Source organism: Aotus nancymaae, unplaced genomic scaffold (genome assembly GCF_030222135.1).
Source record: "Aotus nancymaae isolate 86718 unplaced genomic scaffold, 86718_ANA_hifiasm-v0.15.2.pri h1tg000036l, whole genome shotgun sequence".
NCBI classification, from domain to species: Eukaryota; Metazoa; Chordata; class Mammalia; order Primates; family Aotidae; genus Aotus; species Aotus nancymaae.
The window spans coordinates 93,338,368-93,410,287 of NW_026988450.1; the positions used below are offsets into that span (position 1 = coordinate 93,338,368).

The 71,920-nt window shown below is 42.6% G+C and overlaps 2 protein-coding genes across 4 annotated transcripts; one reads left to right on the forward strand and one right to left on the reverse strand.

Annotated features, from left to right (window-relative positions):
* Window positions 1-4,974: 4,974 nt before the first annotated feature.
* ZNF250 (zinc finger protein 250) lies at window positions 4,975-24,407 on the reverse strand. 3 transcript variants are annotated; one of them, XM_012473351.2, is made up of 6 exons: window positions 24,349-24,407; window positions 14,911-14,998; window positions 14,544-14,685; window positions 14,186-14,299; window positions 11,842-11,904; window positions 4,975-7,682 (listed from the first exon to the last, which is right to left on the reverse strand). In XM_012473351.2, the coding sequence occupies exons 2-6, from the start codon at window positions 14,950-14,952 to the stop codon at window positions 6,361-6,363; spliced, it is 1,683 nt and encodes a 560-aa protein (XP_012328774.2). In that variant the 5' UTR covers window positions 14,953-14,998; window positions 24,349-24,407; the 3' UTR covers window positions 4,975-6,360. The 3 variants fall into 3 exon arrangements, with proteins under 3 accessions (XP_012328774.2, XP_012328775.2, XP_064240809.1); XM_012473352.2 differs by lacking the exon at window positions 24,349-24,407 and having other exon boundaries at window positions 14,544-14,670; window positions 14,911-16,011; XM_064384739.1 differs by lacking the exon at window positions 24,349-24,407 and having other exon boundaries at window positions 14,911-16,011.
* Window positions 24,408-26,821: 2,414 nt separating this feature from the next.
* Window positions 26,822-56,875, forward strand: LOC105731531 (zinc finger protein 252-like). The gene is given in 7 exon segments (XM_064384742.1): window positions 26,822-29,641; window positions 29,783-29,949; window positions 31,054-31,167; window positions 50,980-51,826; window positions 51,828-52,190; window positions 52,192-52,568; window positions 56,351-56,875. Coding segments are annotated over 6 exon segments (1,830 nt in total). The 5' UTR covers window positions 26,822-29,641; window positions 29,783-29,825; the 3' UTR covers window positions 56,356-56,875.
* Window positions 56,876-71,920: the final 15,045 nt, after the last annotated feature.

Sequence of the window (71,920 nt, forward strand, 5' to 3'; positions counted from 1 at the left end):
GGATGTGGCACCACTCACCATCACCCCTAGTGATCCACTAGCAAAATTTTTGCTTTCTGTTCCGAGACATTACGTTCTGCTGGCCTAGAGGTCTTAGTTCCAGAGGGAGGAATGCTGCCACCAGGAGACACAACAATGATCCCATTAAACTGGAAGGTAAGTTGCCACCTGGACACTTTGGGCTCCTCCTACCTTTAAGTCAACACGCTAGGAAGGGAGGTACAGTGTTGGCTGGGGTGATTGACTCGGACTATCAAGATGAAATCAGTCTACTACTCTACAACGGAGCTAAGGAAGAGTATGCGTGGAATTCAGGAGATTCATTAGGGTGTCTCTTAGTATTACCATGTCCTGTGATTAAGGTCAATGGGAAACTACAACAGCCCAATCCAGGCAAGATTACAAATGGCCCAGACCCTTCAGGAATGAAGGTGTGGCTCACTCCACCAGGGGAAAAAAAAAAAAAACCCAAAAGACCACAACCTGCTGAGGTGCTTGCTGAAGGCAAAGGGAATACAGAATGGGTAGTAGAAGAAGGTAGTCATCAATACCAGCTACGACCACGTCACCAGCTGCAGAAATAGGGACTTAATTGTCATGACTATTTCCTCCTTTTGTTAAAAACGTGTTTGTGCATGTATACACTTGTATTAAGAAAATATCTTCATTTTATTTCCTTTTCCTTTATCATGTGACATAAATTTATTGACTTCATATCAGCATTGAAGTATTGTTAACTTTATATAATAGTATTTGGTTTGGGAATTGATGTGTTTCGAGTTGTACAAAGGCTATTTGTATTATGCTAGGCATAATTATGACCTTATTGTTGTTTTTATTTGAAGATTATGTATGACCTCAGGAGATGTGTATGGGTTCAAGTTGACAAGGGATGGACTTGTGATGGTTAATACTGAGTGTAACTTGATTGGATTGAAGGGTGCAAAGTATTGATCCTGCATGTGTCCATGAGGGTATCGCCAAAGGAGATTAACATTTGAGTCAGTGGAATTTGGAAGGCAGACCCACTTTTCATCTAGTGGGCACCATCTAATCAGCTGCCAGTGAATATAAGGCAGGCAGAAAAACGTGAAAAGGAGAGACTGATCTAGCCTCCCAGCCTACATCTTTCTCCTGTGCTAGATGCTTCCTGCCCTCAAACATTGGACTTCCAAGTTCTTCAGCTTTGAGACTTGGACTGGTTCTCTTTGCTCCTCAAGTGTGCAGACAGCCTATTGTCGGAACTTGTGATCGTGTAAGTTAATACTTAATAATAAACTCCTCTTAGGCTGGGTTCGGTGGCTTACGCCTGTAATGCTGGCACTTTGGGAGGCCGAGGCAGGCAGATCATCTGAGGTTGGGAGTTCAAGACCAGCCTGACCAACGTGGAGAAACCCTGTCTCTACTAAAAATGCAAAAAATTAGCTGGGCATGGTGGCGCATGCCTGTAATCCCAGCTACTTGGGAGGCTGAGGCAGAAGAATCACTTGAACCTGGGAGGCAGAGGTTGTGGTGAGCCGAGATCACGCCATTGCACTCCAGCCTGGGCAACAAGTGTGAAACGTAATAATAATAATAAACTCCCATATATATGTGTGTGTGTATACTCTATTAGTTCTGTCCCTCTAGAGAACCCTAATACACACTACTAACCACCCAAATATTTCCCCCACCCCAGGGCAAGTCCAACTCCTAGACAAGACACTCCCAGCCTCCGTCACCAGCCCCTTTGTACACTGAGTGGCCGTTGGTAGCCAGAGATTTCCTAGTTTGTTTTCTGGGAATGCCCCCTCTCCCTCAGGGATGCCTCAGGGCTGCCTAGTACATGCCAAGCCCAGTGTGCTGTCATCTTCCTCCAGAGAAGGGATGAGTTATACCACTGTCTCCTCACACCTGACATGGGATAGCACAGCAGAAGTCACTTTATGGCCCAGAGAAATTCCAGGGAAAAAGGATTGTATTAATTGATACATCATCAGCAATGCATGAAAGCGCACGTTTCCTCATACCTGGTCATTACAGGATAATCTTTACTAACTGGTTAGTGGGTAGCATTTTTTATTTGTTTTGGGATTGGCACACTTGGGCCTTTTCCAGGTTGTATATTTTCTTATCTGGAATGGCTGTTCATGTCCTATGGTCACTGATTTGTGGGACATCTTTATGCCAAAGTTATTGATCTTCCTTCACTACAAATACTTGTTCTAGTCATTACTTTATTTGAAAGTGTCAGATTATACACAGAAATAAATTCTAGGTGGACTAAAATGTTTTCCAAAGTAATAGGAACTTTGAACAGAACCATGTTTCAAATTCTTAGTATTGAAATATATATGCATTGTTTTGTGATGAGGTTTTGCTGTGTTGCCCAGGCTACAGTGCAGTTGTATGATCACAGCTCACTACAGTCTTGAACTCCTGGCTTCAATTAATCCTTCCACTTTAGCCTCCTGAGTATCTGGAACTACATGTGCAAGCCACCATACCCAGCTAATTTTTGTGTGCTTTTTTTTTTTTTCTTTTTGTAGAGAAGGGTTTTGCTGTGTTGGTCTGGCTAATCATCTAAAAGTCTTGGGCTCAAGTGATCCATCCACCTCAGCTTCCCAAAGTGCTCGGATTACAGGTGTGAGCCATTGCACCCAGCCAAAGAGAAGTATTTAAATACCTAAAATATACAGACTTCTGAATAAAACAAAAAATCCAAAATAAAAGTGGAATGCTGCTGACAAGTCAGAGGCAAAAGATAATGGTTGAGAGGCTGTTAGCATGAGAGGGGTTCTGGCCTTTGATGTTCTATCCCAAAAAGCTATGTTCCAGTAGGTCATGTGCCACCTTCTCCTTGGAGAGGAGGTGGTGAGTGGCAAGAATACATAGCCTTGGAATCCTCAGAAAGAAGGGCATTGAAGCCCACTTCCTGGCTCCATGGACACCTGAGCCTGCATTCTCACCAGTGGATCAATGGCAGCCTGACACAGCAAAAACAGGCAGAATGATATTAAGCTCACTTTAAGAAGGCAGGAAAACAAACATGCTTTTTGGAAGGATTTCCCTTAAAACCCTAGGTTATTGGAATCCAAAATAACTTGTACTGTGTAACTTGTCCTGTGATACAAAGTCTTTCTAAACAAATATTCCTGTATATTGAATTGAATTATTCTCATCTTAAATGGAATATCACTGTCTTAAACTCTTGACCTTGTGATCTGTCCACCTCAGCCTCCCAAGGTGCTGGGATAGGTGTGAGCCATCGTGTCTGGCCTATAGAAGATTTAAGATAGCATCACAGTGGTCTCACTTTCTCTCTAAATTAACATCGAGGTGATCTTAGGTTTCTGGACTTACCTCAATGATCTTATCTAGCTACCTGAGTGATCTCCTCTTGGCTCCAAAGTAACACCTCAGTAATCTGTTTCTCTTTGACTATTACATCAGTGATCTCAGCTCCATCTGAAGTAACATCTCAGTGATCATAGCTTTTCCCTAAAGTAACCTCTTTCTAAAGCATCACCCCTAGAGATCTCAACCGCTTGTTGAAGAATCACCTTAGTGATTTCAGCCATCTCTGATGTAACACCTGTGTGATCTCAACTCCAGCGAACAACTCAGTTATTTCATCTCCTTTCTAAAGTAACACCTTAGTAATCTCATTTACTTTCTGAAGAATCACATCAGTGATCTCAGCCTCTCTTAAGTAACATCTCTGTGATCTCAGCATCTAACACCTGAGTGATATTATCTTGGTCCTGAATAACAGTAATCTCAGCTCTTTCCTTAAGTAACACCTCATTGATTTCAGCTTTTCTGTGAAGCAGAACCTGTGATCTCAGCTCCTAAGTAACACCTCAGCATTCTCATCTTTCTGATGGTACAATATAGACATTTCACTTCCTTTATAAAATAGCAGTTACCTCCATCCTTCTGAAGTTTCACTTTAGTGATTTCAACTTCTCAGAAGAATTACAATGATCTAATCTCTAAAGTCATACCTTAGTGATCCCATTTCAGTTATCTCAACTACTCTGAAGTAAACCTCAGGTGTCAGAGCTACTCTACAGTAATCATTAGTGATGTCAGTTCCTTTCAGAAGTAACACCCAGTGATCTCACCTCCTGAGGAAATACCTCAGTGTACTCAGATCCTCTGAAATAACACTAATTGTCTCATTTTCTTGCTTAAGTGACACCTCATTGATCTCAGCTCTTCTCCAAAGTGACAAGCTCTTGTCTTCTCTGAAGTAACACCTTAGTTATTTCATCTCCTATCTGAAGCAACACCTCATGGAATCAGTAACGCCTCTAAAGTTAACACCTTGGTTACTTGAGCTGTCTTGAGTTTCACTTCAGTGATCTCAGTTCCTCTGAAGTAACACCTCAGTAATAGTTTCTCTAGAATTTCACTTCAGTGATTTCAGTTGCTCTGAAGTAAAACACCAGCAATGTCAGCTCCTTTCTCAAGTTAACAAATCAGTTACCAGTTCCTCTCTGGAGTTAATACTTCACTGTTGTCAGTTTCTTTCACTAGTCTCTACATAGAAGGGGGAACAAGCTTTTGTCTACATTACAGTGTTCTGCTGTGGACTTAAGAATCAATGCCTGGATGGGCGCAGCAGCTCATGCCTGTAACCTCAAACCCTTTGGGAAGCTGTGGGAGGAATGCTTCAGCCCAGGAGTTTGAGGCAGCAGTAAGCCATGATGGCACCACTGCACTCCAGCCTGGTGACAGAGCAAGACCATCTTTAAAACAACAACAAAAGGATCAATGTCCTAGTACCTATTTCCTCCCCATCAAGCTGACAGATGTTGGGGGTGGGGGTCAGGGGTGAAGACAGCCCTTCTCTATCTCAGGCACTTAATACATTGAGGAGAATTTGAAGTGGCTTAAATCTCATACATTTGTTTCCTTTGTAGCTAGTTGCTACCAGAAATGGTTCTGACACAAATTCAGTTTTAAGAACTGTATCCTTAGAACAAATAATTCTGAACAAATACAAAATTTTAATTATGAATAAACCAGATTCATCTTCATCACAGTAATATGGCAATGAATACTACTCTTGAACCAGGAGTAAAAAAATGAAACATAAATCCTTCAAATAAAAGAATAGAAATATTAGAGATAGCAAAAAAGAGCTATCTGAATTTGGGAAACTTACGTTTTAAATATATGTACCAAAGAAGTCTTTTCAGCATTTCTTTTGGTGGGGGGAATACCATAAGATGTAAAGAAGTTCTTGGTGTTAACAGCTATGAGATCTGCACTGAGAGTGAAGCTCCCTTCCTATGCCTGCATAGGAATTGAGACATCCCATGGTTTCTGGGGCATAGGGTCTGCAGATCATAAGTGCAGGTTTTGAGGAATATACCCATTTTTGAATTGAATTTTTACTAAAAAAGTTAGGATACCCCTTCTGATCTTGAATAAAGCACCAGATAAAGGGTTTTCTAGGCCAGGCATGGTGTCTCACACCTGTAATTCCAACACTTTGGAAGGCCAAGGTGGACAGATCACTTGAGGCCAGGAGTTCGAGACCAGCCTGGCCAACATGATGAAATTCCATCTCTACTAAAAATACAAAAACTAGCCAGGCGTGGTGGTGGTGCATACCTGTAATCCCAGCTACTTGGGAGGCTAAGGCACAAGAATCGCTTGAACCTGGGAGGTGGAGGCTGCAGTGAGCTGAGATCACGCCACTGCACTCCAGCCTGGGCAACAGAGCAAAGCTGTCTCCAAAAAAAACAAAAACAAAAAACAAGGTTTTCTAAATTTACATAATTTCTCACTAATATATCATTAGACTTTTCCTTGTTGTATACAAAACAGGTGTTTCCACACACTTAGGATTTCCATCCATTTTACATACTTGATGAAAATCTTTTTGTATCACTTTATCCATATAGCACTTTAGTGTTTTAATAATGAAAATATTAAATTTTCTAATTTTAAGTGCAATAATCAGTATGGTTAATTGATATTTATGAAGGGCATGTAATGTTCTTAGAAAAAGAACTTTATTTGGAATGTAAGATTTTATTGGGACAATAGTTCTTATGCCTTAAATTCCCTTAGTTCAAATAAACTAATGTCAGAGAAAGAATTGTGGCTATTTTTACCAAAATTCACTACAATTCTATGATTACTCTCCAATATAACCTCAAGATGGTGAGGAAAATAAAAACAGGTAGTCTCTGAAATTTTTCCACGGGAACATCATGCCAAGTGCTTCTTTTCGGAGTTATTTTGTGACATTGAATTACCAAAGAAAGGATTCCTATAGAGTTAACAGAAACTTCTTTTGGGCTGAAGGCTGCTTGTAGTTCCACGTGCAGTTTCTGTGAGATGGATTCTTGTATCAGCCACGGGTCACAACTTCTTGTGCACTTTCTGGTGCTGGATTAGGTGGCCGTGCTGGTTGAAGGCGCGTCCACACTCCCCGCACTCATAGGGCTTCTCACCTGTGTGGATCCGCTGGTGCTGGATGAGCACTGAGTACTGGCTGAAGGCTTTCCCACAGCTATTGCACTCATAGGGCTTCTCGCCCGTGTGGGTCCTCAGGTGCACAATCAGAGTTGCTTTTAGGCTGAAGGCTTTGCCACATTCTGTGCACTGGAAAGGCTTTTCACCAGTGTGGATTCTCTCATGCTGGATCAGAGACCGACGTGCACTGAAGGCATGCCCGCACTCACCACACACATAGGGCTTCTCCCCAGTGTGGACTCTCTGGTGCTGGATCAGGTGTGAGTGCTGAACGAAGGCCTTCCCGCATTCGTAGCATGCATAGGGTTTTTCCTCAGTGTGGATCCGCTCGTGATTCATCAGGGTAGAGCGGTGGCTGAAGGTCTTCCCACACTCGCTGCACTCATAGGGCTTCTCCCCAGTGTGCACGTTGTGGTGCTGAATGAGGACTGAGCGGTCACTGAAGGCCTTCCCACACTCGCTGCAGGTGTAGGGCTTCTCCCCAGTATGGATCCTCTGGTGCTGCAGTAGTGTCCTCTTCACACTGAAAGTTTTCCCACACTCATTGCACCTGTGAGGCTTCTCCCCGGTGTGTACCCTCTGGTGGCTCCGCAGGACAGTGCTATGGTTGAAGGCTTTCCCACACAATGGACACACATATGGCCTTTCTCCTGTGTGGATCCGCTGGTGCTGAATGAGATGTGAGAGTTGAGTGAAGGCTTTCCGACACTCAAGACATTCGTGAGGCTTCTCTCCCGTGTGTATCTTGTGATGTTGAGCAAGATCAGAGCTCACTCTAAAGGCTTTTCCACACTCGTTACACTCATAGGGCTTCTCACCTGTGTGAATTCTTCTGTGTTTACTAAGGACTGAGCTCTGGCTAAAGGCCTTCCCACATACACTGCACACATAGGGCTTCTCTCCAGTGTGGATACGCTGATGCTGAAGGAGGTGGGAACTCCGGCCAAAGCACTTCCCACACTCGACACACATGTAGGGCCTCTCTCCACTAGGCACTGCCTGGTGCGGAGTGAGTGGCATGCTTTGGCTTAAGACCTGAATTTCACGGTGGTCAACAGAATTTGGACTTAGACAGAAGCTTCGCTTTGTTTCATTATTTTCTTGATCAATCCTCCCCAAGGGTGTTTTCCCCAGAATCACCGTTTCCTCTGAAATTAATGGCTTCAGACTCAAGTCTGTATTTTGATTCTCTCCCTTGGTTTCATATTCTGAAAGAACAAATCCAAAATGAAAATGTTAACACTACTCAAAACTGAAAAGCAAGTGCAACCCTGAAACTGGCCTTGCTGATGAAGGTGCAAAATCCCTCAAGGCACATGGATGTGTGAGCTAGAGAGGAACAGAACCACCATTAACTGTGTCAAACAACTAGAAATCAGAAGATAATGTTTCCAAACAGGAATGTGCCAAGACAAAGAGTGAGGTTTAAGAGAAAGGTGTAAACTCCAGTTTGAGGTCACATCCTTGTGTGGAGTGCACAGAACAGCTGGGAAACAGCCCAGTGCTGCCTGAGCCCTGCCCTCACTAGAGTCCTCATGTGGACAGAGCTTACATGCAGGCCTACATCACAATGTGGGTGTTCTGTGGGGCAGACAGCAGCACATGGGCAGGCAGGGAGAGGTATGAGCTCCTGTGAGCAAGTCGGGGGTGTGGGTGCCATCTGGAGGCCAAGAGACTTGTATATGCCTTTTTTTTTTTTTTTTTTTTTTTTGAGACAGAGTCTTGCTGTGTTGCAAGGGTGGAGCACACTGGCGTAGTCTCAGCTCACTGCAACCTCCACCTCCCGGGTTCAAGCGATTCTTGTGTCTGAGCCTCCTAAGTGGGATTACAGTGGCGTGCCACCACGCCTGGCTGTATTTTTAGTAGAGATGGCATTTTGCCATGTTGGCCAGGCTGGTCTTGAACTCTTGACCTCAAGTGATTCACCCACTTCGGCCTCCCAAAGTGCTGGGATTACAGACGTGAACCACCGCACCTGGCCCTGTGGAAGATGATTTCACGTGGAGAATGAACTGGCAGGAGGAGGGTGGGAAGGACAAGACTGGAGGTGCAGAGGGACATGATGGGAATCTGCTGCCAAGTTTAGGCCAGAGATGAGGCCTGCAGGAGCAGCAGCACGGGTGGCAGGAAAGACCGGGGTGCAGACCTTTCTGGGAGCCAAGTCAAGTGCTCTGCAAGCTGATTGTGTGTGAGTGGGTGGTAGGTGAGAGGTGCTGAGGACAACAGTGATTTTTTTTTCTTTTTGGATGGAGTCTTGTGCTGTCACCCAAGCTGGAGTGCAGTGGCTACTATCATAGCTCACTGCAGCCTCAAGCTCCTGGGCTCAAGCGATCCTCCCGTCTTGGCCTCTCAAAGTGCTGCGATTACAGGTGTGAGCCATTGTGCCTAGGTTTAAACATTATTTTATTTAGTTATGCATGTTTCTGAGCTTTCTATCGTTTCATGGAGCACAGTCTTCTGGAACTTGTTTTCACACTCAGCATTACGTTTTTGAGATCCATCATGTTGCTGTGTAGCAGTTATTCAATCATCTTCACTGCAGTATATTCCATTACGTTAAAATGCCATAGTTTATGTCTAGCCTATTCTGTTTATGAACATTTGAATTTTTTTTTTTTTTTTTAAATTTTCTTTTTTTGAGATGGAGGCTCACTTTGTTGCTCAGGCTGGAGTGCAATGGCGCAATCTTGGCTCACTGCAACCTCCACCTCACAGGTTGAAGTGATTTTCCTGCCTCAGCCTCCCAAGTAGCTAGGATTACAGGCATGTGCCACCATGCCCAGCTAATTTTTTGTATCTTTAGTAGAGACAGGGTTTCACCATGTTGGCCAGGATGGTCTCGAACTCCTGATCTTGTGATCCACCTGCCTCAGCCTCCCAAAGTGCTGGGATTACAGGTGTGAGCCACTGCGCCCGGCCCTGAATTCTTTTCAAATGTTTTTTTAAATCATGAAACATGCTTCCGTGAAGATTCTCCTATGATTCCTGGTGCTTACACACAACTGCCCTTGCTGTATAAATATGCAGGAGTGGGAAGTGGTGAACATAGGAATTCATGTTTTCAATTTCACTTTTTTTTTTTTTTTTTTTAGTTTTTTACCTCCATTCTCTCAGAATATTCGTGACCATGTTTTCAATTTCACTGGATGATGCCAAATTTTTCCAAAGTGGTTATGTGAATTTACAACCCTATTAGCTGCCCTACATCCTCACTCACATTTGATATTGTCAGATCTTTCCAGTTTTTCCATTCTGGAGGTGTAACATGGTACAGTAGTTTTGATTTCCACTTTACTGATGAATAATGACTGCAACCTCTGCCTCCTAGGTTCAAGCAATTCTCCTGCCTCAGCCTCCCAAGTAGCTGGGATTACAGGCATGCACCACCATGCCTGGCTAATTTTTTGTATTTTTAGTAGAGACAGGGTTTCACCATGTTGGCCAGACTGGCTTTGAACTCCTGACCTCAGGTGATCCACCCGCCTTGGCCTCCCAAAGTGCTGGGACTGCAGGTGTAAGCCACTGCACTCGGCCTAGTTTAATATAATTTTTAATATGTCTCATTTTAGAAAGTTATTCTGTGGGTTTTTCTGGGGACAGGTCTCTGTCACCTAGGTTGGAGTACAGTGATGTGATCACGGCTCACTGCAACCTCAACCTCCTGGGCTCAAGCAATCCTCCCATCTCAGCCTCCATATAGCTGGGACTACAGGAATGCACAACCATGTCTGGCTAATTTTAAATTTTATTTTGTAGTGTTGGGTCTCAGTATCTTGCCTAGGCTGGCTATGTGTTTTTTAAACTGATAGAAACAAGTTTTAGTTCTTTCTTTTTTTTTTTAATGTATAAGCCTCATCTTCATGGAATAAAGCCTGTAGGCTGAAGAAATAGTTACTCGTTTGCACTGAAGAGTATTATTTCTACTGTTTGAAGTTTCACCAGGCATGGTGGCTCATGTCTGTAATCCCAGCACTTTGGGAGGGCAAGGCAGGTGGATCACTTGAGCCCAGGAGTTTGAGACCAGCTTGTGCAACATGTTGAAATCTTGTTTCTACAAAAATCAGCTGGGCATGGTGGTGCACACCTATGGTTATAGCTACTTGGGAAGCTGAGGTGGGAGGAATGCTTGAGCACAGGGGGTTGAGACTGCGGTGGGCTGTGATCATGCCACTGTACTCCAGCCTTGGCAACAGAGTGAGAGCCTGTCTAAAGAAAAAAAAAAAGTTTCCTGAATGGGTGGCTTCTAACCTGATGCCAAAGTAACAAGATGGAAAGATGTCTTTAATAATAAAAAAAATAGGGCCGGGTGCGGTGGCTCACACCTGTAATCCCAGCACTTTGGGAGGCCGAGGCAGGTGGATCACGAGGTCAAGAGATCGAGACCATCCTGGTCAACATGGTGAAACCCCGTCTCTACTAAAAACACAAAGCGCGTGCCTGTAATCCCAGCTACTGGGAGGCTGAGGCAGGAGAATTGCCTGAACCCAGGAGGCGGAGGTTGCGGTGAGCTGAGATCGCGCCATTGCACTCCAGCCTGGGTAACAAGAGCGAAACTCTGTCTCAAAAAAAAAAAAAATATAATAATAATAATAATAAAAATAGGCCAGGCACAGTGGCTCATGCCTGTAATCCCAGCATATTGGGAGGCTGAGGCAGGAGAGTTGCTTGAGGCCAGGAGTTCGAGACCAGCTTGGGCAACATAGCAAGACCCTGTCTCTACAACGCACTCTAGCCTGGGCAACAGAGCGAGATTTCTGTCTCAAAAAAAGAAGAAAAATACACACACACACACACACACACACACACACACACACACACACACATACACATACATATTAAACTGTTTAAGAGATTACTCGCTCAATCATTCATGGCATGAAAGCATCACATGACTGTTTGTGAGACAGACTCGAGTCGTTGTGAAGGCCAGGTACAGGCCACACTTACTTGCACCCTGCATCCATCCTGTGCAGAAGTTGGACTTCAGTCAAGTGTCACTTGCTTTTAGAATGACGGTTTCAGTTGTTGTTTTAAGTATAGAGTAGGGAAGTACGTTTTAAGTACAGAGTAGAGAAGTATGTTTTAAGCATGATAAAACAAATAAAAAAATAAATTTTAATTAAAAAATTAATTTCACTGAAATAAATTTTTAATTAAAAAATCTAGGCCTACTATGGCTCACAAGAAAAGAAAAAAAGTTTTAAAAATGAAAAAACACAAAAAAACTCTCCCTGATGTTTTGTAGCAATTGTGTGATTTGTATAACAAGCTTCATAGCACCCTGAGTAGTCTCTACATTCTCGTAAAACATTAGCATTGACACCTTCAGAGATTGTACTGAATTAAAAAGATCAGGCATACACTTACCCCACGGACAAGATAAACTGTCTTGTTGCATACAGGCTGTAGTATGGTCCCATTTGAGGTTGTCTGGAAAAAAAACAGTGAGTTGAAGTGACAACAAAATACTCCCTTCAAGAGTGGAAAATCCTGGCTGGGCGCAGTGGCTCATGCCAACAATCCCAGCACTTTTGGAGGCCAAGGTGGGTGGGATCACCTGAGGTCAGGAGTTTGAGACCAGCCTGGCCAATATAGAGTGAAACTTTGTCTCTACAAAAAAATGAAAAAATTAGCTGGATGTGATGGCGCATGCCTGTAGTCCCAGCTGCTTGGGAAGCTGAGGTAGGAGAATCACTTGAACCTGGGAGGTGAACATTGAAGTGAGCCAAGATCATGCCATTACACTCCAGCCTGGAAGACAGAGTGAGACTCCGTCTCTCCGAAAAAGAAAAAGAAAAAGAAAAAAAAGACTGGAAAATCTTTTCATTGCTGTTACAACATGTAAGTACAATTTACTGAGTTAAAAATAGCAGGGGCAGGGCTGGGTAGGTGCACACACTTATCCATCCTGAGGAACTGCCAGGACAAGACAAAGGCATATTCTACTCCTCACTGGCTCTGATGCCAGTGGCAGTGATCCAGGTTGTGGAAGGTGGCTTCTGCTTCTGTGCACATCAGTAATCTAAAACTCACTCAGTCCCATTGTCCTCTGTGACCTGTGCCAGCGGTGAGGTGACCAGGTGCTTCTGTGAAAAAACTTTTCATCTCCAACCAACAATGCTCTCAGAGAATTTCACAGTCTTTGTGGTATCACATTCAAAGGGCACTCAAAGGGAGTTTAAGCTCTCTATCAGGTGAATACACAGCTAGATACCAGGGAGCCCAGGACTAGTTTGGCAGCGGCGGCAAATGCCCTGCCTCCTACAGCTGCAGTTAGCACGCAGAAGTTCTATGCAAGATTTCCAAGACATGATGGTGTGTCTTCTTGTTTATAGTCACTGGAAAATTACATTCCTCTAAGGCTGGCATGTACCTTGTTCCTCTGAGGATATCTGATTTTGCAGGCCAGTAAGAGGTACACTGTAACACCTGGTACCCTATTCACATAAACTCTAGAAATAAGGAGCAACTTTCTTTTTTTTTTTTTTTAGACAGAGTTTCGCTCTTGTTACCCAGGCTGGAGTGCAATGGCGCGATCTCGGCTCACCGCAACCTCCGCCTCCTGGGTTCAGGCAATTCTCCTGCCTCAGCCTCCTGAGTAGCTGGGATTACAGGCACGCGCTTTGTATTTTTAGTAGAGACGGGGTTTCACCATGTTGACCAGGATGGTCTCGATCTCTTGACCTTGTGATCCACCCGCCTCGGCTTCCCAAAGTGCTGGGATTACAGGCGTGAGCCACCGCGCCCACAAGGAGCAGCTTTCAAGGAGAAAACCACCACACCTGAAACGCTGAAGCTGATCAGCCAATGGAGGTTTTGCCCAACTGTCCCTACTCACCCCAAGTGGGGCACATTATGGTAGGACAGGCTGACTGGGGTTTTCCTAAGACTTAGACGTCACCTTACTGAAGTAGGAGGTTCTTTGGTGGCACAGACCTGTAATCCCAGCTACTTGAGAAGCTGAGGCATAAGAAATGCTTGAACCCAGGAAGCAGATATTGCAGTGAGCCGAGAACTCATGCCACTGCACTCCAGCCTGGGTGACAGAGCGAGACTGTCTCCAAACAAAACAAAACAAAACAAAAATTATATCCAGCAAAACTGGTAATTTCCTTTGTGAATTTTAATCATTTTCCAAGTTGACAATCACATAAACTGCAAACAATGCTTTTTTCTTTCCAATTCTTATAGCTTTGGTTTTGTGTTATTTCATACATGGGACGCCCAGTACAATGTTATATGGACATGGGGATGCGGGCTCCTTTGTCTTGTTCTTGAGATGAAACAGGGTGCTGTGCTTTCAGCATTTCACCTTGAGTGGCAGGCTGAGACACTTCCTTTCTATATTTAGGACGCTTTGTTCTTTGCTAAATCATCAGGTAACTCCAAAACCTGAATGTCCCATTAGGACCAAATCTGGCTAACCAGTCCCTCTGGTCAGGGACAGAATCACTGCAGCCATGCCTTAATTTCCTCTATATGGCTCTGCACAACAGCTTGTTGAAATTCACTGCTATGCTCACTTCTGGCCATGGACTACTGCCTGACTCAGCAACCCCCAGCCAACAGACTCCTTTGCCAGATAAGGCTGGACAGGTTTTACCCCAGGTGGAAGCCACTGCAGTCAGCGGCTCAGTCTGAACTAGGTCCACAGCTGTGCTGAGGACCTGTTTAGCTCTCAGTGAAGGAGGGGACAGCTCTCCTTACTCACCTGAGTGGCCACTCCACAGGCCCTGGCTCTCCTTAGCCCCCTTTCCGTCCAGGACCCAGGGATCTTCCCCTCGCTCCAGCTGGGAGATTAAGTCAGGCTTGGATATTGGAAGTCCTGCTCATGGAGAGGGAAGTCTTCGTTTATACAACATTTACAGAGCACCCCCCCTCGCCCCCCACCCAAGCCACTTGTGGGGACATGAAAATGGACAGGACTGATGTTCTGCTGGAGCTAAGTACCCAAAGGGGTGATGAGAGCAAACCTCCAGGACCAGCCTGCCCCAGGCCCCCTACCCTGGGAAGCCCCCACCCCAGTCCAACACACAGATACACAGACAAGGCCTGCTAAGGGGCCTTACCCAGTGAGACTACATTTCCGTAGGTTTCCATCATCACATTTCTGTACAGGCCCCTCTGAGCAGGGCCCAGGCGGTCCCATTCATCCTGGGAGAGGAGCACAGCCACATCCTCGAAGGTTAACTTGGCCTGAAACGACAGGGGCTGCTGCAGGTAAGATCAAATCCTGACCTCTGTGACAGGGAGTGGGTGCATGTGACATGAGCAGTTGGCAATGGGGGGGCTCTGTGAGCTGAGGTACGTAATGGGAAGGTGCTAGAGAGTTCAGGGAATGCAGTGATGCTCTGGCTGCTCTCAGGAGCTACGGGGCATGGAAGGAACCACAGGGCTCTGGCTGGGGGCACTGCACAGGTATTGGGGACAGCTTACCTGGGGTCCTGCAGGCACTGGCAGGAGCCTGGCTGCTGCCATCACCTGGTCTCCTGGGGCCTCTGAGAATCACAGAAATTGAAGGAGCCTATGGGGCTGAGGAAGGGACAAGAGAGGGGTATGACCTTGAGACCTTAACTTCCTGGGGGACCCTCAGGGGACCCCTGGGCCTCATTTAGAGTCAATGAGGGGCACACTGAGGTAAGGTGCAAGGAGCTGCTACTGTTGCAGCCTTGCTCTGCCTTGCCTCCCCCAAGCCTGTCCAGGCCCTGAACACAGTTCCTGGTCCTGCCCAGCCAGTACTGGGCTCTCTGAACACCAGGTGCAAGGCACTTGCTGCACCTTGGTCACGGCCCATGGTCCTTCCCACACACAAGGATACCAGCTCACCAGGGCCCTGTGTGTTCTATACCTGAGGCACTCACACAAGTACCAGACTGTCCCCAGGTCACGTGAGGGATACAGGCATCAGGCCAAGCTGCTTCCCCAAACACCCTCCCAATTAAGAAAGGCTTGGCCACCAGGGTGACAATAAGACTCCCCCCAATCCCACCCTTAGGCAGCCCTGGTGCTCTGATGTGGCGGAGGCTCTCAACCTTGTGGTTCAACAAGGGTATTCAAAGGGGAGGCATGAGAAGTGGTCAGTTCTGGACAAACCGAGTCAACAGTGGCCCAGGGATCTGGTCTGAGCACTTGAAGGAAGACTTATCATCAAGTGAGAAGGGAATGCTTGGAGTCGTTGGGCCAGTGCTGGAATGTAACAGGACAAGGTAAGCAAAAGTGTCTGACACACACCCAAATGGCGGGGGGAAAAAGGGAAGCAGGGGCAAGAGCTTTCCTGACACATTTGGCCCTGTACAGGACATGGTTCACAGTCTTTGGAGCGTCAAAGAGTCTGTGACAGGGACACAGAAACCAAGCAGGTGACCAAAGGCAGAGACACTCCAGAAAAACATGATACAAGAAAGGAACCAACATCCTCACATGGTTGGCTCAGTTGGGCACCACAACAAACAAGATACTTCGAGAGTGACACAATAGGTGTCAGGGCTGCCAGGAGGAAAGGGCCTGGGGGCAGGAGTCAAGGGACATCACAATCCCATTGTCTATAAAACATCAGATATAGGCCGGGAGCATGCCTGTAATCCCAGCACTCTGGGAGGCTGAGGTGGGTGGATCACCTGAGGCCAGGAGTTTGAGACCAGCCTGGCCAACATGGTGAAACCCTGTCTCTACTAAAAATACAAAATCAGCTGGGTGTGGTGGCAAGTGCCTGTAATCCCAACTACTCAGGAGGCTAAGGCAGGAGAATCACTTGTACCCAGGAGGTGGAGGTTGCAGTGAGCCAAGATCATGCCACTACACTCCAGTCCGGGCAACAGAGTGAGACTCTGTCTCAAAAAACAAAACAAAGCAAAACAAAAACCCATATCAGATATATGTATATATTTGCATAGACAACTTTCAGGAAGATACACAATAAACTATCAACTGCCTGCCTCTGAAGAACAGGACAGCGAAACATGGGTGGAGTTTCTCCAAAATTGCCCATTCCCTCCAAATGTGTGTGCGCATGCACATTTCTGTGTAAGTGCAATGCAATTCTTTTTTTTTTTTAGAGAGTTTCGCTCTTGTTGCCCAGGCTGGAGTGCAACGACGCGATCTTGGCTCACCGCAACCTCTGCCTCCCGGGTTTAAGCGATTCTCCTGCCTCAGTCTCCTGAGTAGCTGGGACTACAGGTACCTGCCTCCATGCCCGGCTAATTTTTGTATTTTTTGTAGAGACAGGGTTTCACCACGTTGCCCAGGCTGTCTTGAACTCCTGAGCTCAAGTGATCTGCCCCCCTTGGCCTCCCAAAGTGCTGGAATTGCAGGTGTTGAGTCACTGCGCCTAGCCCTGCATGTGAATTTGACCTTTGGTGAATGCACAACTCTGGTCCCCTGGAAACCTGGCAGAGGTGGTTATTCTCTCTATGGCCCAACCACACCTGGGATGGGACTCAATGATGAACAACCACGGGAACTAGATTCAGGGCCTCCCAAGCAGATCTTGCAGCCAGTTCTCCTGACACAGGAGGTGTTGGCTTGTGTGACCACAAGGCCTTCGACCAGGCTAACTCCTTCTCCTACCTGCATCTTGTGTTTATGCACCTGAGTACTCCCTGGATGCCTGCTGGATGAGGCTAGTCAGCTTTTCCATGAACCTGCTGCTAGGTATGGTTGTCCTGCGAGTCTGAAAAGTCAGTTGAGCCCAGTAGCTCTTCTGGTACACCTGAGCTGGTGATCCCCCTTCCCTCTGACTCAACATTTCAATATGGGTGTCACATAGCATCTCAGACATTTAACATCCCAAACCGAGCACCCCCTCTACCACCTTTCTGCCCCCAGCTTGGTCTGTGAACCTGTACGTAAGCCTCCTTCCTTCTTCATTCTCACACCTCATTTCTAATTCATCTTCTAAGCACATCAAGAACCTGACCACGTTGCCCATCTTGCCCTCCCTGCCCCATGACCACCACTCCTAGATGTTCAGCAGCTCCCAACACAGTCTGTCAGCCCAGTCCCTCCATCTACCTTCCTGAGAGAATAGTTACTGTCCTCTGCTCCAAGGTCCTCCCAGGACCCCAATGGCTCCTATGAGCCTGCACCAATCTTTGTGATTTTCCTCAGAGCCCTGCAGCCCTTTATCCCGGGACCTGTGCTCCCCATCCATCTCTCAGAGACCTCTGCCCCACCCACCACAAGCAGCCCTGGCTCCACCCAGCGGTTGACTGTTTTTTTTTTTAATTACTTCTAGGCTAATGATTAAAAATTGCCAGGCAATGTACTTTTGAAAACTTTTAATTAATTGATTTCTTAGAGGCAGGGTCTCACTTTGTAGTCCCGGCTGGAGTACAGTGGCTTAATTATAGCTCACTGGAGCCTCCAACTCCTGCGCTCAGGCGATCCTCCCACTTCAGCCTCCAAAGTAGCTAGGACTACAGGTATGCATCACCATGCCTGGATAATTCCTTAATTTTTTTTTTTTTTTTGGTAGAGATGAGGTCTTGCTATGTTGCCCAGACTGGTCTTGAACTCCTGGGCTCAAGGGATTCTCCCTCCTTGGCCTCCAAAAGTGTCAAGATTACAGGCCTGAGCCACCACACCTGGCCTGTTTGTTGAATAAATTAATAAAGAGCAATGAGCTCACATTTTATGCCATTTGTAATAGCAAGTAAGGAGTCAACACTTGGCACTGGCAGGCATGGGAAAGTAGAGTTTCTCATACTCTTTCTCAATTTTATACTGAAAGCTACCTAACAGTATTTAGGTAAATCAGATTGGCCCTTGGATAGGGGGTGCCTTATAAGAACGGATGTGGGTGAGGGTGCAGATTCAAAAATGTTGCTGAGGCAAATGCCATATTGGTCCTTCTACATAAAAGTGATACATCTGCTAAAGAGAAACGTGTGCTGTGTCAGGTCACCAGATGGATGAGTGAAAATGCAGCATGGGGTCAGCATGCAGGGGATGATTTCATTTTGTAAACTATGACCTCAAGCCCACCTAGGGTATGTGTGTCACAGGCACCTGGGACTGGTTCACCTGCCTCACTTGGGCCAGCTGCACTGAGGCCACACCTGTAAATCCAGAAGATGACACACTCCTCTGAAGGCCTAGAGATCATGTGGTTGGTGAGAGGAGAGCTCATAGAACAGCCCTGGCTCAGAGGTGGATGCTGCTGGATAAGGTATTATCTATTTGATTAAATTAACACACAGAGGAAAAATTCCAAAGGACAATACCAGTCTGTTAACAAGTGTGTGGCAGGGAGAAGTGAAAGGGAAAGATTGTGGCAGGGCGTGGTGGCTCACACCTGTAATCCCAGCACTTTGGGAGGCTGAGATGGGCGGATCATGAGGTCAAGAGATTGAGACCATCCTGGCCAACATAGTGAAACCCTGTCTCTACTAAAATACAAAAATTAGCTGGGTGTGGTGGCAGATGACTGTAGTCCCAGCTACTTGGGAGGCTGAGGCAGGAGAATTGCCTGAACCCGGGAGGCAGAGGTTGCAGTGAGCCAAGATGGGGCCACTGTACTCCAGCCTTGTGCCTGGCGAAAGAATGAGACTCTGTCTCAAAAAAAAAAAAAAAAAAAAAGAAAGAAAAAAGAAAGGGAAAGATTGCTACCTGGGGTGAGTCTTAGAAAAGCATAAATACAAAATGCTGTATCAGGTCTCTATTGAAAGAGGACCTTCACATATTGCTAATTAAAAAAAAAATCACATCACAAAGTATGATTGTATTCTGGTAAAAAATGAAGAAAATGGGCCAGGCATGGTGACTCACACCTATAATCCCAGTACTTTAGAGTGGCAAGGTGGGAGAATCACTTGAGCTCAGGAGTTCAAGACCACCCTGGAAAATATAGCAAGACCCCGTCTCTACAAAAACAAACCAACAAAAAAATTAGCTGGTCTATAGTCCCAGCTACTCTGGAGGCTTAGGTGGGAGGACTGCTTGAGCCTAGGAGGTCAGGGCTCCAGTAAGCTGTGACTGCACCACTACACTCCAGTCTGGGCAACAGAATGAAACCCTCCCTCACAAAATACATAAACAAATAAATAAAAATTTAAAAACATATAATGTATATATGGACAAAATACATTTTAAAAGTGGTATAAACTAGTTTAAATTTTTTCCTTACTTACGCTATGGCAGATAAAGGTTTGGTTTCCTGGAACAAGCCTGCAACAGGATACCAAGACAAACACACACCATGGGCCTCAACATAAACCTTGCATACACAGAACGATCTGGGGTGCCAGAAACCAGCTTTTAACAACACACTCCATCCCTACTTCATCCCCGGGATTCTGAGGCCCAACTCCAATCTTTGCTGCATAAGAACACAGTTAAAAAAAAAACCAAAAAAATACAGTTCGGGCAGGGAAGGAGGATGTGGACAGTTTTTAAAAATTAAAAGACAGGCTCATGACAAGTCCTCTATAGATGCCAGGCTCCAGGGTCAGGGGCTGGGACAGGCTAGAAATCACCGTGCCAGAATACTGAAAGTGGAGTTTGAGGACCCCCCTCTTGAGGCCATGCCAACAGCTAACATTGGGCAATATAAAGAACACCCACTCAGGGCACTGGCTGAACAATGATCCCACCCACTAACTGGTCACAAAGGTGGCAGCATGAAGAGTTCATTTTTCAAACTCAGGAATTTCAAATTTGAAAATTTCCCTAGGGAATAATCCAAAACAAAAACCATAGATCAATGTCGTTAGCAACTGGCTATCCAGTTTTCTTTAGGTGATCAAAAGCCACGTGGCAGTGAGACACTCCTATCACTCTTTTTGGAATTCCTGTCTCAATGCGACAAAGCAGAATGCCTGTCATTCCAGAGGACCTTGCACGTGGTGACACACTGGTTCAGGCACATTTGGAGTATCCTGGTATGGGGTGAGCTGCCAGGATCTCCTCCAGAGCCACTGTCTTCTTTCGCTCCTCATCATCCTCACTCCCTGGACTTTCTGCTAACAAGCACTGCTCCCTCTTCATCACCAAGAAGCCCCTTACCCACTAAGGTGAAAGCACATTCAAGACAGGAGGCTTCTGAGCCACCTGTGAGCACAATGCAAAAAAGTTGACCTAATCTAACCTAACTAACCTAAACTAAACCCTAACTTGCAACCTTTCCAGAATTAATGATCAGAAATATGTATCCAAATTGATAGCTTTCTGGCTGAGTGTGGTGGCTCACGCCTGTAATCCCAGCACTTTGGGAGGCCAAGGCGGGTGGATCACCTGAGGTCAGGAGTTCAAGACCAGCCTGGGCGACATGGTAAAACCCCATCTCTACTAAAAATGCAAAAATTAGCCAGGTGTGGTGGCATGTGCCTGTAAATCCCAGCTCCCCTGGAAGCTGAGGCATGAGAATTGCTTGAACCCAGGAGGTGGAGTTTGCAGTGAGCCAAGATCATGCCATTGTACTCCAGCCTGGGGAACAGAGTGAGACTACATCTCAAAAAATGAGAAACAAAACAAAACAAAAAAACAACATAACAAAAACTCAAATTGATAGCTTTCTTATACACCAGCAACACCCAGTCAGAAAATATGAAGGGGAAAAAAAATCTATTCAACAAATAGCAACAAGAAACAAGATTAAACCTTAGAAATGCACAGGATCCCTATAAAGAAAACTGTAAAACCAGGAAAACACTTGTGGATGCTGGTCTGGGAAAACATTTTCTGGGTTAGATCTCAAAAGCAATGGCAACGAAAGCAAACTAGACAAATGGGATTACATCAAGCTAAAAGGTTTCTGCACAGGAAAGGAAACAATCAGCAGAATCAAGAGACAATTTACAGAATGGGAGAAAATATTTACAAACCATCCAACAAGGGATTAATAACCAGAATGCAGAAGAGAGCGATACAATTTAATAGAAATAAACAACTAATCTGATTTAAAAACAGGTAAATAATCTGAATAATTTATCAAAAAAAAGACATACAATATGTATGACCAACAGGCATATGAAAAAAAACTAAAAATAGATCCACCATATGATCCAGCAATTCCACTGCTGGGTATATACCCAAAAGAAAGGAAGTCAGTATATCAAAGAGATACCTGAACATACATGTTGACTGCGGCAATATTCACAATAGCTAAGATATGGAATCAATCTAAATGTACATCAAATAAATGGATAATGAAAATATGGCATATGTACACAATGGAATATGATTCAGCTATAAAAATAAGAAAGTTGGCCAGGCGTGGTGGCTCACATCTGTAATCCCAGCACTTTGGGAGGCTGAAGTGGGTGGATCACAAGGTCAGGAGTTCGAGACCAGCCTGACTGACATAGTGAAACCCCATCTCTGAAAAATACAAAAATTAGCTGGGCATGGTGCTGCACACCTGTAATCCCAGCTACTCAGGAGGCAGGAGAACTGCTTGAACCTGGGAGGCAGAGGTTGCAGTGAGCTGAGATCACACCACTTCTAGCCTCCATCTCAAAAAAAAAAAAAAAAAAAAAAAGATGTCATTTGCAGCAACAGGGAGGGAACTGGAGGTCATTATGTTAACTGACATAAGCAAGGTACCGAAAGACAAATATTGCATGTTTCCACTCATATGTGGGAACTAAAAAAGTTGGTCTCATGGAGGTAGAGAGTAGAATGATGGTTACCAGAGGATGGGAAGGGTGGGGTTGAGGGGAAGGTGTGAGATGAACAGAGGTAGGTTAATGATTACAACATACAGTCAGATACAATGAATAAGTTCCAGTGTTTGATAGCACAGTAAAGTGACTACAGTTAATAATTTATTGTATATTTCAAAACGACCAGAAGAAGAGATGTGAAATGTTTTCCAACACAAAAAATGATGTTTGAGGTGTCAGATATCCTAATTACCCTGATTTGATCATTATACATTGTATCCTTGTATCAAAATATCACATGTACCCCATAAATATGTATAATTATATTAAATTTAAAAAGCCCTTTAATAAAAATACAAGTATATTTTTATTATTTTATGTCGGAAGGGCTGTTCTAAGCAAAATACCAAAAGCAGAAAGACTAGGGACAGAGATCCATAGATGTGCAGTTTATGAATCAAAATCGTACGTGCATCAAAGCTACCAAACTCCAGAAATGGACATAAAGGCGTGCAACAATTTAGTATATGACAAAGGTGGTTTTTCAAATCAATAGAAAGATCAATGGTGTTAGAAATAGCTATGATTTAGGGGAAAAAAACGAAGCTGGATTCCAAACTCACCCCACAAGAAAATAAATTCCAGATGTATCCAACATTTTACAAGTACCAAAGAAAAACAAGAGTTTATTTTAAAAATAATCTTGGAGTGGGGAAAGCCCTTTAAAACACAGCACAAAGCTCAAAATGCCTTAAGGCAAAATATTTGACTCATAAAATTTTTAAATTTTCTATTTTGAAAAGGCCAAACCAGAACCGAACACCATAATCAGACTCAAAAGACAAATTGAGAAGCATGTTTTCAACATACATGGAAAAGAATATGAGGTGGAAAATCACAAAGAAATACAAATGTTTAAAACACAAACGAAGGGATTTTAACCTCACCAATAAACGAAAAACGTCGAACTGGCAGGAATGCAGGGACCTGTCAAGCACACAGGACCACAGCCCTGTATGGGGAGGGAATGTCGATGGCAATCTCCCACCCTTATCCATTTCACAGAGTCCGCCTGACAGAGAAACCGATGTCCAGAAGACAGTTACTAACCGAAAAATCTGAGTACGGACTCGGCGGAGCACGAGCGGAGCGCCCCCTGCCGCCCCCGGTGTTAGTCTAAACGACACCAGCTTCCCTTGAATGTTGACAGAAAAAAGGGTGTGCGCGCGTGCCTAGAGCTGTAACGGCATTCAAAAATTCTGAAACTGTTCACAGTCCCTGCCTCTTCACACACTAGCAGTGTTGGGGAGGGTGACTTTTATACTTTTCAGATATGGTTGCATTAGAAGAAGTATTGCATATTACTTTCAATTAAAAAATTAAGCCAGTAAACAACAAGGAATATATTTGCTGTGTTCCAAAGAGTTGGGCTCATTCATTAAAACAGGGCTCTGACAAAGTAACAGAAAAGACAGCATCGATAGCAAAATAGGGGGAGAATAAGACATTCGGCAAGTAGCACGCTCGACCAACAGCTGAGACGAAAGCAGCTCGTTTTCGTCTTGACGCGGGAAGACTTTTTATTGCTAAATAAAGTGGCGCTCCCGGTGCGTCGCCGGGGTCTTCGTGGGGCTCCTCAGGTTTTGCATAAAACAGAAAAACCTCAATTTTTATATTTTGGGGAAGCTCCCCAACCCTTTCCAGGCCCATCCCAGGGAACAAGTCGGCTCCATCCTCCCCACCAAGAGCCGGAGGAGCGCGGCAAGAAGAGCGGCCCGGGGCGGGGGGGGTCCAGACTGCGCCCCTAGGACTCCCGCCAACCTGGCCCGAGGTACGGCGCCCGGTAGAAATGGCTCGGGAGGGCCCGAGGGGGGAGGAACGCCGGGGATCTGAGGAGATCCAAGGTGGGAGGGACGCGGGGCGGTCTGAGAAAATCCAAAATGGGAGAAACGCTGGGGGTCTGAGGGAGCCCAAGGGGGGAAGGGCGCGGAAGGAACCGAAGCCTTCCTAGGCAGGCGGTGCCGTGGGAGGGCCCGAAGGGGTCCAAGGCCGGGCCAGGGGAAGGATGCGAACCCGAACGGGGGAGAGGGCGCGGTCTTGGCCCTGGGAGGAGGCCGCCGCGCGTCCGTGAGGGGAGGGGACCAGAGCAAACGGAGCGGGCACTCCGTGCCCGCGGGGAACAGTTCACGATCCGTGTGGAGGACGCGCCGGCTCGGGTGTCCGTGATGGGAAAGGGTCCCGGCCGGCCCGGCGCCGACACGCACCCCCCACTCACCGTCCACGCCGCAGCCTCACGCGCGAAGTGACGGGAGCCCGCAGCACCCTCAGACAAAGGGCTGCCCCGCCCCGTCTGCGCAGCCGCCAATCCTTGGGGGCTCTTGCCTCTCAGTTTCCGCCTCCACAGCCGGTACCGCCAATCCTGGAGGGCAACGCATGCTTACGTCATTTGGCGCGCCTCCCGGTCCGAAGCCTTCCTCAGTGACCGACAGTAGGGCACTCTCAAGAGCCAGCGAGAGCCAGGCCTCCGCGATCCCTAGAGGGGCCGAGCTGCTCAGGGAAATGGGCCCGGCCGGGTATCCTCCCGTACTTCCGGGCGCGAAGGCTGCAGCTCGCCGCCGAGCCTTACCCGCTCGCAGTCCGGGTTCCCGAGCTTCTGCCGCGGTCGCCCTCTGGGGGTCACCCCTGCTTGCCCAACAGCCCCTCCTCGGCTTGCGCTGGCTTTGGCCCTCCCGGAACTCGAGCTCGTTGCCCGCCTTTGCGGTCCCCGCTGCTGAGAACGACCTTGCCCTCAGTCTCCTGGCTGGTCCCTGCGGCGCTGCAGCGCGGATGTCGCCTGCCCAGGGGCCCTTTCTCTTCTTTCAGTTGCAGCACTGAAGTCTTCTTGTTTGGTGACTTGCGTGGAGTTATTCTGCCCACTTATGAGGCGCAGCCCTTCATCGCTGTGCCCGGCCCGGCGTGGTCCCTGCAGGCGGGCGTCACTGAACAGCGACCGCCTCCGTCGTCCACTCGGCCCTTGGGTTTGCTTTTTGGTTTACACCGCGCACCTGGGGGAGGGTGGCGGCCTTACGAGGGCGCGGGCCACACCCGCGTGGAGGCTTGCACCTGACAGCCGCTGCAGGGAGGGTGGATCTGGTTTGGAGCCGGCGGCCTAGTCCACCTTCCGATAGGCACTTCCCCAACTCCCGAAGGCCGTCCGCCTCGTCCATCCGGCGCGTGGCCCGGCCCAGACTCTAGAGGTTTCTCCGCAGGGCGGGGCTGGGGCGGCGGCGGCGAAGGCCTGAGGCTGGGGGGTGGGCCCGAGGCAAGTGCCTGCCCAGGCTGTTGGAAGCGGAGGCGGGGGGATGTGATAATTCCATAATTGCCCCGCACCAGGCAAACGCCAAGTCTGTGCAGCGCTTTGGCGAACCTCTTCACAGCCCTTGTGGGCACCGGTTCCCGCCTCACGGGGCTTCCATCCACTACGCGCGTTTTTGAGCAATGGACCTGCTGCCTGGCGCTCTATTGGCACCAATTTTTGAGAAAAAAGAAGGCTTTGTTATTTTGAGGTCGACGGCCAAGGAGACGGGAGGCACGGCTCAAATGTGTCTCCCACGTCAGGGCTTAGGTCAAACTTGATGGGTTAGGGAGGATAGGTTGGCACGCAGAAGTGCTGGCAGGAAGGTTTCAGTAGGAGGCTTTAAACTTGGCCATTTATGGCAAAGTGTGGAATGGCAGGTTTCAGCACCAGATCTTCCAGGATTATGGACCTTTCCTTTCTGAAAGCGTTCTGCCACTCAAGCTCCCGTCATGTTCCTGTCTTCTGGTCTCCTCAGGGAGGAACCATTGGTTCCGAGTTATGATTTTCCTCCTCTAGTTATGCCCAGGTCACATGACTTTCAGTTTGACCCTGCTATACGTCCTGTTACCAACAGAATAGGATCAGTTTAGGTCAGCCCTGTGGTTACACACAATTTGGTGTCACAGGATTCCCACTGCTAAGGGGCTGTGAAGTTCAGGACCAAGGTAGTTGAAATTCAGCTCTATTATTGGATTGTCCTGGATTGCTTTACCAGTTGACAGGGATCAAGCTCTGTCCCAGGAACCTTGACCTCAACAGAGAACTGTTGCTCCTAGGACCTTCACCTCAGACCTCAGTGCATCCTGGTTTTTGTTTTTTTCTTCCCTCCTCCACAACTTTTTTATTTTGCAAATGTTCATACATTCATAAAGGTTGAAAGAATAATACAATGAATACCTGCATGCCCTTCACTTAGATTTAACAGCTGATACCCTTTCTGGCACTTCCCTTCTGTGTCTCTGTCACTGTGTTTTTGCTTCAACAGCACAATGTTTATTGAGTGCTTGTGCTAAGCACTAAGTGCTGGGGCTACATCAGTGAACAAGCAGCGTGCCTAAGCCATGCCCTCCTGGACCATACATGTGAATAGGGACAGCAGGCAATATGCAGAATAAATGTAAGAATTACCTAGTGTGTCCAGAGATATAAGGGCTACAGAAGAAGGTCTGGGCGGGTGCCAGTGTGTCTGCTGGTTCACCTGGGCTACATAAGGCAGCAGCTGCCGTATCTTCCTCTGGCTCCTTCAGCTCCAAGACTAAAGGCTCCAGCTTCTCCTGTAGGACAGCAAAGGGGTTTCAGCCCATCCTGGGCTCCAGCTTGAGGTCACAGACCCCAGCTTGTCCTTACTCTTAACATATGTAATTTATGTATCTTTCATAAGTATACAGTTTTTTGTTTTTTGTTTTTTGTTTTTTTTTTTGAGACAGTTTCACTCTTGTTGCCTGTGCAATGGCATGATCTTGGCTCACTGCAACCTCTGCCTCCCAGGTTCAAGCGATTTTCCTGCCTCAGCCTTCCAAGTAGCTGGGATTACAGGTGCCTGCCACCATGCCCAGCTACTTCTTGTGTTTTCAGTAGAGACAGGGTTTCACCATGTTGGCCAGGCTGATCTTGAACTCCTGACCTCAGGTGATCCACCCGCCTTGGCCTCCCAAAGTGCTGGGATTACAGGCGTGAGCCACTGTGCCCAGCCAAGTATACAATGTGCTTATAAACAACATGCACACAGACGCACAGTCTCATAGTTGTTATGGCAAACATTAAGCTTCTACTACTGAGTCTAGGGTTACCACTGAGTACCCAGCCCACCGGTCCCTCCTGCTACGAAACTGCTCCCATCTGGTTCCTGGAGAGGGCGATCTGTAAGATCTGACTTGAGAATACTTCATCTACTGTTTCTATGCAGTCATGGAGTGGGGCTCCTGGCTCTATGGGGAGCAAGGTAGCTGGGTTGAGGGTCTTTACAGTTTCTAAAGTTATGTGAGTTCTCACATAAGAACCCTTGGTACTGAGTCATTCTTGGGTCTGACAGTGGTGTCCCCTTTGATCCATTAGAGTTAGGACCGAATAGTCACCCGCACAGTCAGATGCTGCCCTAAAGTTAATCTGTCTGCTTCTCCTACTAACATAGCTGTGGCAGCTAGTCCCTTAAGGCAGGGGGGGCCGTCTTCATGCCACCACATCTAATTGTTTGGATAGACAGGCCACCGGGCAGTGCCATGACCCTAGGACTCTGGTTAAGACTCCGATGGCTATTTCTTTCCATCGTGAATATACAAATGGAAAGGCTTGGCCATGTCTGGTAGTCCTAGAGCTGGGGCCTCAGTTAAGGCTTGCTTTACCTGTTCAAATGCCTTCTCCTGCTCAGTTCTGCAAAGGAAAGGCTCTTCCCCACACCTTTTGTGGCTTCATATAAGGGTGGCTTTGCTATCAGTGAGAAGTTTGGAATCCAGATGCGGCAAAACCTCGCTGCTCCTAAAAACTCTCTTACATGGTGCCTGCAGGTTGGGGTTGGATGCAAACAGCCTTTATCTGGGCCATACCTAGGCTCCACTTTCCTTGATTTATGCTGAATCCTAGGTATCTGACACTTCTCAGGCCGACTTGAGTCTTTTTCCTTGATACTTTATATCTGGCTTTCCATAATAAGTGGAGCAGACTTTAGAGTTGGGACTGCTAGGAGATCATCATCCATGTACTGCGATAGGACACACTCTTTTTGGGGGAGTTGAGAGCTTTAAGGTCTGTCACTAACGCGTCTCGAAAAATTGTGGCGGAGTTTTTAAACCCCTGTGGAAGTCTGGTCCCAGTGAGCTGAAAATTGCCCCATTGGAAGGCAAACAATGGTTGACTTATTGGTGCTAGGTGGAGGCAGAAAAAGGCATCTTTTAGATCTAGTACAGCAAACCAGGCTGCATTCGCCAGAATAAGTGTTATTACTGTATAAGGCTTTGGCATTACTAGGTGAATGGTAACTATAGCCCTGTTTATGGCTCACAGATCCTGTACTGGTCTGCAGTCATATACTCCTGGAATATGGGGTTTTTCTGTTGGCTTCTGCACCAGTAGGAGTGAAGTATTCCAGGGTGACTGGAGTGGCACTAGAATGCCATGACTCTGAAGTCAGTCTATGTGTTTCCATATTCCTCTAATGGCTTCTTGAGGTAGGGGGCATTGGCAAAGCTGGATGGGGGTGGCACCTGGTTTTAATTTTATTACAACTGGAGCATGATTTGCAGCCAACCCCAGTGGGTTATCTTCAGCGTAGACCTCCAGAAATTAATTTCCTAGTCTACGGTTTCCTCCTCTGGGGATATGAAGCAGGTTGGCATTTGTGTCATCTTAGCACACAGCCTCCTGCGGCACAGTTAGGGCTAGCACCATTGCCTTTGGTTGGGTGAAGTCTGAAGTCACATTCCCTTCTGGTTTAAAGGAGATTTACGCCTGTAATTTTTGGAGCAGGTCTCTTCCTAGCAAGGAGACCAGACAATTTGGGAGGTGTAGAGATTCATGCTGAACTTGCTGTCCTCCAATAACACACCTCCTCGACCAGCAAAAAGGCCTCTTCTCTGTCACTCCAGTGGCTCCAATTATAAGTGGCATATGTTTTAGTTAATGGTCCAGTTGGTTGGTTTACTACTGAATGTTCAGCACCTGTGTCTATCATAAAATCTATCTCTTGGCCCCTACCTCCATTCTGACCACAGGCTTTTTGGCCAAGTCCACTGCCAGGGTCCTGACTTTCATGTGGTGGCCTCGGGATGCTGTCATACCAGGGGCCTCAGAAAGGCCTCTCTTGAGACATGGAGAGGCATGGCAGGGAAGTGGGGAGGGGATATGGTCTCAGAGGCCATGGCTGCTTAGTTCATCCACCTTTCCTGGGGTGTTCAGGCAACTCACAATTGGGTCTCTGCTACCACAGAAGGTCTGGGCCTAGAAGTCTCAGAGCAGCTGTGGGGAGCAGAAGGTTGTTCAGGCTCCATCACCCTCGTCTCCCTGTGGCCCTGCCCACCACCTCAGGACAAGCTCAGAGACCTAGTAATGTGTCATCCAGGTGAATGGTACTCATGGAGACTCTTCCATGTGACCTCAGCCTTTTCTCTACAGGAGTCTCTTTATGAGGGACTAGTCCCAGAGGGTAGACATCTCCCTGTCTCCACCAATGTCCTCGGTTCCTGAATTGAAGTCCCTGAAACATGCTTCTCACTGTGTTTTCCTGTCCCTGGACCAGGTACAGTAGAGGTCAGGATTGGGGCACACCAAGATGAGCCAATATAGTGTCTGCCTTAAAGAGCTAACTTTAGTGAGGAAGACAGGTACATGTTCCCAGAGGAATTTTACCAGTCCTGAGCCTAGTGCCTTCTCCCTCCAGATCCTGACCTGAGGGCTGCGGCAAGATCCTGTCATTCCACATCATGGTTTCCTTTGAGGACGTGGCTGTGCTCCTCTCCCAGGAGGAGTGGGACTGTCTGATCCCTGCTCAGAGGGGCCTCTACAGGGATGTGATGCTGGAGACCTACAGGAACCTGGTCTCACTAGGTAAGTTCCCTCCCTGGGGCTCAGCTCCTGAGCTTCCTGCTCAAACAACCTTGAGGCTCAAGCTTGGGGCTCAAAGGCTCCTCACTGCCTGCTCCCAAAGACCAGACATCTTGGCCCTGGTACCATGCAGGTCTGGTCTGCACAGAGAAGGGGCCAGGTGGTACTGGGTCCCTCCCTGATTTGTTTTTGTTTTTGATAAGCAGTGTCTCACTCTGTTGCCCATCCTGGAGTGCAGTGGCGGGATCATAGCTCACTGTAACCTTGACGTCTGTGGTTGAAGAGATCCTCTCACCTCAGCCTCTCAAGTACCTGGGACTACAGTGGTGGGCCACCATGCCTGTCTTATTTTATTTTATTTTTTAAAGATAGAGTCTCCCTATGTTGCCCAGGTTGATCTCGAACTCCTAGCCTCAAGGAATCCTCCCACCTTGGCCTCCCAAAGTTTTGGAATTCCAGGCATGAGACAGCATGCCCGGTCAACCCTCCCTGATTTATGGAAGGAGAATATTATTCACTGTACACCTAGTACGTTTCTATCCCCTTGCATAAAGATAAATGCATTAAATATTAATATAAATTATAATATAAATTAATTATAAATAATTTATAATTATATATTTACAATTTGTAAATTAATTATAAATTAAAAAATAAATTAATCTTTATGCATCTTGAAGATCGGTGGTGGTAGGATACACAGTTTATAAATGAACCTGAGGCTAACAAATACTGTCATTTTCTTACGTTTACACAGCCTTTTGGTGGCAGATCTGGGATTTGGATCTGTTCAGTTTCAGAGCCCTGCTTTCCTTTCACTGGAATGTGCTCTTCCTTTTAGCCCTTCTGCTGGGCATCAACACCTCCTACTGTGAGTCCTCTCCCATGATGTGTTCAGGCCCCAGCTCTGTCCTATCTATGCCCCTCGTCCGCCCGAAAAGCTGGTTTTGACCTTTCTTCAGCTCAGGCAGAGGCCTGTGTCTTTCTCCACGGTTAGAGACCAGGTAGCAGGGAAGGTCACAACCAGCACACAGACTCGGACCACAGGTACATCTTGCCCTCTACCTGGGATGAATTTTCAGGTCTTGCTTCCCTTCTCTGGAGCAGGACTTCAAGCTTCCAAACCTGATGTCATCTCCAGGCTGGAGCAGGGGGATGAACCATGGACCTCACACGCCCTGAGAATGCAGGGGAGCTGGAGCTGGAGGCACAAGAGAGAAGGTGAGTCTGCCCCCACTCTCTGCTTCTGTGATAGGTGCTGCAGCTTTACTCACAAATCCCTTCTTTGCAAGCTCCAGACAAATTTCTTGTTATCCTCAGGCCTTTGCTTTCCTTTTTTTTTTTTTCTATCAAAAATTTCCTCTTTTCTTGCTGTTGCTTGCCTCTGTTATCTGTCCATCAGTAGGTTTGTGTTTTATTTACCCTAGAAAATGTTCTTTCAGCCCTAAAAAAGAGATCAGGTGTCCTTCCCTGGCAGCTGGCTCCCAGTCCCTTCACTTCCATGTCACCCACTCCTTAGGCTGTTTGGGAAAAACGCTAACTACATTTTTCCTCTTCTCTGACACCACAACAACAATCAACAAAGATTTCATGACCAAATGTATGGAGAGTTTTTCCCATGCACCAGGCAGCTCTAATTCAGTTCAATTCTGGTGCTCTCTTCTTGGAGATAGCCTCAAATTCCACAGGTTCAGTCTCTGAGACTCCCCTCAAGACACTAGTTGTAAGTCCGGGCTTTCCAAACTTCTGACCAACTGGATTCAAGTTGGGATTCCCATAACCCTCACTTTGGGTTCTATTAATTTGCTGGAGCAGCTCACAAAACTCAGGGAGACACTTAGATTTACCAGTTTAGGCTGGGTGTGGTGGCTCATGCTTGTAATCCCAGCACTTTGAGAGGCCAAGGTAGGCAGATCACTTGAGGTCAGGAGTTTGAGACCAGCCTGGCCAATATGGTGAAACCCCATCTCTACCAAAAAAATACAACAATTAGCCAGGCATGGTGGTGTGCATCTGTAGTCCTAGCTACTTGGGAGGATGAGGCACGAGAATCATTTGAACACAGGAGGCAGAGGTTGCAATGAGCTGAGATCATGCCACTGCTCTCCAGCCTGGGTGACAGAGTGAGACCATGTCTCAGAAAAAAGATTTACTAATTTATTATAAAGGATAAAGACAAAGAAATGTGTAGGCTGAGGTATGGGGGAAGGGGTGTGGAGCTTTCATGACCTCACTGGGTGCATCACCCTCTAGAAACCTATGCACTTAGCTATCAGCTCTCTGAACCCTGTCCTCTTAGATTTCTATAGAGGCCTTGTCATATTGGTATGATTGATTAAACCATTGGTCATGGTGATAAACTTAATCTTCAGCTCTGGTCCTCTTCTCTGAGTTTGGGACGTTGGGGCTGAGAATCCCAACCCTCTAATCATGCCTTGGTTTTACCAGTGACCAGCTTCATCCTAAAACTGTCAGTCAACATAAGCCTATGAAAAGACAGCAGTTTGGAGATTACAAGGATTTTAGGAGTTGTATGCCAGGACATAGGGATGAAGACCAAATATATATTTTATAATATCCCACAGGGCTTGCTGGCCAGCTCTGCTATCGCTGCTTGGAGATACCAGTTGGAGAGATGTTCTCTTCCAAGTTTCTCATTCCTGCTGTTATTCACTCAGAGCATCCCAGGCTGATTCTGGGTCTTGGGGAAACAGATGAACTAGAAAGGGTTTCTTCTTGTGTAGTGGGAGACCTGGGCATGTAAACACTAAGCAGAGCAGAGTCCTGGTGCTTCGTGCTGCCACGCAGCTAATGTTGGTCATTTGTGCTTGATGCAGGCCTGGCACTGTGCTGTCACAATGAATTTATGAAATTTGCCAATATCTCTGCATAATTGGTGCCCAGGATATTGAGACACAGAGAGGTTAAATTCACACAGCCGGCAAGGAACAGAACAGGGTTGGGTCCCTGGCAGATTGGTCTCAGCCCCATACTTTCATTTATCTTCTTTAAAGAAACAGCTTTATTGAGGTGTAATTAACATATAATATGTTAACAAGTATTTAAAGTATATGATTTTATGTCTTCTGACATATGTATACATATGTGAAACCATTGCCACATTCTAGAGCAAACATATCCATCCCCCCAAAAGTTTTCTCCTTCTTCATAATCTTTCACTCCTTCCCACCTTTCTCACTCCTTCCCACTTCTGTCTTGAAGCAATTACTGATTTGCTTTCTGTCACTATAAATTATATTTTCTAGAGTTTTATATGAATGGAATTATTGAGCGTGTATTCTTTTTGGTCTGGCTTCTTATACTCAACATAATTGTTTTGAGATATGTTTATGTTGTATATCAATAATTCATTGCCTTTTATTTCTGAATAATATTCTATTGTTTGAATATACTACAATTTGTTTATTCATACTCTGTTAACAGACATTTGAGTTGTTTTTGTTTTTTGGTTAATACACATAAAGCTGCTGTGAACATTGCCTTCCACTTATCTTGTACCTTCCTAAGATGTTGTGAGTTGTCAAGAATGGTTACTATTCTTGCCCTTGACCCCCAGGTGCAGTCATTTGTCCAGCATTAAGGCCAGGATTGGTTGCTTACCAGGGCTGCTGAATAGCTATCTTCCTGGCACTTCCCATTCTTACTCTCTTACATTGGAATCACCATCTATTGAATTCCCTATCTAGATATGTATTTGTTCATTTATTCCTTGTTTTGCTGACGTACACGGTCAAATACGTTGAGCCCTTTTGTGTCTGAATATGGCTTTATTCTGCCCTCATGTTTCTGAGCCCTTATGTATGAAATGTTTTATAAACTTCATATAAGTTGAATTATTCAGTCTGACAGTCATTTTTTTTAGAGTGTGTGCAGTAAAAGGTTAACATAGCAGGCCTGCACTGCCCACATCCTGCATATTCCAGAGGTCTTTAGGACTAGCTCCTTGACCAGCTCCTTGGAGGTGATCTCTAAGCTGTTGGAATATTCTGCCTGATAAGAGTATTTGAGTATACCTGGGGCCTTGGGTTTATGCTAACAATGTGATTTAAAGTGAATGCTTATTTCTGTTTGCCTGGGTCCCTGGGCCACAGTGTATCAGATTGACCCCTGAAGGGAGCTGTCAGGGTACCTGAGTGCCCCAAGTCTATGTACTAACCATTAATAAAAACCCTGGATACTAAAGCTCAGGTGAACTTCCTGGTCATCAACACTTTGCATATGTTGTCACACATGGTGGCTGGAAGAATTAAGGTCTGTCCAGGTGGCCCTACTGGAAGAGGATACCTGGAAGTACACACTTGGTCTCTCCTGGACCCTGTGTGGCATTTTCCTTTGCTGATTTTTAATTGTTTCCTTTTGTCCTAATAAACCGTGTAATTATGAGTATAAGAGTTTTTCTGAGTTCTGTGAGTCCTTCTAGTAAATAATTGAACATGAGGGTGGATTTGGGTGCTCCTCACAGAGTGCTTTGTCTGTTTAAATGTAACACAATTATTGATAAAGTTGAGATTAAGTCTGCCATCTTGCTGTTTGTTTTCTGTGTGTCTCATCTATTTCTTCTTTTTTTGTATACTTCTTATATTCTTTTGAATAAATCAAACTTTATATGTAATTTTTATGTTTCTTCTCCATTAGCTTTTTAGTTGTACATTCTTTTTTAAATGATTACTCTAATGATTAAATATGTCTCTTTGATTTACTGTGGTCTACCTTAATTTTTTTTTTTTTTTTTAAAGACGGGGTTTCACCGTGTTTGTTGGTCAGGCTGGTCTTGAACTCCTGACCTCAGGTGATCTGCCTGCCTTGGCCTCCAAAGTGCTTGGATTACAGGCGTGAGCCACCGTGCCCAGCCTTACCTTAATATTTTTACCACTTCTTGAAAAATGCAAGATCCTTACAATTCCTTTTGTCCCTCTCCAGCCTTTCATTATTATTGTCACTTATTTTGAACTACCTACTTTGAAACCTCACTAGAGTTTATTCTATTGCTGTTTGTGACAGTAAATATTCATTTAGATTTACTCTTTCTAGTGTTCTTCACTCCTTTCTGCAATTCTGTACTTCTATCTAAGATCATTCTTTTCAGTTTGAAAAACTTAACCTTTAGTATTTCTTGTATTTAAGTTGGCATTATTCTCTGAGCTTTTGTTGGTCTGAAAATGTCTTTATTTTCCTTTCTGATTTTTTTCTCCTTTATTCTATGGATATGGTGTATTAATTGATTTTTGGATGCTAAACAAACCTTCCATTTCTGGGATAAATCCCACTCAGTAATGGTGTATAATTTTTTTTATATATAGTGCAATTTGATTTGCTAGTACTTTGTTGGGGAATTTTGTGTCTGTATTCATCAGAGATGCTGATCTGTTGTTTTGTCTGTTTTTAATATTAGGGTACTACTGTTTTCACTGAATGAATTGGGAAGTGTTCTCACTTGTTTTTTGGAAGAGTTTGTGAAGAATTGCTTTTAAGCCTTTTTTTATTCTCTAGTTCATTAATTTCTGTTATATTTTTTATTTTATACTTTCTGCTTGATTTGGGTTTAGTTTTGTTTTTTTCATTTTCTCCAGTGTTTTAAGGTAAAAGGTTAGGTTGTTGATTTGTTCCCTTTTTAAAATAATGTAGGCATTGAGGGAGGGTCCATGATGGCTGAGTACAGAGAGCTCCGGTCTGCAGCTGTCAGTGAGACCAACGCAGAAGATGGGTGATTTCTGTATCTCCAACTGAGATACCCAGTTTATCTCATTGGGACTGCTTAGGCAGTGGGTGCAACCCACGGAGAGCGAGCAGAAGCAGGGTGGAGCATTGCTTCACCCAGGAAGTGCAAGGAGCTGGGGAACCACCCTCCCCAGCCAAGGGAACTGTGCTACTGTGCACACTGTGCTACTGTGCTACCCAGCCTGGGTACTATGCTTTTTCCACAGTTTTTGCAATCTGCAGATCAGGAGATTCCCTTATGAGCCTACACCACCAGGGTTCTGGGTTTCAAGCACAAAACTGGGCAGCTGTTTGCGCAGGCACCGAGCTAACTGCAGGAGTTTTTTTCATACTTCAGTGGCACCTGGAATCCTAGTGAGACAGGACCATTCACTCCCTTGGAAAGGGGGCTGAAGCCAGGGAGCCAAGTGGTCTCACTCAGCAAGTTCCACTCCCATGGAGCCCAGCAAGCTAAGAGCCATTCTCACTGCCAGCACAGCAGTGTGGAGTTGACCTGGGATGATCAAGCTTGCGGGGGGAAGGGGCATCTGACATTACTGAGGCTTTATAGTAGGCAGTTTTCCCCTGACAGTGCTAAGGAGACTGGGAGGTTTGGACTGGGTGGAACACCACAGTGCGGCAAAGTGGCTGAGGCCAAACTGCTTCTTTAGATTCCTCCTCACTATGCAGGGTGTCTCTGAAGGAAATACAGCAGCCCCAGTCAGGGGCTTACAGATAAAGCCCTCATCTCTCTGGGACAAACCACTTGAGGGAAGGGGCAGCTGTGGGTGCAGCTTCAGTGGACTTAATCCTTCCCGCCTGGCTCTGAAGAGAGCAGCCGATCCTGACAAGGAGGATTCTTCTAGCATAGCACACCAGCTCTGCTAAGGGACAGACTGCCTCCCCAAGTGGGTCCCTGACCCCCATGCCTCGTGACTGGGAGAGACTTCTTAAAAGGGATTGACAGACACCTCATACAGGAGAGCTCCGGATGGCATCAGGCCAGTGCCCCTCTGGGATGAAGCTTCCAGAAGAAGGAGCAGGCAGCAGTCTTAGCTGTTCTGCAGCCTCCACTGGTGATACCCAGGCGAACAGGGTCTGGAGTGGACCGCCATCAAACTGCAGCAGACCTGCAGAAGAGGGGCCTCACAGTTAGAAGAAAAACAAACAGAAAGCAACAATGACAACATCGGCAAAAAAGAACTCCCCACAAAAACCCCACCCAAAGATCATCAGCCTAAAACATCAAAGGTAGATAAATCCTCAAAGATGAGGAAGAACCAGTGCAAAAACAGAAAATTACCATCCTTTAAAATTAAAGGATATTCAGGACTTGAATTCTTCTCATTCTTCTCATTACCTCATAGCGCTTATTCTAAAAGTGACCATATAATTGGAAGTAAAACACTCCTCAGCAAATGCAAAAGAATGGAAATCATAACAGCCTCTCAGACCAAAGTGCAATCAATTAGAACTCAGCATTAAGAAACTCACTCAAAACTGCTAGGGATTGTCTTGATTATACAGGCTCTTTTTTGGTTCCGATGAAATTTAAAGTAGCTTTTTCTAATTCTGCAAAGAAAGTCAATGGAAGCTTGATGGAAATAGCACTGAATCTATAAGTTACTTTGGGCAGCATGGCCACTTTCACAATATTGAGTCTTCCTATCCATGAGCATAGAATTTTTTTCCATTTGTTTGTCTCTGTCTAATTTCCTTGAGCAGTGGTTTGTAGTTCTCTTTTTTAAAGAGAAAGTGGCCATGCTGCCCAAAATAACTTATAGATTCAGTGCTATTTCCATCAAGCTTCCATTGACTTTCTTTGCAGAATTAGAAAAAAGCTACTTTAAATTTCATAGAAACCAAAGAAGAGCCTGTATAACCAAGACAACCCTTAGCAAAAAGGACAAAGCTGGAGGCATCACGCTACCTGACTTCAAACTATACTACAAGACTACAGTAACTAAAACAGCATGGTACTGGTACCAAAACAGATAAATATATAGACCAGTGGAACAGAGCAGAGACCTCAGAAATAATACCACACATCTACAACCATCTGATCTTCGACAGACCTGACAAAAACAAGCAATGGGGAAAGGATTCTTTATTTATTAAATGGTACTGGGAAAACTGGCTAGCCATATGCAGAAAACAGAAACTAGACCTCTTCCTTACGCCTTATAGAAAAATTAAGATGGATTAAAGAGTTAAATGTAAAACCCCAAACCATAAAAACCCTAGAAGAAAACCTAAGCATACCATTCAGGACATAGGCATGGCCAAAGACTTCATGACTCAAACACCGAAAGCAATTGCAATAAAAGCCAAAATTGACAAATGATATCTAATTAAACTAATGAGCTCTGTACAGCAACAGAAACTATCATCAGAGTGAATAGGCAACCTAGAGGATGGGAGAAGATTTTTGCAATCTACCCATTTGACAAAGGTCTAATATCCAGAATCTACAAGGAACTTAAACAAATTAACAAGAAAAGAACACAACGCCATCAAAAAGTAGGCAAAAGATATGAACAGACACTTACCAGAAGAAGACATTTATGTGGCCAACAAACATATGAAAAAAAGCTCATTATCACTGGTCATTAGAGAAATGCAAATCAAAACCACAATGAGATACCATCTCATTCCAGTCAGAATGGCGATTATTTAAAAGTCAGGAAGCAACAGATGCTGGTGAGGCTGTGGAGAAGTAGGAGTGCTTTTACACTATTGGTGGGAGTGTAAATTAGTTCAACCATTGTGGAAGACAGTGTTGTGATTTCTCAAGGATCCAGAACCAGAAATACATTTGACCCAGCAATCCCATTACTGGGTATATACCCCCAAAGGATGTAAATAATTCTGTTATAAAGACACATGCACACGTGTGTTTGTTGCAGCACTATTTACAATAGCAAGGACTTGGAACCAATCCAAATGCCCATCAATGATAGACTGGATAAAGAAAGTGTGGCACATACACACCATGGAGTACTATGCAGCCATGAAAAAGGATGAGTTCATGTCCTTTGCAGAAACATGGATGAAGCTGGAAGCCATCATTCTCAGCAAACTAACACAGAAACAGAAAACAAAAAACTGTATATTCTCATAAGTGGGAGTCAAACAGTGAGAACACGTGGATACAGGGAGGGGAACACCACACACTGGGGCCTGTCGGTGGGTAGGGGGGAAGGGGAGGGCAAGCATTAGAACAAATACCTAATGCATGTGGGCTTAAAACCTAGATGACAAGTTGATAGGTGCAGCAGACCACCATGGCACATGTATACCTATGTAACAAACCTGCACATTCTGTACATGTATCCCAGAACTTAAAGTAAAATTTCAAAAAAAATTCTAAAATTAAAAAAAAAAAAACCTTTAAAAAATGTAAGCATTGACAGCTACAAATTTCTCTCTAAGCACTGGTTTAGCTGCATCCAGCAAGTTTTGATACATTGTATCTTCCTTTTCATTCATCTCAAAGTATTTTCTAATTTTGCTTGCTATTTCTTGTTTGACCCATTGGTTATTTAGTACTTTGTTGCTTAATTTCCACATATTTGTGAGTTTAGCAAATTACTTCCTGTTACTAGTTTCAGTTTCATTCCATTGTGTTTGGAGAGCATAATGACAAGAAAACTTGTACAATTTCAGTCTTTATAAACTTATTGAGGCTTGTTTTATGGCCTAGCCTATGATCTGTCCTGGAAAATATTACATGTGCTTGAGAAAAATGTATATTCGGTGGTTGTTGGGTGGAGTATTCTCTAACAGCTATATGTTTGTTAAGTCTTGTTTGTATATAGTGTTCTAAATCTTCTACTTTTGTCCCTCAGTATCCATGGGGACTTGGTTCCAATAACCCCTGAAAATACAAAACTCCACAGATGCTCAAGTCCTTTATATAAAATGGTGTAATATTTTCATATAACCTATGTATATCCTCCTATATACTTTAATATAATGTAATTGCTATGTAAATAGTTGTTATATTGTATGATCTGGGGAATAATGACAAATCTGTATATGCTCAGGACAGATGCAACCATGGTTTTTGTTTAATTTCCAAATTTAAAAAAATCTCTGGTTACTTGAATCCATAGATACAGAATGTCTGTTTTCACACTGCTATAAAGATCTACCTGAGACTGGGTAGTTTATAATGGAAAGAGATTTAATTGACTCACAGTTCCACATAGCTGGAGAGGCCTCAGGAAACTCATGGAAGAAAGTGAAGGGGAAGCAAGGCATGTCTTACATGGCAGCAGCAGTGGGCAGGGAGGGTGGACTTTTCAAGCACTTTAGCCATCAGATCTTGTGAGAACTCACTATCACGAGGACAGCGTGGGGGAACCACCCGTATGATCCAGTCATCTCCCACCAGACTTGACTTGAGCATCTTCCTCCCTCAACATGTTGTGATTACGATTTGAGATGAGATTTGGGTTGGGGACACACAGCCAAACCATATCACCTAGATACAGAGGGCCAACTGTATTTCCTTGTTGATCTTTGGGTTAGATTTTCTATCCAAATTGAAAGTGGGGTTTGAGGTCTCTGAGAACTGTTGTTTGAACTGTGTATTTCCCCCCAATTCTTTCAACCTTTCATTGCACATACTTTGAAGCTCTGTTGTTAGCTCTTTATATGTTTACAATTGTTATAACTTATGAATTGACCCTTATATTGTTATAAAGTGTCCCTCTTTATCTCTGGTAGCATGTTATGTTTTAAAGTCTATTTTGTTGTATTAGCATAACCACTCCAGCTTTCTTATGGTTGCTATTTGCATGACACAGAGAGTATCTTACTTGATTTATGATATTTCAACTTCACCATGGTGCAAAATCATTCTGATTTTCACTTTCAGTACAGTAGTCAGTCAATTGCATGAGATATTTAACATTTTACTATAAAATAGGCTTTGTATTAGATTATTTTGCCCAACTGTAGGCTAATGTAAATGTTCTCAGCATGTTTAATGTAGCCTAGACTAAGCGATGATGTTTGATAGGTTAGGTATATTAAATGCATTTTGACTTATTAGTCCATTTTCACACTACTATAAAGAAATACTGGCTAATTTGTAAAGGAAAGAGGTTAATTGGCTCACAGTTCTGCAGGCTGTACAGGGAGCATACCGGCTTCTGCTTCTAGGGAGGCTTCAGGAAACTTACAGTCATAGTGGAAGGTGAAGGGGAAGCAGGCACATTTTACATGGCTGGAGCAGGAGGAAGAGATACAGGGAGGAGGTGCCACACACTTTTAAACAACCAGATATCACAAAAACTCTCACAAGAACAGCACCAGGGGGATGATGCTAAGCCATTCGTGAGAAACTGCCCCATGATGCACTCACTTCCTACCAGGTTCCACCGTCAGCATGAGATTTGGGTGGGGACATAGATCCAAACAAAATCAACTTACGATATGTTCAACTTACATTGGGTTTTTCAGGACGTAACCCCATTGTAAGTTGAGGAGCATCTGTTTATCTTTTTCCATTTTTTTACTTCCAGTCCCTTTATATCTGTGAATCTAAAGTGTATTTCCTATAGACGGCATATAGTTGGATATTGTTTTTTAATTCACTGTGACTCTTTCTGCCTTATTTTCTTGTTTCTTTTTTTTCTTTCTGCCTTTTCTTTGAATTGTTTAGTCACATTTATTGTTATTTTTGTAGTTGGGTTTACAACTGCCATTTTGTTCTTTGTATTTTGTATATCTCATGTCTTTTCTGTTCTACCATTCCTCCTTAATTTTTTTCTTTTGCATTGAGCAGATTTTATTTTATTTTTGTTTTTAGAGTCAGGTCTTGCTCTATTTCCCAGGCTGGAGTGCAGTGGCCTGATCATGGCTCTCTGTAGCTTTGAACGCCTGGCTGAAGGGATCCTCCCTCTTCAGCCTCCCAAGTAGCTGGCAATACAAGTGTGTGCCACTGTACCTGGCTAAGTGTGTGTGGTTTTTTTTGTTTTTGTTTTCAATTTTATGTTTAGAAACAGGGTCTTGCTATGTTGCCCAGGCTAGTCTCAAATTCCTGGCCTCAGGTGATGCTCCTGCCTCAGCCTCCCAAGTGACTGGGATTATAGATGTAAACCCCCATGCCCAGCTGCATTAAGTACAATTTTTCTATTATAACATTTAAAAAAGTAAACAACAACAACAACAACAAAAATTTTAAATTACTTTACTGGTATTTTCACTTTTTGAAAGTTATTTTTTAATGACTACTCTAGAGCTTATGGTGGAAATAGATGCTTGGCATCACAAAGAAAAATTAGCACAGAGACAAAGGATCTTTCAGCAACACAATTTTTACTTCCTGGACCGCAGGAAGGGCACTCTTGCTAGCCATTTTGCCACAAGAGTACAATGAACAGAAGAAAACACACATTTATCCCTTATGCATTTGGGGTCGTCCTTACTGCTGTGTCTGATCTTTGTTGGCTGGAACTAGACCTCACAATTTAAACTAAAACCCAATTGGCTAATAACTTAAAACTTTTCTAAATGGGTAAAAGCAATGGAGAGCTGGGACATGCCTGTGAGCACATCTAGCACAGATATCTTGGTTAAAGTACAAGGACATAGAATGTACTACGTGCCTGTAAGCATGGCATGTTTAAGAGCTACATAGGATAGGGCTTAACAAAGTTATTAGCACACTTATTCTTTAACAAGAGAGGAAACTTTAAAAAGGAGCTTTTCTACTCACAACTTACCATATACATTTTATCCGAATTTACTTTTGATTTATACTAACAAAACCCAGTGAGATATAGAATTGTTACTCACGTATAGCTCTATTTATTATTCCTCCTTTGTGTACTGTTATACAATTATATCTGTTTGTTATAAACCCTTTAATACATTTTTATAATTTTTACTTTATATAATTTTATGTCAATTATGGAAACAAATAAGAGCAAGTATATGTTGGTAAAGTTTTTAATGGTTACTTTCTTACTTTCTTATTTACCATTTATGGTTTTCTTCATATATTCCTGTACATTCAGTTTCTTTTTTTTTTTTTTTTTTGAGACAGAGTTTCACTCTTGTTACCCAGGCTGGAGTGCAATGGCTCGATCTTGGCTCACCACAACTTCCGCCTCCTGGGTTCAAGCAATTCTCCTGCCTCAGCCTCCTGAGTAGCTAGGACTACAGGCGTGCGCCACCATGCCCAGCTAATTTTTGTATTTTTAGTAGAGATGGGGTTTCACCATGTTGACCAGGATGGTCTTGATCTCTTGACCTTGTGATCCACCCACCTCGGCCTCCCAAAGTGCTGGGATTACAGGCGTGAGCCACCGCGCCCGGCCTTCATTCACTTTCTTATTTACCATTTATGGTTTTCTTCATCTATTCCTGTACATTCAGGAAATGTCTGCTGTCATTTCCTTTGTCCAGTACAGCTCTGCTCTCATCCACCTCCTTTGTGCTGTTGTCATATATAATAAATTTTATATCTTAAAGCCTAAACAATATAATTATATAAAGTCGATTTCTATAATTGCTTTTTGAATTAGTTAAGAGAGATTAAAAACATACATTTATACTGTCTTGTATAATTACAGAATTAACTTTATCTTTGTTCTTTGTGTTTTGGGTGGGTTCTCGTTTCTATCTGGGTTTACTTGCTTTCAACCTGAAGAATTTTCTTTGGTATTTTTTGTAGGGTGGGTGTGCTAGCAATAAATTCTCTGCTTTTGTTTTTCTGGTGATGCCTTTCTTTCATCTTCACTTTTGAAAGATAATTTGCTGGACAGAATTTTTTTTTTTTGGGAGATAGTCTCACTCTATTGCCCAGACTGGAGTACAGTGGTGCAGTCTTGACTCACTGCAGCTGGGTTTAAGTGATTCTCCTGCTTCAGCCTCCTGAGTAGCTGGGATTACAGGTGCATGCCACCACACTCAATTTTTTTTTTTTTTTTTTTTTTTTTTTTTTTGTATTTTTAGTAGAGATGGGGTTTTACCACGTTGGACAGGCTGGTCTGGAACTCCTGCTCAGGTGATTCACCCACCTTGGCCTCTCAAAGTGCTGGGATTACAGGTGTGAGCCACTGCACCCAGCCAGGTTAGAAAATTCTAAGTTGAGAGTCTTTTTCTTTTAGTACTTTGTATATGTTATCCATTGTCTTCTGACCTCCAATAGTTCTGATGAGAAGTCTGCTCTTTATCATATTTGGGTTCCCTTGTACATGTTGTTTTTCTCTTGCTTTCAGTATTTTCTCCTTGTCATTGACATTTGACATTTTTACCATGATGTTTCTGGGTGTTGGTATCTTTGTGTTTATCCTACTTGGAGTGTTTTGGACCTCTTGGATGTGCAGTTTAATGTTTTTCAGCAAATATCAGAAGTTTTCAGCCATTATTCAAGTATTTTTTAAATTGTGGCAAAAATATATAACATGAGGATTAGTCTACCTTCTTAAACATTTTTAAGTGCACAATATAATAGCAAAATGCTGTACAGCAGATCTTTAGAACTTTCTCAAAACCTTGCATGACTGAAACCTTGTACCTACTGAATAGTAACTCCCAATTTTTCCCTCTCACCAACCCCTGGCAGCCACCCATTGTACTTTCTGTTTCTATGAGTTTGACTATTTTAGATACCTCATATAAGTGGAACTATACAATATTTGTCCTTCTATGACTGTCTTATTTCACTTAGCATAATATCCTCTGGGTTCATTTATGTATTAGCATATGACAGGATTTTCTTCTACAATATTTTCTGGCTGAATATTTCATTATATGGCTATACCAGATTTTCTTTATACATCCATCTGTTGATGGACATCTAGGTTGTTTCCACCTCTTGGCTATTGTAAATAATGCTGCAATGAACATGGGAATGCAAACATATCTTGAGGATTCTGGTGTCAGTTCTGTATAATTATCCAAAAGTGGGATTGCTGAGTAATATGATTGTTCTATTTTTTTAATTTTTAAAGAAACCTCTGCTTTGTTTTCCATGGCTGTGTCATTTTACATTTCTACCAGCACATTATCACCAATACTTGTTATTTTTCAGGTTTAAAAAAAAAATAGCCATTCTGACGTGTGTAGTGATACCTCATTGTGGTTTTCATTTGCATCTTCCTGACGATGTTGAGCATCTTTTCATATATTAATACCTGTTGACCATTTGTGTGTCTTCTTGGAGAAAAAACTTGGCCCATTTTTAAAAAATGAGGTCTTGCTCTATTGTCCAACCAAGAGTATAGTGGTGCTGTCATGGCTCGCTGCACCCTTGACCTCCTCTGCTCAATAAATATCTTTACATCTCACAGTTCTTGAGGCTGGAAGTCCAAGATTGTGATGCCAGCATGATGAAGTTCTAATGAAGGCCCCTTCTGAATTGCATACTGCCAACCTCTTGCTATGTCCTCACTTGGCAGAGGGCAAAAGCCTCTGAGGTCTCTTTTATGAGGGCACTAGTCCCAATTATGAGGAATCTGCCTGTATAATCACCTCCCAATAGCCCCACCTCCCAATATCATCACCTTGTTATTCAACATATGATTTTTGTTTGTTGTTTGTTGTTTTAGAGGGAGTCTCACTGTTGTCCAAGCTAGAGTGCAGTGGTGAGATCATAGCTCACTGAAGCCTCAAACTCCTGAATTCAAGCAGTCTTCCTGCCTCAGCCTCCCATAGCTGGGACTGTAGGCATATGCCACCATGCCTGGCCTGGGCCTTGTTTTATTGGGAGGTTTTTGATTATTTCAGTCTCCGTATTTTAGATAGAAGTCTACTCAGACTTTCTATTTATTCATGAGTCAGTCTTGGTAGGTCGTATATTTCTGAGATTTTATCAATTTCTTCTATATTGTTAAATTCATTGTCATATAATTGTTCATAGTGGTAGCTTATAATCTTTTAATTTCTCTGGCATCAGTTGTAATATCTTTTTCATATTCGATTTTGAGTTTTCTCTTTTATTCTTAATCTAGTAAAAGGCTTATCCATTTTGTTATTTTCAAAAAGCCAGCTGTTTTGTTGTTTTTTCTGTTTTCCTATTCTGTTGCTTTCTATAGATTTTGCTTCTTTCTACTCTAATGTCAGTTATTTTTTTTCCTTCTCACTTTGGGGTCAGTTTGTTCACCTCTAGTTCCTTGAAGTATAAAATTGGGATTATTTTAGATCTTTTTAAATGGAGGCAAATTTATTGCTATAAATTATCTCCTAGTACTGCTTTTGCTTCATCCCATAAGTTTTGGTACGTTGCCTTTCCATTTTTGTTTATTTTGAGATATTTTCTAACTTCTCTTTTGATTAGTTCTGTGAACCCAGAAAATATGAAATAGGTCTCAGTTAATTTAGAATGTTTATTTTGCCAAGGTTGAGGATGTGCTGTGACACAGCCTCAGAAGGTCCTGACATCATGTGCCCAAGGTGGTCAGAGAACAGCTTGGTTTTACACATTTTAGACATGAGACTTCAATTAATATATGTAAGAAGTACATTGGTTTGGTCTGGAAAGGTGGGACAACTTGAAGCAAAGGCAGGAAGACTTGAAGTAGGGAGGGAGCTTTCAGGTCACAGACAGGTGAGACACAAACAGTTGCATTCTTTTGAGTTTCTGATTAGCCTTTCCAAAGGAGGTAGTCAGATATGCATCTGTCTCAGTGAGCAGAGGGATCATTTTGAATAGAATGGGAAGCAGGTTTGCCCTAAGCAGTTTCCAGCTTGAGTTTTCCTTAGTGATTTTGGAGGCCCAAGATATTTTCCTTCCACTGTTCTTTGACCATTGGTTGTTATTCAAATATTTTCTTCTGCAATTCTCTGTCTCCTCTCCTGCTTTCCCTATTGTGTGTGTATTGATGTGTTTAAAGATATTCCACACTTACCCAAGGCTCCATTCATTAAAAAAAATTTTTTTCTCTCAGTTTATCTTCAAGTTTATTGATGCTTCTGCCAATTCAAATCTATTGTTGAGCCCCACAAATTAATTTTTAATTTTGATTATTATACTTTTTAACTCCAGGATTTCCATTTGTTTGCTTTTTAAATAAATTTTGTCTTTATTGTTATTGTATATTCAGTGAGGCATTCTCTTTATACCTACCTTTACCTCTTTAATCGTGGTTCATTTAGTTTTTGAACATATTTATCATAGCTCCTTTGAGCTTTGTTAAATCTGACTTCTGGTGCCTCTCACAGGCAGTTTGTGTTCTTGCATTTTTCCTGTGGGTCACATTTTATTGTTTTATTTGCATGTCTTCTACTTTTTTTTTGTTTTTTGAAAACAGACATTTTGGTCATATATTGTAGGAATTCTGGTTACTGCTTCCCCTCCCCCTTCTCTAGAGCTTACTTTTGTTGTTTGCTGGTTTATTTGTTTTATAACTTAGACTATTTCAGTGACATAGATTTCCTTCACAATGTGGAGCCTCGAGCATACTCACAGTCATCTTGCAATGATAACATTTTTGGCACAACTCTCTGCCTCTTTCCCTGATCTGCCTGTGAAGTTATCTACTTCGGATGGCATCATATCATTCCCATTAGGGTCCACTAATTACAGGCAGATTGCTCTGCCCTAAGGACAGTGGTTCCCAACCTTTTTGGCACCAGGGACCCATTTTGTGGAAGACAATTTTTCCATGGATTAGGTGAGGAGGGATCATTCTGGGATGAAACTGTTTCACCTCAGATTATCAGATATTAGGTTCTCATAAGGAACACACAACCTGAGATCCCTTACATGTGCAATTCACAACAGGGTTTTTGCTCCTATGAGATCCAGTGCTGTGGCTGATCTGACAGGATGCAGAGCTCAGGAAGTAATGGTCACTATCCCAATGCTCACTTCCTGCTATGCAGTCCAGTTCCTAACAGGCCACAAACCAATACCAGTCCATGGCCTGGGGGTTGGGGACTCCTGCCCTAGGTCATAAATTGCTCAGCAGTCTGATCCAATTAAATTTGGGCAGAAATATTGTTTAAAGTCCGTCTTTGAGGTTAGTTCTGACTCCAGAAGCTGTCTCTTTCCCTAGTTCTCTCTGATAAACCAGCTGACCTTTGGTTTAGTGTCTTATTAATTAAAAGAGCTATTTTTGAGAGTTTCCCTTGACTTGAACCTCCCCTACACTCTGTTTCAAATAAAGTCAGTTCTTTAAGGGAGAGCTTCAGAATTTGCTTATGAACTGCCTCTCCTCCTAGGCAAACTCCATGAGCCACTTCCTTGGGCAGTGAGTGAGGCAACAGTGTCTGGAACCTTGTGGAACCTCTGCCTATGAGTGAGCTCAGGCCAGAGCAGTCAGGGCCCAAATAGTCCTGGCCTGCTGTGACACTGTCCTTGGAAAGAGGCTGAATGGAGGAAGGGAGCCCTTGTCCTGTTAGCCCCATTCACTGGAATTTGACATCTTTACCTTAGAGTTGGAGGGGATGAAAATTGCTGGTGGCCTATCCTCCTGGTGAGATATGGTAAGCTTACATTGGAAACTGAGGGGAGAGGGAGCCCCTTCTTGACCACATATAACTGGAGTGGACCATCTGTTGTACTGAGCTGGGGGTGAAGGAGGGGGTAGAGCAGGTTGTGATTCATGTGCCACAAACTCTCCAAGAAGGAGGCTGGTCTGGGGAAGAGAGAGGGAAGTGAGAGAGAGGATAGAGGAGAAGAGGAAGAGAACAAAACAAACAACCTTCTTACTCTTCTATTCTTACCAAATTTTAGTTGAGTTTCTTGAATAAATATTTTTCCTTTGCTGTTTTCCGTTAGGGCAATTTCTGGAAGCTTTAAATGGTGGTTGGGTTTGTTTTTTCTTTTTAAATAATTGTTGCCAGCTTTGTTTGATAAGAAGTGAATCCATTGAATTCCTTGTACTGTTATCCTGGAAGTGGAATTTTCAAGCTTTTATTTTTGAATAATATTTTGATGGATGTAGAATTCTAGGATGGCAGTTATTTTCTTCAGAATTAAAAAGCATCCTTTTGTCTGTTGTTTTCCACCTCTAAAATCACAGTCAGCCTTCAGTCTTACTGTTACTTTGAAGATAATATGTCTTTTAACTTGTGCTATTTTTTTGATATTTTTTCCCTCAAGTATTCAGTAGTTTTGACTGTGTTATACCCAGGTATGGTTTTCTTTGCAGATTCTTAGAGCTTCTTGAATATGTGGTGATATGGTATGGCTGTATCTCCACCCAAATCTCATCTTGAATTGTACTCTCATAATTCCCATGTGGTGTGGGAGGGACCTGGTGGGAGATAATTGAATCATGGGGACAGTTTCTCTCATACTGTTCTTGAGGTAGTGAATAAGTCTCACAAGATCTGATGGTTTGATAAGGGGAAACTCATTTCACTTGATTCTCATTCTCTCTCTTGCTTGCTGCAATGTAAGACATGCCTTTCGCTTTCCACCATGATTGTGAGACCTCCCCAGCCATGTTACTATGGCTGGTCTTGAACTCCTGGACTCAGGCCATCCACAGGCCATACACCTGCCTCAGCCTTCCAAAGTGCTGGGTTTACAGGTTTGAGCCACATGCCTGGCTGATTTGTTTTGTCTTTGTGTTTAGGTCTTTGTGATGAGGTCTTGCTATATTGCCCAGGCTGGCCTCTCACTCCTGGTTGCAAGCATCCTCTCGCCTCAGTCTCTCAAGTAGCTGGGGCTATAGATGTGTGCCACCACACCCAGCTCTCATTTTTAGTTCCCTGCCCCTCCCCTCCCTTCCCTTCCCTTGTCTTGTGGTTTCTCATTTTGTTCACATTTATTGTCTCCTGCCCAGCAAAATAACACCTATTAAAATCATCTTTCAGACTTTAGTCCAGAGACGACCTTGAGGACACAACTCCTCAGATACCCCAGAAATTTTTCTCCCCAAGTTCAGGATGTTTATCTTCTAGGATACTGTTTGTAGGTTTCTAGAGTAAATTATGAAGTTTGCTTTTTTCCTTTCATACTCTGAATGGAAATATCAATCCCTCTGTAGTAGTAGTTCCATGAGTAGTTCATGGAAATCTATTAAGACTACCTAGCCCTATTTTATTTTATTTTATTTTTTGAGAAGACTCTGTCACCCAGGCTAGAGTACAGTGGCACAATCTTGACTCACTGCAGCCTCTACCTCCTGGATTCAAGCTGTTCTCTTGCCTCAGCCTCCCAAGTAGGTGGGATTAGAAGCACCCACCACCATGCTCAGCTAATATTTGTATTTTTAGTAGAGATGTGGTTTTGCCATGTTGGCCATGCTGGTCTTGAACTCCTGACCTCAGGTGATCCATCCATCTTGGCCTCCCAAAGGGCTGGGATTACAAGGGGGAACCACCATGCCCAGCCATAATTAGCCCAATTTTAGACCTCATCCAGTTAGTACTTTTAGCTCAGTCTCCCTGTCTGAGCAGTGCAGTCTCAAGTAGCATCCCATTATAGCTAATGATAACCATTTGCAAAAGAGGGGAGATTCCATTGTTATTTTATAGTATCTTAACATGAGGCTGCCCTCTTACTGTTCTGACCTCAGTTATCCTTCCACAGTCTTTGTATCCATGTGACTTAGTGGTTTTTGTTTGTCTGTTTTATTGGTTGCTTTTAAATGTTTTTTTTAAAAAATAAGCTTCCTTTGGTCTCAGAATTCAATTTTGTAGTTTTCACAAAATGTTTTGATACTTTTGTTCATTGGAAATGTGTGATGTGGGACTGTTGTGTATACTTGACCTTTTTGCCTTGTGCTGCCCCAGCTGTTGCCCGAGTAGGTTGCTGCCTTTTTCTGTGTTTTTTTTTTTGTTTGTTTGTTAGTTCTGTAAGTTGTCCAGATCAAATGGTATTTTCTCTATCTATTGTGCTCATGTACACTTCATTGTTTATGAATCATTAATTATTTATTTTCAACAAATATTTGAATACTGTGTGTAAGCCATAAGAAGATACCTTGTTTATGAATTATGCAGCAATGACGTGAATAGTGGAGGCAGCCTCCACTTCCTCCTTCCTGGTAACACTCCTCAAATCCTTTCTCAGATCTTGCTTTTCCTATGCCATGTGTTTCTGGTCAGCCTAGTTGCAGATTTAAGCCTTTGACCTTGGGCATATTACCTTCCTTCTTCCTTTCCACACCAGTGTTCATTGCTTTGCCAGCATGCTTCTCTTTTTCCTCTTCCCAATGGGGTCATGTATGTTGCTTTTTAAAATTTGCATTCTCAGTGATCTGCCCATCTCATTTTGTTCACATTTATTTTGTCTCCTTCCAGTATTATCCTTGAAAATATTTGTTTGATGTAAATATTCCTGCTTATTCTCTTTCTCCCATAGTAAAATGTGAGTGACTCACTTCTTTTTCTCCATTCTTTCAGGCTATGATTCTAGGATTGAAAAAAAAGAATTGATTCCAAAGCAGGACATTTCTGAAGAAATGGAATCCCAGACAGCAAAATCAAAAGATCATATAAGGAATAATTTTAAGGAAGCTAAAGAGATGAGTAAAACTGAGGGAAAGTTGGAGAACTGGTGGAGAAAATATGCAGGAGAAGGAATTAAGAACTCCTTCTCACAGAAGAGCAGTTTCAGAGCAATTATTATGAGGTGTGTGAAAACCCTCTCTGGAGAGAATGGCCAGAAATTCAATACTGTTGGAGAAAACTGCGTTACAGACTCAAATCTTGCCGAACATCTTAGAGTGTCTAGAGAGGAGAGTCTCTATCCAAGTGTGTCTAGTGTAGAAAACTTACAACAACATGAGGACCTCATTAACCTCCAGAGTTTCCAATTAGGGGAAAGAGCCTGTCAGACAGATGTGTTAGTGAAAGTACCCAGACAGAGTTCAGTTCTTAGTGAGAATCAGAGAATGAATAATCCAGAGAGACCCTTTGAGTGTACTGGATGTGAAAAAACTTTCCGTCAGAACAGAGCTTTTAACCAGCACCAGAGAATTCATAGTGGAGAGAAGCCCTATGAGTGCAATGAATGTGGAAAAGCTTTCAGTAAGCCCTCTGTCTTCAGTAAACATCAGAGAATCCACACTGGTAAGAAACCCTACACATGTAAGGATCGTGGCAAATCTTTCAGTGCTCACTCATACTTTATTCAGCATTGTAAAATTCACACTGGAGAAAAACCGTATGAGTGTATTAAATGTAGGAAAGCTTTTAGTACACATTTATCTCATATGCAACATCTAAAAATTCATACAGGAGAGAAACCTCGAGTGTAATCAGTGTGGGAAAGCCTTTAGTCACAGCTCTAATCTGATCCATCATCAGAGAATTCATAGTGGAGAGAAGCCTTACAAGTGCAAAGAATGCGGGAAAGCCTTCAGCAGACAATCACACCTTATTCAGCATCAGAGAATTCATTCTGGAGAGAAACCTTATGACTGTAATGAGTGTGGCAAAGCCTTCAGTGCACAATTATCTCTTATTCAGCATCAGAGAATTCATACAGGAGAAAAGCCCTATGAATGTAATGAATGTGGAAAATCCTTTAGCCTGAACCGAACTCTTGCTGTCCATCAGAGAATTCACACCGGAGAGAAACCTTATAGGTGCAATGAATGTGGAAAATCCTTGTCAGTGCTCACAAGTTATTCAACATAAGAGAATTCATACTGGCGCAAAGCCTTATATCTGCCATGAGTGTGGAAAATCATTTGGTGCTCGCCTATCCCTTATCCAGCATCAGAGAATTCACACTGGAGAGAAACCTTATGGTTGTAGTGAGTGTGGGAAAACCTTTGGACAGATATCCACCCTAATTAAGCATGAGAGAACCCACAATGGAGAGAAGCCCTATGAGTGCAGTGACTGTGGGAAGGCCTTCAGCCAGGGTGCACACCTTATCCGCCATCGAAGAATTCACACTGGAGAGAATCCTTATGAGTGCAGTGACTGTGGGAAGGCCTTCAATGTTCGCTCCTCTCTCATTCAGCATCACAGAATTCATACTGGTGAGAAAACTTATGAAGCACTTATGTAGCAAGTGTGGCAAGGCATTCAGTCAGCATTCACAATTGATCCAACATCAGAGAATTCATACTGGAGAGAAACCCTACATGTGCAACGAATGTGAGAAATCCTTCAGTGCACGCTTATCCCTTATCCAACACAAGAGAATTCACACTGGAGAGAAACCCTATGTATGCACCAAATGTGGAAAATCATTCCGACAAAGCTATCACCTTATTCAACATCAGAGAATTCACAGTGGGGAGTGACCTTATATGTGTAATCATTGTGGAAAAACCTTCAGTCGGAGAATAACTCTTATTAGTCATGAGAAAATCCATACAGTTCACATTAGACAGCAAGCCTATGAATGTAGTAAGTGTGGGGAAGTCTAGTGCACAGTCATCTTTTATTCAACACTGTACAGTTCACAGTGGAGAGTAACTGATTAGTCTATAAATTATTCACAGTTTTAGATTATATGAGACTCATACTGGTGAGAAAAGAGTCACTGTGGTTTTCCTTTTGGAGATCCAGCTCTTAAGGTATTTAACTCTCCCAGTGAGCTGCTGACTAAAGGCAGGCTGGTGAAATGTATAGTAACAATTCCACGATAACACACCTTCCCTCAGATTCAGAGGATGGGCCCCCTTCTTGAGTCCTGTAGATAGGTGAAAATTATTTAGATGCTTTTCATAGCACCATACCTTAAGGTGCAGTTAGGTATTTCACTTGACCACTTGTTCTTCCTTCCTTTTTTCTTCCCTTTCCCCTTCCCTTTCCCCTTCCCCTTCCCTTCTTTCCCTCTTCCCCTCTTTCCCCCACCCCCTACTTTCTTTCTCTTTGTCATTTATTTCAACTTCAAGGAAAATAGTTGAGATCCTTGCACTTCCAAGTGTGATGGAACCAGGCTGGGGTTTTCTTTGGCCTTCTCAAAACGTTTTTATTCTGTTAGGAGTACAATACCTTAAGCTTCAAAAGTGTTATTTTTTCAACATCAGATAATTCACAGAGAAGAGTGCCGAGACCAGCTCGGTTGTGGAGACCCCAGCCCAGGTGGCACTGAAGAAATTAAGAAACAGACACAGAGAGAGAGAGCAAAAGGTATGGGATGACAGGGAGCCACAGCATTCCCAGCTGAGAGCCCCTAACAGAGTTTGACCCACACATTTATTTACAGCCAGCAAGTGATGATCATCATTTAACTAAAAGCATTCTTTGCAGGGAACAAAGTCTTCTTTACTAGTGGCAAGAAACAAGCTCTGGCATGTTTATCTGCTGCAGCTGGAACATGTTGTTAAGGCATGGGTCACTCATGCTATTGTTTGTGGTTCAGAAGCACTCTGAGCAGTCTTTTACCGAAGAGCACGTCAGGTATTTTTTTCCCTTGCTCCAGTAAACTAAGAACCACTAGCAATGTGCATTACCGCCATCATGAGGGTGTCACAGTGCTATAGATATCCTGTTTATGGCCAGTATCTTTAAGGCCTGTTTATGCCAGGCTTAGGGCCTGTTCCCAACAGAAGAGAAACATGATTATAAGCAAAAGTTTGTTAAGATGAGTCTTATGTGTAGATTAAAATAGTTGAGACCTTGCTAAAAAGTCAAATAACACTGTACTGCACCTCCAGGTTTCCAAGAGTTAAGACACTGCTGGCAAGGAACTTGCACCCTTGTGGCTGGCCCAATACATCCAACTACTTCAAAATGAGAAATTGTACATTTTACTTAAACAGGATTTGGTAGATGGGTCTTCTACATGTGTTGTTATGAAGAAAAATAAGGAAAATGCCCAAAAGTGGGAGCCTGTGGTTTATGGCTTTACTTAACCATCACAGATAGCTATGTTCCGGTGCAAGAACAGAGCTCATGTCTTTTCCTGAGGTGGCTGGAAACAATCTCCTGAAGTTAAGTCAAAACTCAGTATTAACTCACCGAGCTCTCTTGGCTTCAGGCTGAGCCAGGGACTTGGAGCTTTTTAGCTAGTTATAAATTCTTCTAGAGAAGAACTTTTAAGAAGGAAGAAACATGAAATTCAGTTCCCCCCAAGGATGTCTTTTTTGAGGTTCCATTAAGAGATGACAAAAGGGTTAGGACGCTCTCTCAGTGTCTTTCTCGAGGCCCATGATTAGAGAACCAAATCAGAAAAGAATATATATATTTTTTGTTTTACTCCTGTTTACATACAATGGAGGTGTTTACTTAACTAAGAACCTCAGTATTTATTCAAATCCTGGTTTAGTTTTTATGGCTAAAACATTCCAGATTAACCTTATCAGTTTGGAATATGTTTTTATATTCCATTAAATATTTCATCCAAATTACACTGAATTTTATTACGGTTTTTAATGTTTTCTATTCAAATCAGAAATTTACCTAATTACTTGGCTTGGTGATGGCATTAATGTTGGTTGGGAGCTAGATGGTCTCTGATGTATTTGATGATTGGCATAGAGCAATTATACACTTGGTCCCTCCCTCCCTCCCTTCCTTCCTTGCCTTTCCCTCTCTTTCTTTTTTCTTTCTCTTTCTCTCTCTCTTTCTTTTTCTTTCCCTCTATTTCTCTTTCTCACTCTCCCTCCCCTTCCCCTTCCCCTTTCCCTTTTCCTTTTCCTTTTCCTTCCCTTCCCTTTTCTTTCTCTTTCTCTCTTTTCTTTTCCTTTTTTTTTTCTTTTCTTTTCTTTCCACTCTGTGTTGCCCAGGGTGAAGTGTAGTGCTGCAATCATAGCTCACTGTAACCTTGAACTCCTGGACTCAAGCAGTTCTGCCTCAACTTACTGATTAGCTAGAACTAGAGGTGTGTACTACTGCACCGGCCTCTCCTGACTTCTTAACCAATTACATTAAAATTGAGAGGAGAAAGGCATTTTCAGTTTCTTAATGAAAAGCCATTTCTGGAGGAGTTTTATGCCTGTACCAGCAGAGGTTCAGCCTTCCGAGAATCTCGCCATGATCCTTAACTGCTGACACAGGCCTTTGTTACCTGAAGCATTCTCAAAACAAGGAGACTGGTATTAAAAAGGACAATTGTGAACTCTGCTTAGTAAGCATCATAGATACCTTAAACTCATTCTGAAGACTCTTTTATTCTTGCGCTTCCCAGAGAGCTACTGTGCTTAGTCATGCTTACTGTCCTCACAACATAAAAAATACGTGACATATTTACATGTCATCCTGGGATGTGGTGAGGGAAAGGGGTTTCTTCATAGTTCTCTCTCACCTGTGCTATGTAGTGAATAGATGGTGTCTCATACCTCATATCTTTATGCATCAGCAATTTTCACCACAGGCTATGTTGGTTGTGACAGAAGAGAACTTTGGTGGCCATATTTTGAGTATTGACATTATTTGCTACTCAGTGAACTAGTAGAGTTCATAGCTGTTCATGGTTTACTCTCCCTGCCATGTGTTTATAGCCTGACTGGACTTGAGAGGCAGAGATACGGGGGATGTAGAGAAGGGCCCTGGTCTGTCTTCAAAATCCTACTTCAGCAGCTTTCCAAGACATCACAGCAGTGAGGCAGTAGGCTGTGAGCACAACCGGGTTTATGTATGAGGGTTGGGAGTGGAATATTTACTGTAGTTAATTCAGGTGTCTGACTGTTGCCAGAATATCAGGTTACTAAGTAAAAATCCCAGAGAATTTGCGCAGCCTTTACTGTAAGGAGAAGGAACTCCCTAGGCAGTGAAGGCAGGTGCTGATGGTCACAAGATCTTTTTCACTTCTTCCTCCATGTCTGTTCTGCAGCATTTCCATTGATGCATACTGTTGTGGACTCCTTAGGTTGACCTTGGCCTTGACCTCTACTGCTAGCTCTTGACCCAGAACTGAAGATGTGCATCAGAAAGGGACAGATTTGGTCTTTCTGTTTTAAAAGGTATTCTACCTTAGTGGCTGCCAATTTGTTGTGCATAGTCCTGTGCTGCCAATCTTTCCCACCAGTCATTAAGGTTAATTTGTTTTATGTGTATATTCACAAACATTAAAATGCACTGGATTTTAAATATTGCCCATTTTCATGTAGGGCGGGAGACACTTTGTATTGTTGAGAATCTCTAAGATCTTTAAGACCAAAATCCCTGCCCCTAATTTCAATTTCTGAAGGCCTGACTCCAGCCAGCGTGACTGAGTTGGATTTGTCTGTGCCACAAAACCTGCCAAGGCTTCTCCATCACCCAAAATATTCCCATGACCAATCCATATGAAAAGGGGCAAAGGTCATTATTAATCACAGAAATGCAAAATAATATAAGATGTCATTTTGACCTCACTAGCTTGGCAAAAAAAAAAAAAAAAAATGACAGAAAATGACACCAAAAACATTTAGCAAGTTACTCTCATATGCTACTGATAGGAATGAAAATTTGTATGACACATTGGAAAATATTTTGGCATTATTTATACAGGTAAAAATTATGTAGCCCTGGCTACATGCACTGGCTTACGCCTGTAATCCCAGCACTTTGGTACGCTGAGGCAGGCAGATCATGTGAGGTCAGGAGTTCAAGACCAGCCTGGCCAACATGGTAAAACCCCGTCTCTACTAAAATACAAAAATTGACCAGTATGGTGGTGGGTGCCTGTAATCCCAGCTACTCAGGAGGCTGAGGCAGGAGAATCTCTTGAACCTGGGAGGCAGAGGTTGTAGTGAGCCAAGATCATGCCTCTGCACTCCCACCAGGGCGAAAAAGTGAGACTTTGTCTCAAAAAAAAAATTGTGTAGCCCACACTCCTGCACATACATGTTGGGGATACTCTTGCATGGAAACTAGAAGATGTTTTCCAAAAGGTTTATAGCAGCTGTTCGTGTAATAAAAAAATAAAATAAAATAAAAAATCCAGTGTTCATGGAGAGGGGGAGAAAAGAAGTTTGATTATAAGTATAATAGAGCAGAAAACTATGTCAAAATGTATTACCTACAGCTGCACACATTATTCTTGAAGCTGTCACTCTGCAAGGGAATGTGGATTGTCCTTAATACTCACCAACTTTGATTTCTTCCTGTAGTGAAACTCCAGAAGACCTGGGGAATGAGAGAAAAGTATGACCTGAGAGGGAGTGCCAAATGATTGGAAGATTTTTCTAGCTTACTGTTGGCAGAAGTATGGATGATATGAAAGGGAGTAGATTCTAAGGCTGTTAGACTAGAGAGAATGTACTATTGGATTGGACTGGGTTTGTTATGTGAGTGCATGGATGGCAGCCTGTGGATTCACTGTGCTAGTTGCAGTTGCACCTTGTAGATGGAATTCTGTATTTGGTCATGGCCATTGAGTGAGGCTGACATGCAAAATTGCCTGATTTTATAAGGGAGAATGGATTCAGAGGCTCAGGAGATGCCAAAGGGCACTCCTTTCATCTAGGCTTTGAGAAATGCATTGGTGAGGGAATGGTAATATCCAGGAAAGACTCTGTAGTGGCTGTTTTATATGGGCTATCAAAGGGAGTAGGAGAAGCTGTTATGAAAATGGATTTAGGCTTGGTGCAGTGGCTCATGCCTGTAATCCTAGCACTTTTGAGACTGAGGCAGGTGGATCACTTGAGGTCAGGAGTTGGAGACCAGCCTGGCCGAGAGAGAAAGAGAGAGAGAGAGAGAGAGAGAGAGAGAGAAGGGGAGGGGAGGGGAGGGGAGGGAGGGGAGGGGAGGGGAGATTAAACTCAGTAGGAATGGTCAGGACCATATGGCTGTGTGTAACAGATAAAACCGGCTGTAAAGTTAATAAGAAACTTTCTGCCGGTGATATGTGCTGCTGTAGAATGTCATAAAATTTCACCTCTGCTTTCTTACTGAGAAAATTTATTCTCTTATAGACTAATGGAACATGTCAGTAGTAAGAATGGAACACGACTTTTTCCTGGCAGATCTGTCACTTTGACATAGAGAAGAAGCCTTGATTTACAACCCAGTTCATATAAGAAAAGTTTTTGGAGACCGTGGGCTACACCTATCTTAATTTTGTGGTTCCCAAGGAAATGGTCCTGGGTGTACATCACAGTTGAGACCTGATGTTGATCCATTACTCACAACCCTGCTTTGCTACATGCCCATTAAAACACTGTTTCATTTAAATTTCACTGAAACTCCACCCTTCCCCAAAGTACTATAATAACTCATATTTTCTTTAGTTTGGTGAGACACCTCATGGTTCTGGGGTGTTATCACCCTCATTGTAATGGATCAATAACCCTGATTTTGTTGGAGTGCAGGTTTATTCCTTGTGGTCTGAGGTGATTGGGCTAGGACAGAGATTACTGGACTTTGGCTCTGAATTATGTTAAACCTGGGAACAAATATCTTACTGTCGTTCTCCAGGGTAGAAGCTTATGGAGCCAAGTAATAAAATTGTAGCCTGGCCATCTCACAGCAGAATCGTTAAGAGAGTCCCTGAATTCAGCCCATGGTTATTTACCAGATCTAGAAAACATAATATGCCTATCTTTCTGTCCTGTCCTCAAATTGGAGTTGTCCTCAAATTATATTTGTGCAGGTGCCTCTAAGAGTAAGAAGCAAACTGTGCATCTAGAAAAAGAAAGGACAGACAGCCAAGTGTCCTGAAAAGGACCCCACATCCCTAGTTCTGACGCTCCTTTCATCCCTCTTACCAGCAAGTTCTGTCATTTCATTCCCTAAGTTTCTCCTTTCCAGCTCAATCCCATGCTGCCTGTGTCCCTGAAATTCCATGGGAAATGAGCAAAGGGGGTATCTGGAATAAGGGAAGAGATGAACTACTTTTCTCAGAGAAGAGTTGGCCCATTAGCTCTGTGAGGCCTCTCAGGTGATTTTGTGAGCTGGAAACAAGAGTCTGGCATACAGTAGTTTAAGGTAGGAGCAAAGTTTTCTGGTTGGAGGCTGAGTAGAATGTTTCTTTGGGCACTGACTATTTCAAAGGTAGATCCTTAGAGCTCCAGGAATTCATATTCAAGCTGTAAGGTCAGTGATCATAACAGCAAGGCTCAACATGTGCCATGCTGTGCCCTTTACACAGACCTGTTACACCTGTCCAGGTAACTGTCATAGCACTACGTCCTGCTGGGAGGCCACATACTCTCCCACAGGAGAGGCCTGTTATTTAGAGGTGACAACGTGTCCAAAGTCAGGACTTCAACATCTTGCCTCCAAGGTCCAATGATTCTCCCACCATGTTTCTGTCCTGAGTAGGACCCTGTTGACAAAGAGTCAAACTGTGAAATATTTGAAGAGATTTATTCTGGGCCAAATATGCATGACCAATGGCCCAGGACACAGCTCCAGAATGTCTTGAGAACATGTGCCCAAGATGGTCAGGGTATAGCTCGGTTTTATACATTTTAGGGATACATAAGACATCAATCAATACATGTAAGATATACATTGGTTTGATCTGGAAGAACAGGACAACTGGAAGGAGGGGATTCCAATTTATAGGCAAATTCAAAGATTTTCTGATTGGCACTTGGTTTAAACAGTTTATCTAAAGATCTGGAATCCACAGAAGGGAGTGTATGGGATAAAACAATGGGTTGTGGAGTCAAATATTATTATGTAGATGAAGCTTCCAGGTAGCAGGCTTCAGAAGAAACAGATTGTAGATGTTTCTTATCAGACTTTAAAAGGTGCCAGACTCTTAGTTAATTCTCTCCTGGATCAGGGAAAAGACCTGGAAAGGAAGAGGGATTCTCTACAGAATGCAGATGTTCCCCACAACAAACAGCTTTTCAGGGCCATTTCAAAACATGTCAAAGAAATACATTTTACGGTAAAATGCTTTGATTTCATTCAGGGCCTGCTCTATGACATATGCTATATTAAAGTCAGGCTGGAATTTAATGTCTTATTATTATAAAAATTCTTAAGATACCTGTTTTAATGCTAATGCTGGTTAGTTTTACCTGAGTTTCAAAGGAAGGATATTATAATGAAGCATGCTCAGGCCCCTCTTCCTGTTATGGCCTGAACTCGTTTTTCAGGTTGACTTTGGAATGCCCTTGTCTGAGAGGAGGGGTCCACTGGTTGTGCTGGGCTTAGAATTTTAATTTTGGCTTATAACCCCTACCCAGCTCCATCCACAAGTCATCCCCTGGAAGGCAGAGCAGAGTGAGAAGAAGGGTCCACATTTTCATTCCCTCCCACAAGTTCTTTCTCAGAACCCCATTTCTGAGAAGACCTGGCTCTGGGAACCAAGGATCTCAATGATTGTGCACCCAAGACCTGTGGGCAGGAGAGGTGACATTTACACCTGTGACAGCCCAGGCTTGAATAGCAAAGCCTTACTCTCAAGAGCTCCCACTCTTCGTTTCTTCCTGCCTTGGCATTCAGCTGAAAGAGAAACACAACCAAGGAAAGGCAGATATATCAAGACCCATTTCTCGGTGTCCTTATTCCACATGACCTAAAAGGAAGAAGCTGAGGCAAAATTAATGTAAGTAGACAGTTTATTTTGGCCAAACTTGAGGATTATAACCCAGGATCAAAGATTTAATTTCCCTTGAAAATATACACCAATTAGTAGCAGTTACAGTGGATTTTTTTTTTTCATTTTTTAACAGAGACAGGGTCTTGCTCTGTTGTCCATGCTGGAGTGCAGTGGCACAATTATAGCTCTCTGTAACCTTGAATTCCTGAGCTCAAGCAATCCTCTCACCTTGCTCCTCTGAGTAGCTAGGACTACAGATATACGCTACCACTCCTGGCTCGTTTGTAAAAAATCTTTTGTAGATACATGGTCTTGCTATGTTTCTTAGGCTGGTCTCATACTCCTGGCCTCAAGTGATCCTCCCACCTCAGCCTTCCAAAGCACTGGGATTACAGGCATGAGCCACCATGTCTAGCCTGTAAATTGATTTTTTTTTTTTTGAGACAGAATATTGCTCTGGTGCCAGGCGCCAGGCGCCAGGCTGGAGTGCAGTGGCGCGATCTCAGCTCCCTGCAACCTCCACTTCCCAGGTTGAAGCAATTCTCCTGTTTCAGTCTCCCGAGTAGCTGGGACTACAGGTGCACACCACCATGTCCAGCTAATTTTTGTATTTTTAGTAGAGATGGGGTTTCACCATGTTGGCCAGGATGGTGTCGATCTCTTGACATCGCGATCCACCCACCTTGGCCTCCCAAAGTGCTGGGATTACAGGCATGAGCCACTGTGCCCGGCCTATAAATTGATTTTAAAGGAAAAGAATAGGCAGTTCCTGAGTTATATACCAAAAAATTACATTAAAATAAGCTATTGATTGGTTATACAGTGTTAAACTATGGGGTGTGGGTTATAGTGTTCAGCATGGCATTTTTAGGTTAGTTTGTAGCTACTTGTGGCAATAGCAAGCAGTTGCAGGAAATGAATACGTAGCTAAAAGGTGGGGGAGTAGGATGTGATTACTGTCCTTTTTTAATGCTGCTCTGGGCCTAATAATTAAAAACACTCACATTCCTCAGATAAAAGTCTTCTCTCATCACCCCCTTTTAATAAAAACTCTTTCTTCTGGAAAGGATTGATGATCAAAATATGAGTGTCGAGGTGTCCCTTGTCACTGGGAAGATTCATTTCCAGTAATGCTGTCAAAGGCATTTATTTGTAGCTGTTATTACTTGTGGAATCATCTGTAGCCTTTGGTGTACCATGAAATTAGTTTTCTCAGAAGAAGTATAACAATGAGAGAGTCATAGTAGAAATACAATGTACATAACAATTAAAATTAAAAAGAAAATTTATATGCCAGAATTTTTTTTTTTTTTTTTTTTTGAGACAGAGTCTTGCCCTGTCACCAGGCTGGAGTGCAGCAGTGCAATCTCAGCTCACTGCAACCTTCACCTCCTGGGTTCAAACGATTCTCCTGCCTCAGCCTCCCAAGTAGCTGGGACCACAGGCACATGCCACCATGCCTGGCTAATTTTTTTGTATTTTTTTTTTTTTTTAAGTAGAGACAGGGTTTCACCGTGTTGGCCAGGATGGTCTTGATCTCTTGACCTCATGATCTGCCCACCTTGGACTCCCAAAGTGCTGGTGGGATTACAGGTGTGAGCCACGGGGCCCAGCCTATGCCAGAATTTTTTAAGAACACTATTCTATTGGGAGGTCAACTAAAAGCAAGAAAGTTAAAACCCAGTCTATTTTTAGAGACCTGTAGCTAGGACATGATTTAGGATTTAGTCTAAGTTGTAGGAAAACAATAAAAACTCAAAAACAATGGTCAGAGATAGAATCCCATAACAGGTATACTATAGTTTTTTGTTTTTTTTTTTCTGAAAAAAAATTTTCCTCCCAAGTCCCCATTTTTACCAAAGATAAATCTTAGTACATCCAATTTATTTGCAAGATAAGTTTTAGTATTATATTTCGTCTAGTTATTTGCTTATAGTGTAACAAGAATAATGATTGGCCAAATAGAACTCTTTTAAGTTGGCTTTGCTGGAACTTTCATAAGGAATGTCAGATTAGAGTTTTTAAAACCCTAAGGCTGGAAAGTCAAGCCAAAGATTCACCATTAGATTGTACGTATAATACCTGTATGAATTGGGTCAATATCTGTCTTCCCAAGGACACCAAATATCTTGAGGTTCCCAGTCCTGTCAGAAAGTGACATCTTTACTTACCTCAAAGACAGAAATCATGGACCTTTGTAAGCAAATTACCAAGGCAGTCTGTCCAAGGGTTTTTTTTTTTTTTTTTTTAATTGGCTCTATAAAAGCAACCTCAGTTCCTCAAAGGAGTCTAGTCATATCTGAAAATATGTCATTTCAAAGGCTTGGTAAAATAACTAGTGTCTCCATTTGTGTCCTGTTACAAAAAACAGATTCTTATTGAACTTAAAAAAATGACTAGATTGCTATAAAATAAGAATATTCACAAATAGTTTTCAAATTTTGAGGAAATTAGATAGAAAGGCAGATGTTTTGATTTCACTCACAAAGGTGTTATTTTGCTCTGTTGCTATAAGCTTGTTATAGATGAATAAGTAGCTCAAAAAGAAAAGTTTTCTTGGCTCAGGACAACAGAATATAAAAATAATCATGCATATTTCAAACAAAAGGTCATAAAAATAATTTCAGTCCTTTATCAGTTCAGTCCCATATAATTCTTGTTCTGCTTGATATTGGGTTAGCAATCTTCATGAATGTATCCGTTTATTATAGTTTTAGATGTTTTCATTTAGTCCAATGATATGATCTCCAAAGTTGCCGGATACCTGTATTTAAGAGCATTTTTCAGAGTCCTTTTCCATGAGTTTTTTTTTTCCTTAAGTAAAGTCAAATTTTGGACTACAGTTGACTGTAACCCACTTTTTGAGAAGAATCAAAGCAAAACAATAATTGTCCAAGGATGACAACACCCTTAGAATAGCCATGATTAAAGATGTAATGGACTAAGAAACTTGGTTATTCCTGTGGCATACAGCAGTTTAACATAATCATAATTCTGGTTGATAACATGTACCAAGTGTATTAAGCTGTTCTTACATTGCTATAAAGGAATACCTCATACTGGGTAATTTATAACGTAAAGAAGTTTAATTGGCTCAGGGTTCTGCAGGCTGTATGGAAAGCATGGTGCTGGCATCTGCTCAGCTTCTGATGAAGCTTCAGGAAGCTTTCAATCATGGCAGAAGGTGAAAGGAGAATAGGCACATCACAGGAGCAAGTGAAAAGCTGTGTGTGGGGGGCAATTGTCACCCACTTTTAAATGATCAGATCTCACAGAAACTCAAAGATAGCCATTAGGGATCCACCCATGTGATCCACACGCCTCCCACCAGGCCCGCTTCCAGCATTAGAAATTACGGTTCAACCTGAGTTTTGGGCAAGGACAAATATCCAAACTATATCAAGACATAACAATTTTAAGAACCTCATAAAATTTTGGAACGTGTATTAACATATCTATATAAATATAACTCAAAAGAAAGTTAAACACCATTATTTTATTTGATACTTACCATGTGATTTTAATTTACCAAATAAGCCTACTATATCTGTCTTGGACTTCCAGAGTTTCCTTTTGAAAAATCATTTTAGAATTGAAAATTCAATTTTGGGAAGTATGACAGATAGTAAAGGTTTAAAACACTTGATCAAAATAGGATTACAGGTCCCTGTAAAATAATATTTAGCCAAAGTAATAATTCAAATAATTTTTTTTTTCTTTTGAGACAGATTCTTGCTCTGTCACGTAGGCTGGAGTGCAGTGGCGCAATCTCCACCTACTGCAACCTCCGCCTCATGGGTTCAAGTGATTTTCGTGCCTCAGCCTCCCGAGTAGCTGGGATTACAAGCGCTACCACTATGCCCGGCTAATGTTTTTGAATTTTTAGTAGAGACGGGGTTTCACCATGTTGGTCAGGCTGGTCTTGAACTCGTGACCTCAGGTGATCCGCCCACCTTGGCCTCTCAAAGTTCTGGGATTGCTGGCATGAGCCACCACGCCCAGCCTAATTCAAATAATTTAAAAAGCAAAACATTTGTTATTTATTAGAGAGGAAGCTCAGATTTCCAAAAATCAAAAGAGCTAATGAAGACAGCAGTAGACCAACAGAATCTATTTTTCCCCTGTATTTTTTTTTATTCTCACGAATGAACAATCCAGCCTGGGTGACAGAGAAAGACTCCATCTCAAACAAAAAAAAAGTGAATAAAAATTATTTACTATCTTTTTCCTTTTAAAAAATTTTTATTTTATTTTATTTTTTACAAAATGTAGTATTTTCAAGTTTCATCTATGTTGCTGCATACATTAGTACTTTTTTAAAAATAGATTTTTAATTGAGGTAAAATATACATACATGATTCACTTTTTTTTTTTTTTTTTTTACCGTTTTTAGTGTAAAGTTCGGTGAATATACATTCATATTATTTTTTTCCCCTTCATCCCCCCTACTTCCCTTCCTGGCCTCTGGTAACTACCAGTCTACTCTCTGTCTTTGAGATCTGTATTTTTAGCTCTCATGTAAGAGTGAGAACATGTGACATTTGTCATTCTCTGCTTGGCTTACTTCACTTAACCTTCCCCTATGGTTCCATCCATGTTGCTGCACATGACAGGATTTCATTCTTGTTTATGGTTGAATTAAATATTCCATTGTGAGTATATACCACATTTTCTTTGTTCATTTATCTGTTAATGGGCACTTAGGTTGATTCCATATTGGGGCTATTGTGAATGGTACTTGGGTAAACATGGGGGTGCAGATCTCTCTTTGATATGTTAATCTCCTTTCTTTTGGATATATACTGATATGGTTTGGCAGTGCTCCCACTCAAATCTCATCTTAAATTGTAGCTCCCATAATTTCCATGTGTTGTGGGAGGGACTGGTGGGAGATAATTGAATCATGGGGGCAGTATCCCCCATACTGTTCTTGTGGTAATGAATAAGTCTCATGAGATCTGATTTTTTTTTTTTTTTGCATTTTAGGTTTTGGGGTACATGTGAAGAACATGCAAGATTGTTGCATACGTATACACATGGCAGTGTGATGTGCTGCCTTCCTCCCCATCACCTATATCTGGCATTTCTCCCCATGCTATCTCTTCCCAACTCCCCACCCCCCACTGTCCCTCCCTGTCTAGTCTATCATTGATGGGCATTTCGGTTGGTTCCAGGTCTTTGCTATTGTAAACAGTGCTGCAATGAACGTTCGTGTGCATGTGTCCTTATAGTAGAATGGTTTATAATCCTTCGGATATATACCCAGTAATGGGATTGCTGGGTCAAATGGAATTTCTATGTCTAGGTCCTTGAGGAATCACCACATTGTCTTCCACAATGGTTGAACTAATTTACACTCCCACCAACAGTGTAAAAGTGTTCCTATTTCTCCACATCCTCTCCAGCATCTGTCTCTAGATTTTTTAATGATCGCCATTCTGACTGGCGTGAGATGGTATCTCAATATAGTTTTGATTTGCATTTCTCTAATGACCAGTGATGATGAGCATTTTTTCATGTTTGTTGGCCTCATATATGTCTTCTTTTGTAAAGTGTCTGTTCATGTCCTTTGCCCACTTTTGAATGGGCTTGTTTGTTTTTTTCTTGTAAATCTGTTTTAGTTCTTTGTAGATTCTGGATATCAGCCCTTTGTCAGATGGGTAGATGGCAAAACTTTTTTCCCATTCTGTTGGTTACTGATTCACTCTAATGACTGTTTCTTTTGCTGTGCAGAAGCTGTAGAGTTTGATTAGGTCCCATTTGTCTATTTTGGCTTTTGGTGTTTTGGTCATGAAATCCTTGCCTATGCCTATGTCCTGAATGGTTTTGCCTAGGTTTTCTTCTAGGGTTTTTATGTTGTTAGGTCTTATGTTTAAGTCTTTAATCCATCTGGAGTTAATTTTAGTGTAAGGTGTCAGGAAGGGGTCCAGTTTCTGCTTTCTGCACATGACTAGCCAGTTTTCCCAGCACCATTTATTAAACAGGGAATCCTTTCCCCATTGCTTGTTTTTGTCAGGTTTGTCAAAGATCAGATGGTTGTAGATGTGTGGTGTTGCCTCTGAGGCCTCTGTTCTGTTCCATTGGTCTATATCTCTGTTTTAGTACCAATACCATGCTGTTTTGATTACTGTAGCCTTATAGTATAGTTTGAAGTCTGGTATTGTGATGCCTCCTGCTTTGTTCTTTTTGCTTAGAATTGACTTGGTTATGAGGGCTCTCTTTTGGTTGCATATGAAGTTTAAGGTGTTTTTTTCCAGTTCTGTGAAGAAGGTCATTCATAGCTTGATGGGGATAGCGTTGAATCTATAAATTACTTTGGGCAGTATGGCCATTTTCACGATATTGATTCTTCCTAACCATGAGCATGGAATGTTTCTCCATCCGTTTGTGTCCTCTCTTATTTCTTTGACCAGTGGTTTGTAGTTCTCCTTGAAGAGGTCCTTTACATCCTTTGTTAGTTGTATTCCCAGGTATTTTCTTCTCTTTATAGCAATTGTGAATGGCAGTTCATTCTTGATGTTGCTCTCTTTAAGTCTGTTATTGGTGTATAGGAATGCTTGTGATTTTTGCACATTGTTTTTGTATCCTGAGACTTTGCTGAAGTTGCTTATCAGTTTAAGGAGATTTTGGACTGAGACGATGGGATCTTCCAGATATACAATCATGTCGTCTGCAAATAGAGACAATTTGACTTCCTCCTTTGCTATTTGAATACCCTTTATTTCTTTTTCTTGCCTGATTGCTCTGGCTAGAACTTCCAATACTATATTGAATAGGAGTGATGAGAGAGGGCATCCTTATCTGGTGCCAGATTTCAAAGGGAATGCTTCCCGGTTTTGCCCATTCAGTATGATATTGGCTGTTGGTTTATCATAAATAGCTTTTATTATTTTAAGACACGATCCGTCAATGCCTAGTTTATTGAGGGTTTTTAGCATAATGCCCTGTTGAATTTTGTCGAAGGCCTTCTCTGCATCAATTGAGATAATCATGTGGTTTTTGTCTTTGGTTCTGTTTATGTGGTGAATTACGTTTATAGACTTGCATATGTTGAACCAGCCTTGCATCCCTGGGATGAAGCCTACTTGATCATGGTGGATAAGCTTTTTGATGTGCTGTTGCAATCGGTTTGCCAGTATTTTATTGAAGATTTTTGCATCTGTGTTCATCATGGATATTGGCCTGAACCACAGCAACCTGAAGTTCCTAGATAATTATGCATAAAGTACAACAAGCCTTTAATCAAGGCTTAATACTCAATAAGCCTAATATCTAATCAATCATGATACTTAATATTCAATAAGACTAATATCTAATCACTCATGATACTTATTCCTAACTAGATTCTTCTTTCTATATTCTATTTATTAGATAGGAACTGGCTGAGTCTTCAGTCTCCTGCTTCAGCACTTATGAGATTTTCCTACCCCCACACTCCAGCTTGGGTGACAGAGTAAGAGTCTGTCTCAAGAAAAAAAGATTAAGTGTGTAGCACCTCCCCTCTCTCCCTTAGTCCTGCTCTCAGGTACATGTAAGACTCCTGCTTTGCCGTCTGCTATAAGCAGAAGCTTCTTGAGGCCTCCCCAGAAGCAGATGCTGCCATGCTTCCTATATGGCTCGCAGAACATGAGCCAATAAAACCTCTTTTCCTTATAAATTAGCCAGTCTCAGGTATTTATCTATAGCAGTGCAAGACTGGATTCGTACAGAGGCCCTTTAAAAGCAAACTGCTATGGAAACTGCTTTACCCAAAATTTTGGTCCTCAGCCTTCATTAGATTGCCCATTGGGGCAAGTAAAGTTAACTTTGTAAACATGTTCCAATTTTGTCAGGAAAATAAATTGAATACAAGTGTCTTTTGTAAACAGGTTTGTATTACTATTGCATGACTAACACTCTAAAATGAAAGTTTTAAAATATTTATTTGTGGGTGTGTGTATATGTGTTTATGCATATGTATTATGTTATGTGTTGTGTCTCCTGCTACTAAATTGACTTATATGTAAATAAGCATTTAACAAGCACAAATATGTTCCAAGTTCACATTAAGTAAACAATTAAATAGAATGATTATAAGATTATTGATAAAATATATGTTCACAATGTCAGGTTCATAAAAAATTATTGGTTAAATGAAAATAGGTATGTCTACAGAATTGTCATCATATATTTTTGCATGTGTAGACAGGTGAGACAGTTTTATATTTGTCTCTGCTAGATATTTTAATGTATCAGGATTTGGCACAAAGATTATAAAACTATAAACCTAACCAAAAACAGAATAATCTTTGTTCATGTGATTTTTTTTGATAAGTAGGACTAATTTAATATGTTGATTTAATAAAAATAGCTGAATCTTCTGTGTTGTCAGTAAAATAACCATGCATTTAACATTTTTTTTAGAGAGCAGTGTCTGACTCTGTAACCCAGTCTGAAGTCTTACTTAGGTGAACACCTGATATTCACAGGCTATAAAAATGGATAACAAGGAAATAACATGAAATGACTAGCTTTGTCTGACGTCTCAGTTCTCATTAATAGACAATTTAGATAAACGATTTTAATCTTTTAAAATGAATAAATTAGGTAAATATAAATTAAATAAACATCTGTCAATTAAATTTTCACATATTTTCAAAATCATAAAGTTGGGTTAAATTAAATAATACTCATAAAATATCTAGTTCATTTCCAGTTAAGAAAGGTGTTATTTTATAGGGAAACATATATATGTCTAAAAATTATAAAATTGAGTCAGGCATAGTGATTCACATCTGAAATCCAAGCACTTTGGGAGGCCCAGGCAGGTAAATCGCTTGAGCCCAGGAGTTTGAGACCAGCCTGGGCAACATGATAAAACTTCATCTCTACAAAAAATTCAAAAATTAGTTGGGCATGGTAGCATGTACCTGTGGTCCCAGCCACTTGGGAGGCTGAGATGAGAGAATCAATCACCTAAGCCTGGAGAAGTCGAGGCTGCAGTGAGCTGTGATTATACCACTGCACTCCAACCTGGGCAATAGAGTGAGGCCCTGTCTCAAAAATAAGCAAAAAATAAATACATAAAAATAAACATAATAAAATGGTTCTCATCTGTAAAGTACTGATATAGATAATTCAAGATTTCTTGCTTCCTAGGTTTTCACTAAAATTTAAGATTACTAAGAGTTAAAAATTCTAATTAATATATATACACACATATATAATTTTACAGAGATCATGCCAAAAGAATGTGTTTTAGTAAGAAAAAATTATAGCAAAGGCATACAATTGTGTTCTTGAGAAAGAATAATTTAATCTAATTTGGAGGTTATTTAAAGGTTGTTCAAAATAAAGGTTTAAGACTAGACACAATGGCTCATGTCTGCAATTCCAACAATTTTGGGGGCAGGAGGGTTGCTTGTGGCTAGGAGCTTGAGACCAGCCTGGGCAGCAAAGCACGACCTCATCTCTACCAAAAATAAGTAGAATTAGATGAGCATGGTGGCATGTGCCTGTAGTCCCAGCTACTCAGGAGGCCAAGGCAGAAGGGTCATTTGAGCCCACAAGTTCCAGGTTGCAGTGAGCTATAATTGTGCCATTGCACTCCAGCCTGAGCAATAGAGTGAGACCTTGTCTCAAAAAATTTTTTTAAATCAAAATATGGTTGGGAAGGAAATAGAAACAAGATTAAAAGGAACCAATAAGTAGGAAAGAGAGATATGAAGAAAGTTATGAATATAAACATATATTTTTGGTGAGAATGGTTAAAAAGGAAACAGCATAATTTTGTATGAGAAAAAAATTCTGTATGGTGAATTTTTGTCCTAAAGTTATATAACTGGTTAAGAGAGAGAAAGTTTAGAACAAAGTAGCAAATGCAAGCATACTATATATCATTGTTATAAGTGTAAGTCATGACAAGGTTTGTGAAAAGAGACTTTATAAAGATAATTTTGTATGTGATTAAGTTGGCTGTAATTTAAAGAAAATTATTTTTTTCTAAAAACTCAACTTTTATATTGGTTAGAACACCAAGGTTTTCTTTCTTTGTTTTCTTTTTTTTTTTTTTTGAGCCAGAGTCTCACTCTGGCGTGATCTTGGCTCTCTCCAACCTCTGCCTTCCAGGTTCAAGCAATTCTAACCCATGTTTCAGCCTCTCGAGTAGCTGGGATTACAGGCATGTGCCATCATGCCCAGCTAATTTTTGTATTTTTAGTAGAGACAGGATTTCACCATGTTGGCCAAGCTGGTCTCAAACTCTTGGCTTCAAGTTATCTGCCCACTGCAGCCTCCCACAGTGCTGGGATTACAGGTGTGAGCCACTGTACCTGGACACAAGGTTTTCTTAAAGTATTATATGCTTTCAATGAGATTGCAGAGGTTTTGATTTTTAATTCTGAAGTCTGCTTCTTTTTGAAACTTTTCTGATTTTTATCTCAGAAGTTCAACTTTTGCTGTACCTTACTACATGAGATTTTCAGATTCTTCATTATTTTCTTCATTTCTTTTCTTTTCTTTCTTTCTTTTTTTTTTTTTTGTCTTTTCTTCTTCCCCTTGAAAAGGTATGCTTTTGCTTGGCTGACATAACTCTCTCCTTCAGCTTTTGATTCTATAAATTTTTCCTCCAGTTCTGACTCTTATGTTTGTGACTGATGCTGATATATTTATCTTGAAGGTCTAGAAATGCAATGTTTTCCTCAAGTATAACTTGGTTCTGTCCTCTTAGTTTTTTGATGTGTCTGAATCATTCCATGTAACTAAGAAACTTCCCGTGCTGTTATTAAGAGCCATGTATAATTCTGCTCAAAGTACGAGGTTTCTTGTTTACGTTCCTCTATAGTACAGCATTCACTCATTCTAAACATACTCTTCCTGTGTCTGATGAAATTGAAGTATCTTTTCATCAGGTTTGGTTACCAAGGTGTCTAAATGGGGTTCCAATAAGGAGAAGCAGTCACTAGAGGATTTTTTTTTTAA

Excerpts from the sequence above, each read along its gene's own strand:
- ZNF250 (XM_012473351.2), bottom strand. The coding sequence starts at position 14,952 with ATGGCAGCAGCCAGGCTCCTGCCAGTGCCTGCAGGACCCCAG. Across the intron at positions 14,300-14,543 it reads CGGAAATGTAGTCTCACTGG|GACTTCCAATATCCAAGCCT; the intron begins GTAAGGCCCCTT and ends CTCCATGAGCAG. Across the intron at positions 11,905-14,185 it reads CCTGTGGAGTGGCCACTCAG|ACAACCTCAAATGGGACCAT; the intron begins GTGAGTAAGGAG and ends TTTTTTTTCCAG.